Here is a 72,089-nt window from a genome sequence, read left to right on the forward strand (position 1 = left end):
GTGAGTGGTGAGTGAATGTGAAGGCCTAGGACATTACTTTACACTACTGCACACTACTGCAGACTTTATAAATACTGTACATGGACTCTACGCTCAATTTATTTAAAAAGATTTCTTTCTTCAACAATAAATTAACCTCAGCCTACTGTAACATTTTTACTTTATAAACTTTTATGTTTTAAAAATGTTTTGACTCTTGTAATAGCTCACATCTGTGGTACGTGGCTATAGGCCTTGCTACTCTGGAGGCTAAGACAGGAGGACCCCTTGAGCTCAGGAGTTTGAGACCAGCCTGGGCAACATAGTGAGACCCCCATCTTGAAAACAACAACAAACCCAGAAACACATTGTACAGCAGTACAAAGTTATTTTCTTTTTGTATGTTCTTATTCTGTAAGCTTTTTCCTATTTTTTTTTTTTTTTTTTTGAGATAGAGCCTTGCTCTGTCACCCAGGCTGGAGTGCATTGGTGCAATAGCTCATTGCAACCTCCGCCTCCTGGGTTCAAGCAATTCTCATGCCTCAGCCTCCCTAGTAGCTGGGATAGGCAAGCGCCACCATGCCTGGCTAATGTTTATATTTTCAGTAGAGCTGGGGTTTCACCGTGTTGACCAGGCTGGTCTTTGAACTCCTGACCTCAGGTGATCTACCCACCTTGGCCTCCCAATGTGCTGGGATTACAGGCATGAGCCACCACGCCCGGCCTTAAAATCTTCTTATTTAAATTTTTTTTAATTAAAAATTAAGACACAGGGACAGATTAGCCTAGGCTTACAAAGTCAGGATCATCCATATCACTGTCTTCCACCTCCACATCTTGTCCCACTGGAACGTCTTCAGGGGCAGTAACACAGGCAGTGAAGTTGTCATCTCCTAGGATAACAATGTATTCTTCTGAAATACCTCCTGAAGGACCTGCCTGATGCTGTTTTAAAGTTGATTTTTAAAAGAAGTAGTAAGAGTACACTCTAAGAATAAAACTTTAGCATGGTAACTACATAAACCAGCAACATAATTGTTTATTATCATTATCAAATATTATATACTGTACATCTGCTATACTTTTATAGGACTGGCAGCACAGTACGTTTGTTTACAGCAACAGCATCTTAAACACATGAATAATACATTGTGTGACGACTTTGCAATGGCTACGTCACTTAAGCAACAGGAATTTTTCAGTTCTATTAGAATTTATGAGAGTATCATCATATATGTTGTCCATTGTTGACCAAATTGTTGATACACAGAACAAGACTGTAGCTCCAAATGAAAACAGTTAACAATGTGTACTATAAGAAAATAATTTGATTCTAATACTCTAGTGATTTTTTTTCTATGTTTTGCCAAAGCTTTCAATCTCATGCTTGGCCTCATCTCATACATTTCATTCTGTCCCTCTTCTTCCTTGTAAAAATTTCTACGAAGTTTCTCCTGTCTCCTCCTTTCTCATTCTTGCTGTCTCTCCACATTCATTTTCGTGTGTTGATTTACATTTAAGTTCAGGGGTACACGTGCAGTCTTGTTATATAGGTAAACTCGTGTCACAGGGGTTTGTTTACAGATTTTTTAGTCACTCAGGTATTAAGCCTAGTGCCCATTAGTTATTTTTCCTGCTCATCTCCCTCCTCCTCACCCTCTGGTAGGCCCCAGTGTCTGTTGTTCCCCTTCGCGTGTCCATGTGTTTTCATCATTTAGCTCCCACTTATGAGAACATGCAGTATTTGGTTTGCTGTTCTTGCATTAGTTTGCTAATGATAATGGCCTCCAACTCCATCCATGTTCCTGCAAAGGACATGATCTCATTCTTTTTTATAGCTGTATAGTCTTCTATGGTATATATGTACCATGTTTTCTTTATCCAGCCTACCATTGATGGGCATTTGGGTTGATTCCATATCTTTGCTATTGTGAATAGTGCTGCAACGAACATACCTATGTTTGTGTATTTATGACAGCATGATTTCTATTCCTTTGGGTATATACCTAGTAATGGGATTGCTGAGTCAAATCCCACACCTATTTTCTTGCTCGTCATCCTTTCTAGTACCTCCACTATGATTTCTTTATCTTTTGCTGCTCTTTAAAACATTGATCTCTCTATTTCTTTGTCCCTTCCAGGTCACAAGAAAGCTGTTTTTTTCTTTTTCCAATAAGCAAACCTCTTTTTCCTGCCCAATTAACAAAATCCCTTGTAATCTCTTTTTTCATATCTGTTATTATCTGCCTACCAATAGTTTGTTATTTCTTGGCTAGTTTGTATTATTTGTGCCAGTTGGAAATGCTGATCAATGGCCAGTCACCTGCACACGTGCTAAATACAAGTATTTGCTTACAGGCCTTTAGAGTTTCTGTATTTCAAAACCTTCATTAGAGAATAGTGCTGTGTGAACAATGGATATGTCCAATATCACTTATGAGAGATAAATAACAAGCACAATGTACTGTCTACAATGATACTTAAAGTAGCTCTTCTTCAATCAAAGACATTTTTGAATGTAAAAGTGTTAAAAATTTTCCAGGACTATTTAAGAACAATTGTCTAAATTATTCAATCACCAAAAATGATTTCTCTTGCCTTCGCCTAGCTAATTAAAGACAAACATGGGTTTGGGCCTTAGATTGCCCACTGACTGTTTATACTATTGAAATGAGCCAGCATATTGCCACCCCAGATTTTAACTTAAGTAAGAGTGCAGATGTGCATAAATGTATGATTTAATTAAAAGCAATTTTCCAAGGCCCTTGGGTGGCCTAGATTCCTCTGTGGAATGGCAATATGGGTAGACAGGACCTATTTCTAGTGTCATGGACTCCTCTTTTTCATTCACGTGAAGCAGAGGGGTAGATTTGTTGCAATAAGATGAAGAAGAAATAATTAACTTATGTTTGGACTTTTTGTGACTTTGGCAAAGTTTATTCTGAAACACCAGACTCAAATCACTCTTGGGACAACAGTAAGAATTTTCCCCTGCAGTCCTAATGCCTCAAAGCTTGCCCATTATATGGCATGTGCTTTTGGGAATACCTACCCCTCATCTCTAAAATGGAGGAAATTTTGTAATAATTGGGTTTGGGGGAAAAGAAAAGGAGAAATTTGTTAGCAGTCAACAAATTTGGATTCTAAACCTAATGCCTTGTCTACCCCTGCTAATGTCTCTGGACCTGTCTCTTAGATATTTTTACTTCACTGTTTCCATCCATGAATTAAGCTTGCCCTGGGTAACAGGCTACTGGGGAAAGCCAGAGAGTGGCCTGACCATATCAACATGAGGGGCTTCACTGAACAGCTCATTTTGTGATATGAAATGTTATTGATGGTAATAACAAGATTGATGTGGTCATGGTGGTGATCTAGTCAAATATTTACCTAATGCTGAAAGCAACATCTGCATAGACTGTAGCGCCAAACTACTTGCCTTGGCATTTGATTTGCTGTGTGACCTTGGGCAAGTTAGTTAACCTCTCTGTGCTTCAGTTTCCTAATCTCTAAAAAAGGACTAATAGACCTACCACACAAGATGATTGTGAGAACTATATTTGTCCACATGGATAAAGCTCTTAGAACACTAACTGACATGATAAATGCATTCTATAAGTATTAGCTATTATTTTGAGGGTACTCAGGCAGCCAAGATGTAAGGATACTATTACTCATTGGAAGGGTCCCTTAGCCTGAGATTCTTCTGCATTCTTTCCATGCAACCCAGGTCTAGGACGCCCCAGAGATAGTTTAGGGTCATTGGGTTTTCCTGGTGAGCAGGGCTATCCTGAACCAGACACTTCTAAACTTCCCCTGTAATAGACCTACATCTGAAGGGAGAATGAAAGTCTATGTCCCTGGACTTGGCCCATGGAGGCTTGGAGTTAGAGGGGCCAAATAAAGAGGGTTGGCTTATATCCCCAAGGTGGATGGGATCCCAATGCCCAGGGCTGCCAGTAAACCAGGGCAATGGGTCATTCTGGATCCTGTTGGTGTGTTTGAGTGTCTCTCTCCTTCATCTCTTTACAATAGCTCTTTTAAAAGAAGATAACAAAGGAAAGACAGGTCTTTAGATTTTTGCATTTTCTTTTAATGACATGTATGCTTTAGCTTAAATTTAAACATTGGCATCCAACATTGGCGAGCAGCCAGTGTATCAATTCTCTCCATAGATGAGACATCAGTTATTAAAGTGGGCTCCAGAATACACTATTTACTCCTCATTTATAATATTTCATTTTCTTCCTGAGTGATTGATAAATTCTGTCTACACACCACTGGGAAAGGATTGAGGAGGGAATCTTTCTGGATTCCAGATTTCCCTGACCTGTTATCTCTTAATTATATCTCACTTTAGCTGATCATTTTAATAAGGTTTATTACAAAATGCCTTGTTAAGCAGGTTTAAGAATTGTGTATGCTTCTCAAACCTAAAGGTAGCAAGAAAACCATCTGGCCCTTCTGGCCTCTCTCTACTTCAAAATGAAGTCTCCTCTTTTGGGCTCTAGGGGAAGCATCTAAATAAATAGTATCTGCCTCTGCCTTGCTCTGGGACCACCCTCAGGTGCTCCTGAGAATTACCTCCAAACTGGTCTCTTCACTCCGGTTTCTCTAACACTCTGCAGCCAAAATGATGCACCTTCCCTACTTAGCACTTTCCTCAGGTCAACTCACTGCTCAGAAATCTCCAGTGGCCTCTTGTGTCCATCCACCTCACATGTGAACCTCTCCCTGGCTTTTCGTTGTAGTCCGTGACCTGGGTTCACCTCGCTGTGCTCCTCGACATCTTATTTTCCAGTCCTCAGTTCCTATTCTCTACGTAAGGACCTTCTGCAGTGCTTATTCCCACTTCTCTGCCTTCATTTCTGTTGCTCTCTTAGTGTGGAGTGACTTTCTTCTGCTTAAGAGAAGCTTGCTCATTTTCTGAGGCTCAGATCAATTCCACTTTCTCCAGGAATTCTTCTCTCCCTCCTCCAACAAACCCAATTCTCCTAGCCCTCAGGAGATCCCATTATCTACATTACATGGTACTTAGATATATGTTATCCTCTGTACCAGTCAGGATCTGGCAGAACAAACAGGGCACAATCAGAATTTAATTTAAAGACCAAGTGCTAAAGTATGGATAGGATGAAGGGAAATTGACAAGAGAAAAATGAAGCACCCTGGAGCTAGCAGCAGCAGGAAATCCTTACTACCTCTAGGCTTGAAGGGTCAAGGGGACTGGATGGTTTCCAAAACTCCAAGGGAATATCTACAGCTGGAGGATAGGGCCTCCTGACAGGAGCTGAGGTCTTCTGGCAAGGGGCATAGCCAATCTTTGGCAAACCATCACTAAGGGAACCAGGGAGATAAATAGCCTGTCCTCACTGGCTTCTGTCTGTCACCAGTCAAATCCTACTAGAAATCATTGGGCAAGGGAGCTCAGTGACACTGTTTAAAAAGCCTCCTGTGGCACAGAGCAGGGTGGAAAAGAGTAGAGAGTGAATCTGATGAGCAAAAGGAAAATATGCAGCACATGCTGTTTACTGTGCTGTTGAAATGTTTCCTGAGGTGTGGCTTTCCTCCCGACCTAGGCTGAAAGCTCCTTGAGAATACAGACCACGGCTTGCATTTGGTTTTTATCTTCCACAGTGCTTAGTTCAATGTGACTTCGAAAGGGTGTAAAAATACATATACATTGAACATTTTTTTTTTTTTTCTTTTGAGACGGAGTCTCGCTCTGTCGCCCAGGCTGGAGTGCAGTGGCGCGATCTCGGCTCACTGCAAGCTCCGCCTCCCGGGTTCACGCCATTCTCCTGCCTCAGCCTCCTAATTAGCTAGGACTACAGGCACCCACCACAATGCCCAGCTAATTTTTTGTATTTTTTTTTTTAGTAGAGACAGGGTTTCACTGTATTAGCTAGGATGGTCTCGATCTCCTGACCTCGTGATCGGCCCGCCTTGGCCTCCCAAAGTGCTGGGATTACAGGCTTGAGCCACTGCGCCCGGCCGAGGATTTCTTTTTAAGAGTCAGTTGTAATCTCTCACCTTGGGTTTGCTACCCCTCTCTCTCTCTCTCTCTCTTTTTTTTTTTTTTTTTTTTTTTTGAGACGGAGTCTCACTCCTGTCGCCCAGGCTAGAGTGCAATGGCGTGATCTTGGGTCACTGCAACTTCTGCCTCCCGGGTTCAAGCAATTCTCCTGCCTTAGCCTCTTGAGTAGCTGGGATTACAGGCACCTGCCATCACACCCGGCTAATTTTTGTATTTTTAGTAGAGATGGGGTTTCACCATGTTGGCCAGGCAGGTCTTGAACTCCTAACCTCAGGTGATCTGCTTGTCTCAACCTCCCAAAGTGCTGGGATTACAGGCATGTGGGTTTGCTATCTCTCTTTCTTCTTCTTCTTTTTTTTTTTTTTTTTCTTTTTGAGACAGTGTCTCACTCTGTCTCCCAGGCTGGAGTTCAATGGAACAATAACGGCTTACTGCAGGCTTGAACCCCTGGGCTCAAGTGATCCTCCCACCTCAGCCTCCCAAGTAGCTAGGACTACAGGCACATGTCACCACACCTGCCTAATTTTTGTTTGTTGTTTGTTTGTTGCTTTGTAGAGACAGAGTCTCCCTATGTTGGCCAGGCTGATCTCGAACTCCTGGGCTCAAGTGATCCTCCCACCCCAGCCTCCCAAAGTGTTGGGATTACAGGTGGAAGACACCACACCTGGTCTGAGGTCTCTTCAAATATTTAAACCTCAATTTCCCAAATCACTCAAAATAAAATCCAAATTTGTTCACGTGGCCTGGTACCTGGCTATGTCTCTGGCCTCATCTCTATGACTTTCCCTCTTGCTGACTTCACTGCTCCAGCCACTTGCCCTCTTTGCCATGCCCCAAACACGTTACCACCTTAGGGCCTTTGCATCTGCTGGTTCTTTGCATATCCTGGGCCTTCTGCCCAGAGATTCCTATAAGCTTCTCACTTCTTTCAAATCTGCTGAGATGTCACCTCATCAGAAAGGCCTTCACAGTAAGTGAGTCTAAGTAAAATAGTGCCCTCTCCGGCGTTTCCCTATCTTCTTACATCCCTTCATCTTCACCTAGTACTTATCCCCACCTGATGTGTGATATAGGCACTGTTTGTTAATTGTTATTCTCCTTGTGCTGGAATAGAAGATCCACGGAGCAAGGACTTGATCTGCTTTGTTCTAAATACCTAGATTAGTGCCTGACACGTAACATAATAGGAGCTTGATAATCAATACATATAGAATTAATGGATTAAACCACCAGTCAAGTTGGGTCCATTTTCACTGTGTATGAGCAGTCTTAACAGTTTGAATGTAGGTGATTGCCCTTAGCCCATCCTTAGCTAAAATAATTTCAGTTCCATTCAGTAAGGTTTTGTTGAATCTGTGCTAAGGCAGACCAGCAGCAGTGTCCAGTGTGGCTCTCACGGTGCTCACGGCACATACTTCTCCTCTCACTCACCACTTCTTAGCTAGGGGATGGCATGACTTTTGGTTAGAGTGGCATCAAAGACCCCACGACCTGGAACACCACAGAACTTTTTCCCTTTAATCTTCTCTGGTTTGCAAAATTGCACCATGACTTCTCTCATAACAGATTCCCTAGTAGAGAATTTCGGAGTTTCTGTTACCCCTTTAACATGTCCATTCCTCACCAGGTGCAAGGTCCAGCATGATCCCCAGGAGCCAGGAATCAGCCTGTTCTTTGCTGGCTGCTCCCCGTGCAGCCCCATAGGCTTATCTCCTAGAGGCTGACTCCACTGGCACCTACTTTATAAATGGTGTCAATTGCGTGGCCACTAGCCTGAGAAGACTGGTCCAGAAGCCAGCTGCTGGGATCCTACCTAGTCATGGCACTCCTGTCCCTTTGAAGCTCCTGGATACACAGCCTCCACCTCCCAGGTTCAAGCGACACTCCTGCCTCAGCCTCCCAGTAGCTGGGATTACATGTGCCCGCCACCATGCCTGGCTAATTTTTTTGAACTTTTAGTAGCAACAGGGTTTCACTATGTTGGTCAGGCTGGTCTCGAACTCCTGACCTCAAGTGATCCACCCGCCTCAACTTCCCAAAGTGCTGGGATTACAGGTGTGAGCCACTGCACCTGGCCTGGTGTTCTCTTAAAGGGAGTTAGATCCACCTTCACCAAAATGAGTCAGTTCCTTAATAATTTATCTAGCTGCTCCAAAAGCATCTTGTTTTCACATATCCATAGCAGATAAAGTTTAGAATATTTATTTTTACTTTTTTTGTGGACAGGGTCTTTCTATGTTGTCCAGGCTAGTCTCAAACTCCTGGTCCTCCCTCCTCAGCCTCTCAAAGCACTGGGATTATAGGCGTGAGCCATCGTGCCTGGCCAAGTTTAGGATAATTCTTAACCTGACTCGATCTATCCATAAACCTAACCCTAGGAGGATAGCAGTACCACCCCTCTGCCTGGCACCCCAAGCTTCCTCTATTCTGAATTGCTTACCCTTCCCCTGGGACACATCATGCTTTCTTACAACTTGACGCCTCTGAACATCCTATTTATTCCACCTGGAATGTCCTAACCTGTCTCTTCTGACTTGCAAATTCCCACGCGTCTTTAAAACCTCCACTGAAGCACAGCCCCTGCCAGACATCACTTAAGTGGAGCTCGTCCCTCTCTCCTGTGTGCTATCTCTGTGACTCCTATATGCCTTCTTTACCACTCTTTTCACTTCATTAAATGTCTGGTCTCCAGTACTGAACTGTGAACTTCCTAGTAGCAGTGACCAGAGCCTGGGATTATTTAACTATGCTGCCCCATGTTTTAGTTTGTTAGGGCTACTATAACAAAATACTATAACCCGAGTAACTGTAACGAACAGAAATTTGTTTCTCACAGTTCTGGAGGCTGGAAAGTTCAAGAACGTGGTCCTGGCAGATTTAGTGTCTGGTGAGGGCCTGTTTCCTGGTTCATAAATGGTGCCTGCTCTCTGTGTCCCCACACGGTGGAAAAGGCTACTAACTCTCTGCAGTCACTTGATCTAACCACGTCCTAATACCATCACATTGTGGGTTAGGATTTCAAAATATAAATTTGGGGCATACACAAACATTCAGACCATAACATTCCACCAACAGTGCCAAAAATATGTTAGGTTCTTATTGCTTATTGCTTAATTGAATAAAAGAATGACTTCCTGGCCAGGTGTGGTGGCTCACGCCTGTAATCCTAGCACTTTGGGAGGCCGAGGCAGGTGGATCACTTGAGGTCAGGAGTTGGAGACCAGCCTGGCCAACGTGGTGAAACCCCGTCTCTACAACAAATACAAAAATTAGCTAGGCGTGTTGGTGGGAGCCTGTAGTCCCAGCTACTCGGGAGGCTAAGGCAGGAGAACCACTTGAACCATGAGGCAAAGGTTGCAGTGAGCAGAGATTGCGCCACTGCACTCCAGCCTGGGCAACACAGTGAAATTCTGTCTCAATAAAACAAAAACAAAACAAAACAAGAATGAGTTCCTAATAGATTGCCAGACTGAAGTGTAGTCTACTGCATTTGATGATTCATCATGTCTCCTAGGCCTAGCACATACTAAATTCTTTGTAAATGTTTCTGGGATAACGGGATTAAATGAGTAAATGTGTTTTGAAACCAGCAATTTTTACGTTCATTTCCAATTTTCCTTGTGATCAGTACTTTGCCCAGTGAAAAATCAAGTTTCTTCCTCAAGGCTCTATTCTGAGTTCTCCTGTTTCTTTCTCTCTACTCCTGCTAGATCCTGCCTACCTCCTTGTTATCTGAATCTGGATTTTATAAACATATAGAACAGACAGAGTTTTTACAATGGGTAAAAATCAAAGAGCAGTCTCTTGCTAACTGAATGAAGCTTTTAAGGAGGTGCCTATTTAAAATGAAATCCGCTCTGGTGGAGTTATGAAGATTAAACATGGTAATACTTGTGAAAGTGTTTTACAAAGAGATCAAAATATGTGTAATTATATGAGATAATTGATAATGATGCATTATAATAATAAAATTTGAGGGAAATAACTCCCCAGATTTACCCACTTCACTCTCCCCAAAGCCCCAGGAGTGTGTTTGTACAGCTTTTCTATTTGACATTCACTTGGGGAGATGTCAATATTTAATACAATGAGGAAAATCTAAGCAATGGTTAATAGTCATTTAGAGGTCAGTAAAAATTAATATAATTTTCAGAGATGTACCATTTATAATCAAAATAGCTATGGGGTAGGTTAACTGCAATATTTCCTTATGTTAAGCCACAAAAAATATATAAAATTGAAATTATATTTGTCATGATATAAAACAATATACTACAAAAAGTTCCCTAATGTCTTTTTCTTTCTTAAAGTTAATGATTGTGATCCTTTGTCAAAAAAAAAAAAAAAAGAAAGCATCAATGCTCCTTTTCCTCATGTTAAATCAGTAGATTAATATTACTAATTTGGAAATCATAAACTATGGCTTCCAGTAACTAGCATTTATTTTATTCATGAGAAAAGAGTGGCATATTTAGCTTCTACTGAAGTATTGTACGAATAACAAGCAAAAAGGGGTGTCGGATTATATTAAAATTGATTTTTTTGCTTCACTTTTTTTATTTGAACATCAGTTGTATGGAGTACTCATTTTAAAAAGGAAAATGGTATGAAAATAATTGTTTTGAAAGGAGAAAAAAAGAGGTGTGAGCTTCCTTGAAGTGTAAGGAAAGTAGTGTGACGGAAATCATAGTGAAATCAGACTGGGAGTCAGAAAACCGGTTCTAGTGTCATCTCTGCTACTTAGTAGCCCTTTTCTTTTAGTCGATTCTAAACACTAAATATGCTTCCGCATGTGGATTTAAATGTGATGGTCGCTAGTGACAAGCATAGGGGCACATTTCTTGCTAGGGTCAGTTCAGGTCATGATTCCTCTAAAGGCATATTATTGGATTATTTTACTGTGGTTCTACTTTATTAGGAGAAAGCCCCGAAAGGGTTTTTTTTGTTTTGTTGGGTTTTTTTGTTTTTTTTTTTTTGGAGGGACGTAATACTAGGCAAAATTCTTTTTGTCACAGGTTCCCTCTCCCAGTGTCCCCAACTTGGAGGCCTCTTTAGGAGTCCCAGAGACTCTGAGAGGGTCACACTGTACCTTGAAACACAGTTTTTGGCGTTTCTATAAAGCTGCCGGTGCGCTCTGTGGGAGGTTGCTATGACAATTTGCAAACAGTAGAGTCGATGAAACTCCGCAGGAGGTGGCTCCCTTCCGACTGGAGTCTGCGCTAGTTCGGGCCTGCACAGTAGGTCCAGCCTCCTGGTGCCAGAGATACTGGGGCGGGGCAGAGCATAATGGACCCCTGGCCCCAAGAGAACTTCAGAAACTAGGCACCTCTCTAGAAGGCAGTGCATGGCATAACTCTGCCCCGTCATCCGGTCATCCGGGATTTGTCGGGCTTTCCCACCCCACCTCCTCTCACAGTTGAAGTGGCAAAACCTGTGACCTTTGAACAGAGGCGCACCGTGTGCCACGCACGACGAGGCGCGGGTGTGAGACGGGAAAGCAATTTTTTTTTTTTTTTTGGTCTTCAAGGAAAAGAGAGGTTGTAGATGGCGAATAAAAAAGGCAGGGAAATTCTCCACGTGTCTCGGAAGGGAAGGGGGAAAGAGATGCGTCGGGGTGGGGTGAAAGGAATTCGAGGTGTCGCTCCCTCACGGCAGAGCTGAAAGGAAGGTGTGTCTCTCCCAGTGGCCGCGCAGGGAAGTTGTAAGGAAATAGGAGGTGTCTCTGATGTTTATTTTTGCTTAGCAACCCACAGCCAACTGCTTCCCCAGCTGCCGTCCACACGCGCCTCTCTGCCTCCCCTTGTCCTAGCGACTGGCGAGCGGTCACTTGGTGTCAGTAAACCGGGGAGGGTGTGTGGCGGAGGTGGGAGGGCAGCCCCGTCTTTCGCCCCTGCTCAGGGTCAACGAGCTCAGCGGCCGCCCCTCCCGGGACTTGACTCTCCGAGGTGACCCTCGCACAACTAAGTTATCTACATGATGAATTGGGGGGAGGGGAGTGGCTAAGTCGCTGGGATCGAGAATGGGGGGACGGGGACGCAGTACTGTCTGTGAGCAGCCATTCAGTTCGAAGAGCTGAAAATGCATTTATGTTTAGGGGTGCGCATGGCAGGGGAGGGGTCTCTGCGGCGCTTTCGGCCGGAGAGCAGCAGCCGTAGGTTGAGCTGTAGGGCAGAGGAGGGGCGCCGCGGGGGACGGGGAGGGGAAAAGGTCGCCGGAGTGGAGCCGAGGGGAGCAGTGCAGATGGCCGGAGGGGGCGGAGGAGGGCGAGCGGAGGCCGCCGAGTTTTCCGGGGAGCGGAGGGGCGGCTGCGCGCAATCCTGAGAGGAGCCGGGCGGGAGGTTGGGTGGGGGTGGGGTATGCGTGGCCGGGGCCGGGGGAGCCGGGGGCGGGGCCTGCGGCGGCGGCGGCCGCGGCCGCGGCGGAGGGCGGTGGAGGGCGGTGGAGGGCGGCGGGGGCGGGGCCGCGCGCCGGCGCCTGTGTGTGAGTGCGCGGGGGCGCGCGCGCGGGCCCGGGAGAGGTTCCGGAGCTAGGCGGTCCTCGGTCCTCGGTCCTCGCGGCGCTTCCAGCTCCCCGCGCCCCTATGTGAGGGAGACGGGGAGGCCCGCGGCGCGCAGGGGAGGGCGAGGCATGTGCACGGGCCGGAGGGTGCTGCAGCCGCCCGAAGAAGAGGAGGACGGCGGCGAGGAGGAGAGCGGGGGGCTCGCGGCGGCGGGCCCGGGCCGAGGGGATGCAGTGGACTGTGTGTGTCTGGCTGTAGCAGACGCGAGGCGGCGACGAGGCGCCGGGGACCCGCGCGAGGGGCGGCCGGGAGGCGGCGGCGGCGGCGGCCGCCAGAAGTAGCAGGACCGGCGGCGGCGACGGCAGCCCTGAAATGCATTTTCCTCTCCAGCGGCCATGTTAACCAGGAAACCTTCGGCCGCCGCTCCCGCCGCCTACCCGACCGGTAAGGAGGCCGTGCCGCCGCGCCGCCCCCCCGGACTCCCGCCGGCCTTGGGCAGCCCCTGTGGCGCGGGCGGCCGCTGCCTGCGGGACCTCGAACAAAGTCGGCGGCGCGGCGCGGGGGAGCCCCCAGGCGGACGACGCGCCCCGGGCTCCATGCAGGGTTGTGCGCGGTCCCGAAGGCCCCTCCGAGGGGAGACCTCCGCCCGAAGAGGCTTCTGCCTGCCGGGGGCCCGGGCGGGGACCGTCCAGGCCTGCCGCCCCGCCCTGCGCTGCCCGGGGCTTGGTGTGGCCGTGGCTCCCTGCTCAGCTGTCCAAACCCACCTCCCGGCCGCTGGCCGTCTGCAACGTCGGCCGCCAAGCCCCGGAGCGGCCGGGCTCCCCCGCCGGGTCGTGAACTCGCGCGCCAGGGCCAGACTTAACTTTGCAGCTACCCGCGCCCCGCCCGTGGTTGTGCGCTGGGGAGCCGTGACCCGAACGCCCGTTTTTACTGCCCCAGTCTCTTCCTCCGTCTTTCCCTGGAAGAGGGTTGTCGCTGCCCAGTGGGGTTGGGGGGGGGTCTGAGTGACTTTCTCCCCCCTGACCCTCTTTTGTCTCCTCCCGCACGTGGCTTCCAGGCCGAGGTGGGGACAGCGCCGTTCGTCAGCTTCAGGCTTCCCCGGGGCTCGGTGCGGGGGCCACCCGGAGCGGAGTGGGGACCGGCCCGCCCTCCCCCATCGCCCTGCCGCCTCTCCGGGCCAGCAACGCTGCCGCCGCAGCCCACACGGTGAGACCCAGCCCGCGGGCGGCCCGGGCGGTGGGGGCGGGAGGGGCCCCAGGCCGAAGCACCCGGACTTGGAGGGGTCTGACGCCGGGAGAAGAGGGGTCGAGATACATGCAGCCCCACGCCCCGGGCCGGTAGCCTCTCCTCGACGCCGCCCTGGTTAAGTTGGGCGAGCCCAAAGCTGCAGCCACAAAGGAAGATTCGTGGCGTGGGCCCCTTACTTCCCCTCCGGAACTCGCCCACCCATGAGCTCCTCTTCCTAGGAACTTCCTCCGTGCTGCTTTCCTTCTTTCCTCATTTTTCGTCCTTGCATCCCAGAGTTCCCTTCCCTGACCCGGTAAACATCTCTGTCCTTCCCCCACCTCCCCGTGGGTAGTGGGTATTTATAGAAACAGATATGTGTTAGGGGACAGCCAGACCGGCCTGCCCGGAAAATCGATCCCCCAAAGAGCCTCCCAGGCCTGGCTCCAGCCAGCAGGGAACATCGCCAATTGTCCCCCGCGTGTGTAAGCATGTTTTATGAGAGCTACAGGTTTGAGCACAGCAGAAATTGTAATTAACATTAACAAAAATAAGAGCCGCCGCAGCAGTCAAAACAAGTCACCCCTGTAGGATTGTGCAGTTGGACATTATTCAAAAGGAAAGGGCAAGCGTTGCTTTGGAAGTGGGAAAGAAAAAGCACCTAACAGGTGCTGTGGTCTCTGGGAGGGGAGAGGCCAGCGTGGGACTGGTTGCTGGTGGCTGCGGAGACTGGCAAGCTGGATTCGACTTCAGCATGTACCTTTTCTCAGCTCCGAGGGATCACCCTTTGATGGTGATGGCCAGCCTGGAGGAGGTCTGCACTTGGAGGAGGTGATGGTTTGGAGGTCTTTTTTTTCCGATTGGATTTTCCTCAGTAACAGCCTAAGATGGTTCAGTGTGAGGGATGCCTGCTAGGGATTGGTTTTATTTGCCAAGTGAAAACTGAGTTCTTGAAGAAAAGGCCATCTCCGGCCTACAGGGGAGTAGCTCTGGGGACATATGTTATGGGGAAACTTGTTTGTCAGAGAACTGTGAGGGGATGTCTAGACTGTAGTTGCACCTGTTAGACTTGGAGAGATGTGTGCAAGTTTCGTAGGAAAATGTTTTGTTGCTGTTATTATCTTCCCCCTCCCTCTGTCTGTCTGTCTATCCTGACATATCTGGTCCCAGGAGCTGGGAATTCATTGCACAGAAGTTAACCAACCTGTGTTGGACTGTGGATGGTATAGTAGGGTGGATGAGTCTGTATGTTACTGTTAAGTGTTCTTGTCACAGTGATATTTTAGTTAAGGAACTGCCATTGATTTTAGGGGTTTGGATTTTTTTGTTTGGGATCATCTGACAATTTGGAAAATGTAATACCCAGTTTTTTTGTGTGTGTTGATGTAATCACATGACATGGTGTGAGCTGGAAAAAGAACTATTTGGTTTGCATGTGGATTCCAATTTTGTAAGGATGGGCTTTGCTTGATCAGAGCCTCTTTACAATTGAAATACATGTAAGGAAAGTAGATAAAACGACAAGTCTCCACTGGAGGGAGAGCCTGTGGTGCACCAGAAAAGGAAGGATGTGAATGTGCTTCTCAGTACTCCTCATAATGGAGGCCTGTATTTTGCTGTGGCATATGCCAGATTTACTTGTTTTTAACATGTGTGTAAACTTCGGTATGCTGTTAATTATTAGATGCTTGACTTTGAAGGTGTGAATTTGGGTTTCGATGGTGGTTTAGTTTTGATTTTATTTCTATAACATCGCAGATTTCATAGTACAGGAAAGGTTACAAGGACCACAGAGTTTATCTGGTTATATTCTTTCAATTTATAGATGAGGAAACAGACTCAGACAAGGTAACTGGTTTCATCAAGATTCCCCAGCCAGTTCATATCAAGGCCAGAGTGAAAGCCTACATCCTCCTGCATCTAGTTTTAATATACTGATGGAGACTGCTAATTCTAGGAAACTGTACTAGCCTCATTATAAATGCAAGAACCTTTGTAGATCCATATTCCCATATGTCGGTCAGATTTTTATAAATTTTTAGTTGTTATTTCCAGAGTAATTATACCTAGGAAGAACTTCTAGAATAAATGGGGGGCAGGAGGGCATTAAGGAGATAAAAATGATCTTGTCATAGGAGCTTGCCCACATTTTCTCTTACAGGTGATATAGTAGGCAGGTTAAATATATGATTATAAAGATTATAAACTTTGGAATTTATCTAGTCCATTGCTCTTTTATTTTATATCTCCATGCATAAGTTGTTTTACACTTTAGTTATTTCTGTTTGTGTGAGAGAGAGAAGTGCACCCAATCACTATCTTACTTCCTATTATTTTTCTATTAATGTTAATTGGCAGTTATTAATAGAAGTATTTTTAAAGTCAAAAATATTAAAATATGTTTAACTTTTGTAACTGTTTTACTATGTAAAACACTCTCCAGTTATCAGTTTTACCTTTATAAAATAATTCAAATTAAAATACACATTTAAAAAATGGCAGTATTTTGAAGAAGAAAAAGTAGACATTTTTCTTGCTGATAGGTCCACACAGACTGTCAGAATGTTTGAGGAGGAGCTAAAATTCCAGTCGTTTTGGACTCAATTCTATTACCATAATACTATACAGCATTTCTAAGATGACTTCAGAAAAGTTTTTAAACGCGCAAGACTATTATCACAGTGAAATATCTGCTGTTTGCCATTTTCTTATTGGAAGAAATGAAAACTACCAAACTGGTTAGACTATTGTTTTTATATAATATTTAATACCAAAGTATTTGATGATCAAGGAAGCCTTTGCGGGTCTCTCGATTCAAACCCATAAATTGTAGCTATTTTAACAATTGTATTCATTATGTTTTTATTTTTTGTTTTGTTTTGTTTTGTTTTTTTTAGATGGAGTCTCACTCTGTTGCTCAGGCTGGAGTGCAGTGGCACCATCTCTGCTCACTGCAACCTCCGCCTCCGGGGTTCAAGCGATTCTCTTGCCTTTGCCACCCAAGTGTAGCTGGGATTACAGGCGCCCGCCACCATGCCCGGCTAATTTTTGTATTTTTAGTAGAGATGGGGTTTCACCATGTTGGCCAGGTTGGTTATGAACTCCTGACCTCAAATGATCCACCTGCCTCAGCCTCTCAAAGTGCTGGGATTACAGGCGTGAGCCCCTGCACCCGGCCTCAGTATGTATTTTTAAATGTGACACACTGTGCTATACATTAGCATATCGGAATAAGCCATGATCTCAGACTTCAAGAGGCTGAGCTGGAGGGAGAGGTTTTTAGTATCCTTAAGTTTATGATGTAGTCTTGACATATGTATTCTGGAAATGTTCTGGCATTTCCAGTCCCTCAGCACCCACGCCCCGCTCTCTGCCCCATTTTTTATAAGTCAGTTAATTGTGCTTTTGAGCTTGATTGTGATTTTAGAGTCCTGCAATGTTTGAGATTCAAAGTCTTCTTTTGCTAGAGCTTCTCAAATGAATCTCTAACATCTGGAAAGCTTTTAAGATTGCATGTGTTGCTTTTAGGTGTTTGGTTGATGTGTTTGCTGCAAGTGTTTTATACATGGTTTGATTGATGTGTCTGCTACAGGTACTTTATGCTTGGAGGTCCTTGGCCTCCAACTCTGTGCGGATGCACTGCAAGCCTAACATCTTGTGACTTAGGTCACCAGGAACGTTTCTCAATTCCCTGGGCCTTGATTTCATGTTTCCTTATGAAGGTACACAATGTAGTTCTCAGAAACAACTCCAAGAGAGGCAAGAGTTAATAAGGAGGATCTATTGGCATGTGTTCCTCCATCCCAAAGATATTTATTGAGGGCTTACTATACGCCTGGGTTTATGTTAATGAGGACTTAGAAACATAAGAGGGGACCCAGCCCTGGAATTGCTCACAGCCAGATGAGTACATCTGATGTTAAAACAATTGCAGTAAAGAGAGGTAAGTATTAAAGGGTGAATCACCTAGGTATGAGAAAGGAGATTCCAAGAAACATCTGGAAAGGACAATAATAATGCTCTCACTGACTGACTACTAAGCACTTTACACATATTACCTTACTTAATCCCCCTAATAGCCCTAATGAGGTAACTTCCTTACCTTCTTTTTGCAGACAAGGGCACTGAGGTTAACAGAGATGAAATAAATTGCCCTGGGTCACACATTTAGTAAGTGGTGGAGCTGGATCATTTAATGTATGTCTAACTGAAAATCTACCATTATGAAATGTGACCTCACTAAAAGCAGAGGAGTGTAAAAGTGCATGGTGTTTTTTGGGTCCTGGGCTATCTAGCTTTGTTCCTCTTGGAGAGAAGAGTGACAGTAGTTGATGAGAATAGAAGGACTCAGATCATTTAGCCTCTACATTTTAGAGCCTTGTGTTCTTACTGGTAAGTTCTTGCATTCGCTATGGAAATAGGTTACAGCCATGGGCCTTGGGCAAAAGCAAGAGTGGTCTCAGGTTGAGACTTTTAAATAAGACTCTAGAAGCACTATGGAGAAGAGATTTGAAGAATTCTAGACTTAGAAGCAAGGGGGCATGTTATGATGCTGCCTCAGTTGTCCCAGTGAAAGACATCAGGAGAGTGAGATGAGGCAGTGTTGATGGAAAGAGCCTGGGATAGTAATGATGCATCTTCTTGGTGACTTAGGAAGGTGAGGGAGGTGTTGAGGTTTTCCAGGCACACAGTGCAGAGGATCCATTCGCAGGTGGGTAGCCTGAGTGACACATGGAAGGGAAGCCTTCTTTTTATCAAAAATCGAGGATTATGGGAGTGGGAAACTGGTTTGTTAGAAAAATCACGAGTTAAGTTTGAGTTGCTTATGGGAGAGGGAGCTGATCGATAGTTGGATATGTGTGTCTTCCACTCAGGAGATAGCACCTTGGCAGGTCTGAGCTCAAGGAACAAATGTGCAAACATCAGGCCGTGGGCAGTTGCTGAAGCCCTGGCTTCAAGATCAGTTGCAGGGGGTTATGGGAGTAAGAAGCCAAGAGAATCGAGACTTGAACCCTGGGGAACTCTTGAATCCACCTAAGGTTAGGTAGTAGTTGATGCTGCAAAGGAGACCAAGAGAAGGCAGTTGGAGATATAGAAGATGGTCGTTTCTTGGCAGTCTCATTAGTTTTAGTTACTAAAACATTTGTGACCATGTATTAAATTATGTGAAACACAAAAATTGCTTGAAGTAAATTTCTGAGGCTCGGTTTTACTTTGCTGTGTTTTTAGAAATCTCTAAAGCCCCAAGGTTAATTTTGTCCTAATGAAGAGCTTTATGCTTTCATTACATGTATACAGATAATGTGGATTTTTCTTCTGAAATATCACCACTCCACTCTGAAGATAATGGTTCTATAGGAGAGAGAGATTTTGATTCAGGCCCCTTTATTCTCTACAGTTTGAAAGACCACAGTGGACAGGAGAGGGTGCAGGGAGCAAGGCTGGGGAAGAAAAGCACTGGACAAGCCTGTACCTCTTTTATATATGCCCAAGACTTGCCTGATTCATTTTTATGGACTGCCCTCCTTTTGGCATAGAACAAGGGTAAAATAACCCTTCTAGCTACTGTTATTGAATATAAGGTCACGTAGCATGGAGAATCATCTATGGGTGTGATAAAAAAGCTCAGTTATAAGTCTAAGAAATGATATCCCTGAACCTATGAAGTCACAGTCAGACAGGCCCCAAGTATTGTCTTCTGTTTTGTTTTAGTTAGAAGTGGGCAGAGAGGAAGCTCACACTCCACGTAGTCATTGTGCATATTATGTATCCAATAAAGACAATGTGAACGTCTTGGTCTGCTAGTAAGAAGGAGTGGTGGAATTTCATTTTATAATCCGGGTGTTCCCAAATCATTTTTTTGAATTACTGTGTTACATATACAGAGCCCTTCTGCTCTTTCAGTAGTATGTAAAGCCCCAAAGGTAGGATTTAAAAGGGGATAATAGGATACTGATGGCAACGGACTTCACCTAGTTAATTGTAAGTTCCCGGAGGGCAGGGACTCTGTCACTTTGGCAGCCAGCCTTCTGTTAATACCGGTTGACTGAATGAGGTGGATTGTGATGACAAGGTGATGTAAGATTTCATACAAAAATCACCTACCAGGCTGCTTTAAGACTTGGGGTTGTCCAAGGCAGGAATTCCTAACTGGGAGAGGATCCTGACTGCCAAGTCCTCTCCTACCCCTTGCCTCTCAGCAGCCATAATGCTTAAAGGAAATCCCAAGAAGATTCTCAGTAGAGGGCTGGGGTCCCTTGGTTCACACCATTGATAGAATTTAGACAGGAATGTTCGGGGATGGCATACATACCTGAAACAGAGTTTGCTTCTTTGGATTCCTATTTGGAAACCTGAGTATCCCAGCAGCTCGTGGAAATGGACATCTTCAGAGAGCTGAGCCACTGACCCCTCCGGAGGAAGGCCAAACAGTGTGCTCGTTGCTTGGTTTGTTGGGCTGAATGCCTTAAATGGTTATTACAGTTAGTAAAGCCTGGAAACTTTTAAAAATAGGTTAGGGGTTCATAAGATACTGTGGTGCATATCTACATGGGAATCTTTCAAGTCTAAAAACACAGGGTTTTTGTTTTTGTCACTGGATCATGTGTGCACTTAGGTTTCATCAGATTTTCAAGGAAAGGGGAAATACTGGTGATGAAGTGTTTTCAGGATACAGCTGTAGGTATTAGGGAAAGAGTAGTGAACAAGACAGACATGGTCCCTGTCTTCATATTAATAAACTACTAGATGAAATATGAAAGGTGCTGTGATCTGGGGATGGAGGAGCCAACATAGAGTCTTATGTCTGCATGTTTTTTTCTGTATCCTGTTTCATTTTTATATCAAATGTGGATTGAGTGGAACACCTATGATGTGCCAGGCCCTATACTAAGTGTTAGATATAGAATGATAAAGTTATGGTCTCTGCCTCCGTGGGGAACCCTGAATATGTACAGCAAACCATCTTGTCTGTTAGGCATGGCATTTATGAGGTCCATTTTTCAGGACCACATGTTTTGTGGCCTTTACTCAAACCAAATGGGATTTTGTAGAGGTGAGGTGGGGGGGGCGTGTTGTTGTTGGGGGTTACTTATACCCCATTTGAACAGACACCACTTCTTTTCTATTTATATTTCCTGTCTAAATTCCAGATTGGCGGCAGTAAGCACACAATGAATGATCACCTGCATGTCGGCAGCCACGCTCACGGACAGATCCAGGTTCAACAGCTGTTTGAGGATAACAGTAACAAGCGGACAGTGCTTACGACACAACCAAATGGGCTTACAACAGTGGGCAAAACGGGCTTGCCAGTGGTGCCAGAGCGGCAGCTGGACAGCATTCATAGACGGCAGGGGAGCTCCACCTCTCTAAAGTCCATGGAAGGCATGGGGAAGGTGAAAGCCACCCCCATGACACCTGAACAAGCAATGAAGCAATACATGCAAAAACTCACAGCCTTCGAACACCATGAGATTTTCAGCTACCCTGAAATATATTTCTTGGGTCTAAATGCTAAGAAGCGCCAGGGCATGACAGGTGGGCCCAACAATGGTGGCTATGATGATGACCAGGGATCATATGTGCAGGTGCCCCACGATCACGTGGCTTACAGGTATGAGGTCCTCAAGGTCATTGGGAAGGGGAGCTTTGGGCAGGTGGTCAAGGCCTACGATCACAAAGTCCACCAGCACGTGGCCCTAAAGATGGTGCGGAATGAGAAGCGCTTCCACCGGCAAGCAGCGGAGGAGATCCGAATCCTGGAACACCTGCGGAAGCAGGACAAAGATAACACAATGAATGTCATCCATATGCTGGAGAATTTCACCTTCCGCAACCACATCTGCATGACGTTTGAGCTGCTGAGCATGAACCTCTATGAGCTCATCAAGAAGAATAAATTCCAGGGCTTCAGCCTGCCTTTGGTTCGCAAGTTTGCCCACTCGATTCTGCAGTGCTTGGATGCTTTGCACAAAAACAGAATAATTCACTGTGACCTTAAGCCCGAGAACATTTTGTTAAAGCAGCAGGGTAGAAGCGGTATTAAAGTAATTGATTTTGGCTCCAGTTGTTACGAGCATCAGCGTGTCTACACGTACATCCAGTCGCGTTTTTACCGGGCTCCAGAGGTGATCCTTGGGGCTAGGTATGGCATGCCCATTGATATGTGGAGCCTGGGCTGCATTTTAGCAGAGCTCCTGACGGGTTACCCGCTCTTGCCTGGGGAAGATGAAGGGGACCAGCTGGCCTGTATGATTGAACTGTTGGGCATGCCCTCGCAGAAACTGCTGGATGCATCCAAACGAGCCAAAAATTTTGTGAGCTCCAAGGGTTATCCCCGTTACTGCACTGTCACAACTCTCTCAGATGGCTCTGTGGTCCTCAACGGAGGCCGTTCCCGGAGGGGGAAACTGAGGGGCCCACCGGAGAGCAGAGAGTGGGGGAACGCGCTGAAGGGGTGTGACGATCCCCTTTTCCTTGACTTCTTAAAACAGTGTTTAGAGTGGGATCCTGCAGTGCGCATGACCCCAGGCCAGGCTTTGCGGCACCCCTGGCTGAGGAGGCGGTTGCCAAAGCCTCCCACTGGGGAGAAAACGTCGGTGAAAAGGATAACTGAGAGCACTGGTGCTATCACATCCATATCCAAGTTACCTCCACCTTCCAGCTCAGCTTCCAAACTGAGGACTAATTTGGCGCAGATGACAGATGCCAATGGGAATATTCAGCAGAGGACAGTGTTGCCAAAACTCGTTAGCTGAGCTCATGTCCCCTGATGCTGGTAACCTGAAAGATACGACATTACTGAGCCTTATTGGGTTGAAAAGGAGTAGCTCAGACCTGTTTTTATTTCCTCAATAACTCTACTCATTTGTATCTTTTCAGCACTTAATTTTAATGTAAGAAAGTTCTTCATTTTGTTTTTATAAAATACATGAGGACAATGCTTTAAGTTTTTATACTTTCAGAAACTTTTTGTGTTCTAAAAGTACAATGAGCCTTACTGTATTTAGCGTGGCAGAATAATAACATCAGTGGCAGGCCACTGATTACTTCATGACTGCCACGCATTTACAGATTGGTGTCAAAGACATTCACTATGTTTTTATGGTTCATGTTATATCCTCCCCAGGGTGACAGCCCCTTAAGGCCCTCCTTTTCCCTCCATGCTCCAGGTCCATGCACAGGTGTAGCATGTACTGCTTCCGTTTTTCATAAATTTATCTGGGTGTTGGGGGTAGTGGGAGGAGAACGATCTGAATGAAAGTGATATTCTAAGAAAAACTGTACCTTAGAGATTTTTCTGTAGTGCTCAAATACAAAATAAGATCCCCAAGGTTTAAACCGCCCAGTTAGCATTCTGATATTCTAAAAGCTGGCAAAGCAGCTTTTAGTGGGTAAATGGAAATGGAAACGTGTGTGTTCCTCCAAATTTTCTAGTGTGATCGGTGAGCTGTTTTGTAAAGAAGCCTCATATTACAGAGTTGCTTTTGCACCTAAATTTAGAATTATATTCCATGAACTGTTCCTCCCTTTTCTCTGCTTTTCTCCTCTCTGTTCCTCTTTTAATAACACACATCTGTTGCTTGCGTTTAGTTTGTCTTCTTCCTTCAACTGTGTATCCCAGACTGTTAATATGGAAAAGAGACATTTCAGCTGTGATTATGACCATTGTTTCATATTCCAATTAAAAAAACAGCAGCCTAGCTACTTAAGGTGGGGATTTCCGTAGTTCCAAAGAAGATTTAGCAGATTAGAGTGAATTCACACTTTTCAGGTGCCACTGTAAGGTTCTCTCAGCCTGGGAAACTATCAACTCTTTCTTTAAAAAGAAAGAGGGTTGAAAATCCTCTTGATGAACAGAAGTCACTTTGGCTGTTCAGTAAGGCCAATGTTAACAACACGTTTAGAGGAGGAAAAGTTCAACCTCAAGTTAAATGGTTTGACTTATTCTTCGTATCATTAGAAGAACCCCAGAGATAGCATTCCTCTATTTTATTTTACTTTCTTTTGGATTGCACTGATTGTTTTTATGGGAATGACACTTTATCTGGCAAAGTAACTGAGAGTTTGGTAAAAGAATATTTTCTTCTCTGAATAATAATTATTTTCACAGTGAAAATTTCAGTATTTTATCACTAATGTATGAGCAATGATCTATATCAATTTCAAGGCACGTGAAAAAAATTTTTTAGTATGTGCAATTAAATATAGAAAGATTTCTGCCTGTTTGGACAATAGGTTTTGGGTAGTACAGATTAGGATAAGTAAGCTTATATATGCACAGAGATTATCGTATTACCTGTAAATTGATGTACAAGTACTTAAAAGCATGGTCCCCAGTGAGGCCAAGAAAGTTTCCAGTTAAGTTCTTTAATAATAATCCTACAGTTTATCTTAAGAAAAAAAAAAAGGTTTGAAAAAAACACTTTAATTTAGGCTTCGTTGGTTGATGGTGGAAAAAAAATGCTCAGGAAATATTTCAGATATTTGCCAAAAAACCAGGAATAAGGTTAGCTTATTAAAATAGTGATAGATATTTGCTTTACTATTTAAGGTGTCACTGATAAATTAATTTGTACTTCTGTCTGTGTTTAGAAATTATAGCTTCTTTTCCCTTAGTCAAATTCTTTAGCATATTATACACATTTCTGTGTAATCTGTGGAAGTGCAATAATGTTAGTAAGTTACATTTTAAATAATGCTCATGTGACAATACTCCCAATCAATGGCTTATAGAATTTAAAGATCTGTGTATTAGATTTTGGCTTAAAGGCATGAGAAGTATAAGACTTGGTTTGGTGGCTTTGTAAGACCACCAGCCTCTTAATGATGGTTAGCTTCTTTAGGTCATTAAATCAATAAAAACATATAATGCTGTTTTCCTCTTCTAATGCTCCTCTTCCATTTCCAGTTATCTTCACATTTACATTTAAATATACAAACCTGAGCCTGCTATTATTAATTTCCCTATAAAAAGATGATACACGTGAAAATTTATAAATGGACTAATACTGCTTGTCTTTCCCGCACCACACAAAACTGGTTCTTAAGATGCCAGCAATGAATTTGGGACTATATTTATAAATGGAAACCGGAAACTTTTATACCAAACTGTAATAATGTGGAGCACTGTGGGGCTTTTTTTTTTCCCCCCAAATACAGTGAAATTTTTTTATTCACAAGAGCTGCCACATTTCAGCATTTAGTGATAGAGCTGCTTTAATAAAATTCTAGTTTGATTGTCATGTCAAAAAAAGAAAAATGTTGCATCTTTGTGATTTTAAAACATAAATTAATGAAGGGCTCTGATAGGCTATTAGGAGTTGGCTTGGAAACAGTTTTTGGTCTCACAGGTTACCATTGTCTGGGGATGTCTGAGCTGTTTTCAGATTTAGGAATAGCACAGTGTTGTCTTGTCTTTGGCAGTCTCATTTGGCTGTTTCTTGCACCACCAGTGTGTTCATTACCACTTAAATATATTGCTACAGCAGTGGAACAACAGAGTGGTGCAAGACACTGTAGATTAACAGTAGAGGAGAAATTGTGCCCTTAGTGTTAACAATGTGCCTTTTGTTCTGAATGCCATATTGTAGGGCATGCATTTTTTGGCCTCTTTAACTCTTTGAATACTAGTCAGTAAGGATGGAACCCATCTCTGCAAAGATACATCTGTCTTAAATATCTAGTTACAGGCCTTAATAGAATCCATAAGGCATGACTCATCTTCAGGCACTGAAAAAAGATAACCATCAGGTAGTGTTACACAGGGACTTCCTATGTTTAAGGGGTTAAAGATGGTCTTTGTTGTATCTTAACATCAGACTGATTTTTACATTTTTTTTTGTTATGCTAACACTAGACAAAAATCAACTGTATTTGTAAAAATTTACCTCAAACCATTTAATTTTATAGTGTGATTAATCCCAGGGCATTTGGTATGAACCAAAGTGCATTCCTTTTATATGTGCCTGGCTCTAGTAAGGATGGCCAGGGATTTTTACAATTTGGGTGCAAGGCACTTAAGCCACTTTTAAACTTAATGGGTGGTTTGGGGTCGTGTTAAATGACTCCATCAGAATGTTAGAAAACACTTTAGGCATCAGTAGCATTGGGCCATATTGGAATCCTAAAGTGTGAATTATTTTAAGGAGAGCATTCATTTTTGTAATTTTTTTCATCAAAAATATTTCTGGTAAGCAGAAGACTTTTTAAAAAAACTGATCTGGTCTCGGTAAAGGTTTTAACATTGCCCAACATAATGCTGTAATAGCATTAAAAAAAGTATTTGTGAACTCTTTGTTTCTTAGGGGCTTGTACATCTCTCTGCTATGGACATATACGAAGTTAATTGTAATTATACTCAGCTCAACTGCTACAGTTATGTCTAGGCAGTGGCTTGGATTTTTATCGAGCAACAACTTAGACACGTGACTGTAATATGCTGCAACTGTGTGTACTGAAAATATGTGAAAATGGTTGAATGTGGACTGTGTATATATGTATGTAAAAATTTCTGTGAGATGCTGCTGTCGCCACTTAACATTAAATATGTTCTAGTGGATTTTAATCCTAGTGGCCAGTTCTATGATACTGTATGTATTATACAGCTGATGACAGGAGTAAGACTGTTTAGTGAATATTTGTTAAATTTTATTGTTGTGGCCAGAGATAATTTCAGAATAAAATTTTAATGTCCTACCTTACTTTTCTCCCCTTTCTAACTATAATTTAACTCCTGATCTATTTCTGGTATTATCCTTTGTCAGTTAGCCTGGAGAGGGTTTAGAATGCAAAATGGATAGCTCTGTATCAGGGTCTTGAGAAGTTAAAATAATTCATTCTACTAGTTTGTTCATAGCAATACTTTATTAGTTCAATATAAGTATGCAGATTCCAAGTGGAAAAACAAAGGTTTTAGTAAGTAGCTCTTGCTTTTCCTAGGGTATTCTATTCCTTTACCTGTCAGATTTTTATGTTAACTTTTTTATATATAGCCTCTGCTGTGTTCTTTATTATGCTAGAGCTTCGTATCTTCTTTTATTTTAACCTTCACGATGATAGTTAAGCTGGGGGAGCAGAACCTGTCAGTTATTCCCCACCAGTCTTCATTCTTTTCTCTGCACAAGTTCTGGTAAATTATTCTAATGTGCTCTAACCAGTTCCACCCAGTGTTTTTTAATGATTATGAGTTTGCAGTTTTTGTGCTTGGTGGTCTCTATGGTTCACATTTTTTTGTGTTGTAGTGTCTCCTGCCTTGGTTGGCTCAGAAAATAAGGCCTAGGAACTGCAGTTAGCTCATGATTTGTCAAGTTCAGTTAATACCAAGCTAAGAGTTTACTTACAGATGACAGCAAGCAGATGCTCTAGTAATTCGTCAGACATTGCAGGGATATTGTGTAGTCAAATATTTCCCTCTTGTGGAAAGAACTACCTCACATTATTATTTATTTCCCTTCTGTTACCAACAGCCAAGGAATTACTTAGTGTGGCTTCCTGCATCAATACTGGGATATGCTTAAACAAGGGAATGCTATAAGAGTTCCCAACTGCCTCGTCATGGCCTGGGCCATAGATTTTTGTTACTGCTAATCTTGCTTCTTAAAGTTCACACCCAGTGCAAAAAACCCAACCAGCACACTAACCCCAAAATCCAATATATTTAGAAATGTAAGTGTTAAGAAATGTACATTATGTACAGAATTGAAAATTGGTGCTAAAGTGGCAATGTCAATTTAAAATTTATTGTCCAGATCTGACTGACTGACTGACTCAGTCAGGAGATTATAGTTCCTACTCGTTCTCTTTCCTTTTATCAGATCTTTCAAAAGCTCTTTTTAAAATTGATCGATGTGCTATTTTGTTTGAGTCTCTACAGTCCTATCCCTTTTGGAATCAACAGCTACACAAATAAATATTCTTGGAACTTCAAAGTTGCCTTCAAACTAGCTCTAGAAAATGTCCCTAGTTGACATTGGTGTTGGTCTGTTAGAAGGGGAAATTGATTTGACTACTTTGTGTTTTGAAAAGAGCATTAAGAGGGATTTGAGGAAGGTATTTGTGGCTTTCTTTTTTTTCTTAAGTTTGAATTACACTTCATTTCCTTTGGGTTATTAGGCAAATAAATGCTTGTCATTAGTAATACTTAGCACTGTCCAAAATGAAAAATGACTGCCAGTGTGTTGCACATACATAAGAAAATTGCATCTTACTGCGAAGTCTTTGGTTTGTTTCCTTATTTGGTTTGACTTTGACTTACTATTCTGCTATGGTCACATCCTTAATATCTGTGGTAAATTTCATATATGTATGGGATGGGAGCATAATTGCCATTCCCATGTGTCTCAAGGAAGCTTAATGAGGAAACATAATGAGTTAACACTAACTCTTCTGAAGAAAGCTGACATTTTAGGAGTATTAAGTCATCTGTCATAAGGAGCAGCAAGAATATATTATGATTGTATCACATGTTCCAGAGAGCATTACCCCTTACACAGAAAGCTCCTTAGAGATTTCATAGTGTTGGATGAACATCAGTTTATCCTTATACATCCCTGTGAGCTATAATTATCCTCATTCGATATTTGAGGAAACTGAAGTGACTTGCTCCAAAGTGACTTTACAGAAACATTGCAGTTTGAGGCTTAGGTTATAATCAGATAATTTTGGTCTTGGACAGTAAGGGAAAATCCATAATACACAACACACAAAAGTTTAGAAAGCGAGGGAAGTTGAGCTAGCAATGGGCATTTCTATTTAAGTTCCATCAGTTTCCAGGAATATTTTTCAAATGGGACAAACTAAAAAGTTGAGGACTAGAGCATCGTAGTCTCTAAGTGCACCTAATAACTTAATGCATGTGCACACACCCTCAGTTAATTTGTAAGAGAGTGACTTCTCATTGTTATTTGTGGAGAGGCTAATTATAATAGCTTCATTCTTTATTTTCTGTGTTCTTAAATTTTTTTTTTTACATTTGAAAGTATGAAAATACTATTTTTGACACTTTACTGATTCTCAGGGATTAAAAGTTAAATTTTACTGACTGTAGCAGCAGGTAAATCTCTTAAATTTACTCAGGTTTCCTATCCTTTGCCTCCATATTTAAGAAAATAAAGAATGCCTGCCAGGGAAATATATAAAAATAAAAATTTCAAATACAATTTTAAAACACCAATTTGTAAATAAACCAATTTTACAAACTAAAATATTGTGTCTTTCCTTGCTTTTTATCCCAATTTATCTCCCCTCCTAAGTTTGAGGAGTTTTATATATTAAAGCTATTTCTTCATTTGTAAAAATGAAGTATGCTATTTGCAAAGCAAAAGCCCATGAAAAGCCCCAAATCATTTAAGTAAAGCTCATTGAATTGTTTTCAATTGTTTTGGGAGAAATGTAACTAATTATAAGCAATTTATGTGGACCTGCAGCAAATAAATGTATGAGTAAATTTGGGCTAATTTGTCATCTTTTTATCTGAAGAGGAATACCCTACTTAATTTCCCTTGTCTGTAAAATTGAGTTTATCAGAATTTTGGCTAGGGTAGCTGTAAGTATATATATAAAAAATGCAGATGGCATTTATTTGTCAAATATTTATTAAATAAGCCTCCTATAGCCCAGAATCTTGTAGGCACTAGGGATATATAATGCTGAACAAAACACACAGTGCCTTTTTTAGGGAGTTTTTAGACTGGTTGGGAAGGCAAACATTATATGGATAGTTATATGAACAAATACATATTTTACACAACAAATAGTTTGCATAGTTGCAAAGTAATAAGTGCTGTGAAGAAAAAGCACGTTGTGCTGAGTGTGTGTGCAATGTTACCTTGTATGGATCAAAGATGGCCTCCCCAGGAAACAAATAGCTTTTGAGCTGAGGAATAAAGAGCATGAATAGAGACCCTGTAGCTAGAGGAAATAAGGTGAACAACTGAAGGCAGGGCCACGTGGTCAGAGCCCAGAGAATGAGATAACTTGATGTGAAACGAAGGTGATGAGGTGGTTGGGAATCAGAACATGCCAAGCCCTGTAGGTGCTATTAAGGATTTTGGTCCTTACTCTATAAGCAAGGCAGCCACCAAGAGATTTTTGAGGAGGAAATGCCATGAGCAGATTGGCTTTTCCTGGCTGTCTTTATAGGAAAGTACTGAGAAGGGTAAGAGTGGATGAAGGAAGCCCAATTGGAAGTGTTTGCAAGAGATGGCAGACTGGCCCGCGGGATGGGGATGAACATTTAAAGAAAATGGATTTGAGGGCTCGTAAGGATACAGAAAAACAGATGCTCTTTGATTTACAATAGGTCAACTTAAAATTTTTTGAGTTTGTGATGGGTTTGTGTGGTATTGAATGCACTTTCAGTTTACAACATTTTCAACTTCGGGTGGGTTTATCAGGAAGTAGCCCTTTCATAAGTCCAGGCCCATCTGCATTAAGGTAGAAATAACAGTGATGTCTCTTTGTATCTGAAAAGTTGTTGTTGCTATTTGTGTCTCTTTTGCTACATTGCATCAAAAGGAATCACAGTATCTTATTTGTTTCAGAAAAGGAAGGGTTGCAAATTAATGCCTTTGGTTACAAAGTATGAAGCACTGATACACTATCTTTTGCTGAAGATTTGAAGCCTTTGAGTAGAATCTTGTTTATGAATTCATTCAAATTCTTTTAAGGAAATTTTTAATTTTAAAAAGATTGTAAAAATGGGGTGGGGGATTTTACATATTAAGTTTTTATATTAAGACTAAAATGAATGAAGGGAAGAAGGGAGGCGGGGAGAGGGAGGCAACTAGATTTGTGAGAAAGAATAACAGACTAGGAGGTCAGCAAAGGCCGCTGTGGCCTAGTGGTTGAATGTGGTGTTCTGAAGAAGGAAGGAGCTCAAGAGCAAGCAAGGCAAACTCCTTCTCCCCCTCCCTCCCTTTCTTCTTCCCTTCGTTTCATAGAAATTAAACTTTTACTCTGTAAGATGGTATATTTGGATTTGGCATATTTGAGTTTACCAAAACAAAAAAAAAATTATAAGAAGTGAAAGAGGAGGAGAAGGAGGAGATCAATCACTGCCTTTGAGGACATTATGTTTAATTAGGAAGACAAGATTAGACAGAAAATATTAAGTTTAGAACATTGAAAGATGAAATTCAGAATAAGTGCAGGTCATTTGTGTTGCTCTTGGATAATAATAACTTTAAGAAGGTGGGTATCCAGCCAGGTCTTGATGGAATTCAGATTGAGAGAGAGAAAAAGGATATTCTAGGAGAAGCAAATTGCTTTAACTGAGGGATGTCATGAATCATTCATTTATATGTTATCCAGTATTTACTGAGCACCTACATGTATAATTTTTGGCATAATGCAAAGGATGGGCAAAGAGACTGGGTTTGTGGCAGGGTGAAGAAGGGAGAATAATTTCTTCGGAAGGTAGGCCTTGTCCTGTGGTTTTCTCAAATGTGCCATGTTGTAGCCACAACACGTGTGCTTTCTCTGTCTAGAGTACATTTGCCAATCTCTGCCTCATCCTGTGAGACTCAGCCCAGACCAGATGTCATTGCCCCTACAAAGTCGTCTGTAAGCTGAGGTTGAGCAAGATCACCCTTACAAAAAGCTAACACTGGCAATCTCTCTGCTAACTGCAAGGTGAGTAGAACTGAGTTGAGAAGGCAGCGGAATCCTCTCCCCTGTTTCCCTCCATCCTTCCCATTGGGCACACACCGGCAAAAATAAAAAACAAGTGATGTCTGAAGATACCATTTTAGTAAGGGAGGTACTTGTTAACCAGACAATCATAAAATGTTTATAGTTTGTAAGCAGTGCCCAGCATGAGAAGAAGCAGCTAGATTCGTGAGAAAGAATAACAGACTGGGAGGTCAGCAAAGGCCGCTCTGGCATAGTGGCGTGGATGTGGTGTTCTGAAGGAGGAAGGAGCTGAAGAGCAGGCCAGAGCACGGGGTGGAGACTTGCAAGTCTGGAGTCTGGTGAGCCAGGGAAAAGCTCGTGCAGGATAAGGAGGGAGAGAAATGCAATGCCGGACCTTGGAGAAGGCCACACAGACCGTTTGGAGGAGCTGGGAATTTATTCTGATTACACCAGGAAGCCATTGATGCATTTACAACAAGTTAAAAAACAAAAAACAATCATTCTGGTTTTCTATGGAGAAAAACTGGAGGGGAGCCATATGGAGATGGTGCCACTCCATGAGACAGAGGACTTCTAACCATCTGGGAGGAGTTGGGAGAGATCATTTGATAGAAGAATGGTCTTCCACCAGAAGTTCTGTTTAGGAAGTGAAGTGAGGTGGGGATAAGGCTACGCAGGATTCTGAGGATACCAGTTGTGTTGCTATTTTTGTAATTGAAATAATGTAGGCTGCAAAAAAGTGTCTTTACAGTGTGACTATATAAAAATTACAGATGCCATGTAATTAATCTATAAAGGACATTTAAAATCAGTAGGAAAAATGCTAATATTCCAGTGGAAAAAAGAGACAATAATACCTTCAAAAAATTTACATGAGCAACATAAATGGACCAAAAACATTTTAAATTATAAATCAAAGTGATAAAAATTAAAGCCATGAGTTTATTTTTAACCCACAAAATATCAACAATTAATTAAACCACCATGTTTATTGCTAGCAACGGTGTGGAGGGATATAAAGCACTCGTTCGATGCTGCTGGGGCGTAATTAGCAGAGTCTTTCTGGAGGGCACTTGGTAATTTGTACCAGGAGCTTTAGAAATGCTCGTTCATTTTTACCTGTTGATTCTACTTCCAGAAATTGGTATCAGAATCCATGATGTAAACAAAGAGTTATGTACAAGAATAATCATATCTACTAGCACAAACTTAGAAAAAAAACCTTGTATCTATTAACAGAGGATTGCTTAATAAATTATAGGTATATGAATTATGAACAATACATTTACAGTGTAATATTAAACAAAAAAAGGGGAGCACAGAAGTGAATGTCCTCCCTACCAAAGCCAAAAGACAGAGGCAGAGATGGCATTGGGAAAAGAATTAGAAAGAAATACAGCAATGTATTAACAGATAGCTGTTACTAATTTTAATTTTCTTATATGTTTTTCATCAGTTTTCACAATGACCATTCATATTTTAAAAATATATTTAAAAACTCAATACATTATTATAAAGAAAAACATTTATAAGGAATAAATAAAACCAAAAGAAAACTGCTATGGACCAAGTAAACAGAGCACTTTAATAATAGGGAGGAAATTTGCTTCCTGGCCTATTGAACCATGTGAACCAGTTCCTACATTTCCAGGTACTTTCTCACTTCTGGTTTCCACCAACTGGAATATGGCCCTCTCCTTGGCCTGGCTCACTTCTGCTGTCCCCATGTCTCAAGTAGCTGTGCTTCCTCCCTCTGCCCTGCCTGTCCCCCTCACTCAGCCTTCATCAGATGAACTGAGAGGCTCCTGCCATCTCCCATGTTCATGTCAGTGCCTACTTTCATAGACCTTAGAATTGAGTGGTCAGGCTGGTTTAATTGTCACATTTTGAGTTCCTTGAGGGCCAGGGACTCTTTCTTGCTGACATAAAGGTACGATCCCCAGGGACTGACATAAGGTTTGGGACAAAACAGGGCCTCAGTAAAAGTTTGTGAGTGAGTGAAGTGCTTGAGGAGGGGGGTTCAAGAGAGATGTGCACAAAGGAAGCCATCAGAACCCTTTGAGAAGGAGTTTTGGAGAGAGTGCAGGAAATGGAACATACTACCCAGTGCCTGGAGGCTGGTGGTGAGGAAATGGCTTGGTGGGTACAGGCCCACTCATGAATGTCTTGGCCGTGAATGTGGGGAGATGGAGAGAAAGATGATGAGCAAAGGTGGAGCAAGTGAGTATTTTTTCCAGGTAGGCAAAAGTAATCAGTCTGGTGCTTTCTTCTACTTAAACTCTCCACTGACCTCTCATCACACTAAGGATAACATGGGTAATTTCCTTGACATGTCCTTCAAAGCCCTTTGCGATTGGGCTCCTGCTTCTTTCCAACGTCATTTGGTTCCCTTCTTCCCTGGCTCAGTGCATTCCAGCCACATCTGCTTTCTGTGTGTTTCCTGAATGTCTGTCTCATTCCTGCCTCTGGACATTAGTACTTCCTGCTCCCTCTGCTGAAACCCCTCTGCCCTCTCTCCTTGTGCGGTTAATGTCTTACTGTTTATCACTTAGATCTGACACTACCTGCTTAGATAGTACTTCCTTGGCCACTCTACCAGTGCCCATTTCCCCCACCCCTAGTCCTTCTCTGTCACGTTACCCTGTTTATTTTTTTTTTAAGTGTCTTAAAAAAGACACTGATCAGTGTCTGGAAAAAACTTGTTTATCTGTTTAATGATTGTTTATTGTCTGTCTCCCTCAATAAGTGTAAGTTACATTATGCTAGTTCTTGTTACCTCTGTATTTCCTATTGCCTTAAACAGCACTGGCATGCAGTAGGCTTTCCACAACTGTTTATTATTGAATATAAAGGCTTATGTGTGTTGGAGGAAGTAAAGAAGAAGCCAGTGGAGAGGGAGAAATTAGGAATGTTATATGCCAGGAAGGCAAATAGGTATCATTTATAGTGCCAACCTTGAATGCTTGGTAGTGGCTGCCTAGAACCCTGCCTTAGGATTATGCAGTTTCCTCAGGGTTCAGCAGAAAACAGTGCTATAATTGATTAACAATGTCTTATTGCTAATTAGCAAATTCTATAGGCATAGGAAGGGGCAGTTTAGTGGTTGAATAATAGACTTCTATTTGTGTGCATTGCTTCAATTCTTGTCTTGACACATGGACGTGTTCAGGATATGGCTGAGACTAGATCTCAGTTAATGTATAGGTGGTTGGGTTTTTCCTTTACAAACCTGTGTAATATGAAGAGCACAGATGCTTTTTATATCATATTATTATTATTATTATTATTGAGATGGAGTCTCGCTCTGTCACCCATTCTGGAGTGCAGTGGCAAGACCTCGGCTCACTGCAACCTCCACCTCCCGAGTTTAAGCGATTCTCCTGGCTCAGCCTCCCAAGTAGCTTGGACTATAAGCATGTGGCACCACGTCCGGCTAATTTTTGTATTTTTAGTAGAGATAGAGTTTCACCATGTTGGCCAGACTGGTCTCAAACTCGACCTCAAGTGATCCACCTGCCTCGGCCTCCCAAAGTACTGGGATTATAGGCATGAGCTACCACACCCGGCCATAGTATAATTTACTAATTTGTTCTTTAATGTGATATTTGTCCGTATGTGTGTATGCCTTCAGTGGTATGGGAAAAGGACAAAGTATTTCTTAATCATCTTAGTCTCCTTTCTTTTATACTTTCAGTGCTTGATCTTTTGGATGACATCAGAATGGTGGCTACTTCTGGGTAAACATTCGTTAACAAGCCTCTGGACAGCAATAAGAGGTGGCCTCCCTGGGATGACAAGGTAGAAGGGAGCTGCAGTTGAGTTGTTTTCCTATTTCAGATACTCCCTATCTCCTTTTAGGTTTGGAATCTGCAAGTCTCTTACCCTCTAGGCTAATTATTTCCTTTTGAGAGCAGTGAGGCCTTTTATCAAGATGGCTACATTCTTGTGTGTCCTGATGCACAAATGATGAGTAATGGTCTGATTAGCCAGTGACCTTCGCGAATGATAAAAAGAGAACATGAAGATGAGAGGTTTTTCCCACTCTGGGAATCAGCTTCTCTCTGGACTTTTTTCAAGACATGCTCCCTTATAACAAATAGTACATCGCGCTTATTTCTTGTCTGATCCATGCATCCTGATATTTTGAAATGAGAATTTTAAAACCAAGGATGGAGTACTTGACCCCCAGGCCCCTGACCAGGATCTACTCAGCACACACTATTTAATAGTGTTCAGATTAACTTCTGGGCACCTGCGAGCCACCACAGTGCAGCCATTTTGATAATCCCATGGTTTAGAGGCCCTGACACCATGGCCACTTCCACCTTTTACTCTGAGTAAGCACTCATGTTGCTATTCCGTGAACCAGTGCCAGAGAGGAAGGTTGGTTCTCTGTTTGGAAGTGGCCCAAGCTTCTATTATAACCACTTTGGGAAAAAAGGCAAAAGAGCAGCTGTCCTATACAGTGTCTTTCTCCTCTTCCTGCTCACCCAGTCTGAGCTCAGACTTACCATGATTCCCTCATTTGACCTCGAGCATATCACCATCAGGGGTTTGCAATTCAAAGTACAGCATCACAGCATACAGAACAATGGCTTGGCCAAAGATGTCCATGTCCTTATCCTCAGAACATGTGAACAGGTTAGGTTGCATGATGTTTTGACTGCATTGTGTTTTCCCAGAATTCGTATGTTGAAGCCTAACCCCCAATGTGTCTGTATGTGGAGATAGGGCCTTTAGGGAAGTAATTAAGGTTAAATGAGGTTGTAAGGATGCTGTTTGTATTAGTCCATTTTCACACTGCTGATAAAGACATACCCAAGACTGGGAAGAAAAGAGGTTTAATGGACTTACAGATGCACGTGGCTGGGGAGGCCTCGCCATCATGGAGGAAGGCAAGGAGTAGCCAGTCACATCTTACGTGGATGGTGGCAGGCAGAGAGAGGGAGCTTGTGCAGGGAACTCCTCTTTGTAAAACCATCAGATCTCATGAGGCTTATTCACTGTCATGAGAACAGCATGAGAAAGACTTGCCCCCATGATTCAACTACCTCCCACCAGGTCCCTCCCACAACTCATGGGAATTCAAGATGAGATTTAGGTGGAGACACAGCCAAACCATATCATCCCATTCCTGACCCCTCCCAAATTTCATGTCCTCACATTTCAAAATAATCATGCCTTCCCAACAGTCCCCCAAAGTCTTAGCTCATTTCAGCATTAACTCAAAAGTCAACAGTCCAAAGTCTCATCTAAGACAAGTCAAGTCCCTTCTGCTTATGAGCCTGTAAAATCAAAAGCAAGCTAGTTACTTCCTAGATACAATGGGAGTACAGGCATTGGGCAAATACAGCCATTCCAAATGGGAGAAATTGGCCAAAACAAAGGGGCTACAGGCCCCATACAAGTTCAAAATCCAGCAGGGCAGTGAAATCTTAAAGCTCCAAAATGATCTCCTTTGACTCCATGTCTCACATCCAGGTCATGCTGATGCAATAGGTGGGTTCCCATGGTCTTGGGCAGCTCTGCCTCTGTGGCTTTGCAGGGCACAGCCTCCCTCCTGGCTGCCTTCATCGGCTGGCATTGAGTGTCTGTGGCTTTTTTCAGGTACACAGTGCAAGCTGTCAGTGGATCTACCATTCTGGAGTCTGGAGGACAGTGACCCTCTTCTCACAGCTCCACTAGGTGGTGCCACAGTAGGGACTCTGTGTGGGAGCTCCCACCCTACATCTGCCTTCCACATGCCCTAGCAGAGGTTCTCCATGAGGGCCCTGTCCCTGCAGCAAACTTCTGCCTGGACATCCAGGGGTTTCCATACATCTTCTGAAATCTAGACACAGGTTCCCAAACCTCAATTCTTGACTTTTGTGCACTTGCAGGCTGAACACCACGTGGAAGCCACAAAGGCTTGAGGCTTGCACCCTCTGAAGCCATAGCCTGACCTCTACATTGACCCCTTTCAGCCATGGCTGGGACAGAGGGCACCAAATCCCTAGGCTGCACACAGCATGGGGACCCTGGGACCAGCCCACGAAACCACTTTTTCCTCCTAGGCCTCCGGGCCTGTGATGGGAGGGGCTGCTGTGAAGACCTCTGACATGCCCTGGAGACATTTTCCCCATTGTCTTGATGATTAACATATGGCTCCTCGTTGCTTATGCAAATGTCTGCAGCCAGCTTGAATTTCTCCACTGTAAGTGGGATTTTCTTTTCTATCGCATTGTCAGGCTGCAAATTTTCCAAACTTTTATGCTTTGCCTCCCTTGTAAAACTGAATGCCTTTAATAGCACCCAGGTCACCTCTTGAATGCTTTGCTGCTTAGAAATTTCTTCCACCAGATACCCTAAATCATCTCTCTCAAGTTCAAAGTTCCACAAATCTCTAGGGCAGGGGCAAAATGCCACCAGTCTCTTTGCTAAAACATAACAAGCATTACCTTTGCTCCAGTTCCCAACAAGTTCCTCATATCCATCTGAGACCACCTCAGCCTGGACTTTATTGTCCATATTGCTATCAGCATAAAGCCATCCAACAAGTCTCTAGGAAGCTCCAAACTTCCCCACATTTTCCTGTCTTCTTCTGAGCCCTCCAGTCTGTTCCAACCTCTGCCTATTACTCAGTTCTGAAGTCGCTTCCACATTTTCGGGCACCTTTTCAGCAGTGTCCCACTTTACCAATACCAATGTACTGTATTAGTCCATTTTCACACTGCTGATAAAGACATACCTGAGACTGAGAAGAAAAGAGGTTTAATGGATTTGCAGTTCCACATGGCTGGGGAGGCCTCACAATCATGGAGGAAGGCAAGGAGGAGCAAGTCACATCTTACATGGATGGTGGCAGGCAAAGAGAGCGTGTCAGATCTCATTAGACTTATTCACTATCACAAGAATAGCACAAGAAAGACTTGCCCACATAATTCAGTTACCTCCTACCAGGTCCCTCCCACAACAGGTGGGAATAAAAAATGAGATTTGGGTGTGGACACAGCCAAACCATATCAGTGTCCTAATCCGATAGGACTGGTGTCCTTATAAGAGGAGGAAGAGGCATCAGAGCTCACGTTCTCTCTACATGTGCGCAGAGGAAACACCATGTGAGGACACAGCAAGAATGCAGATATCTACAAACCAAGGAGAGGCCTCATCAGAAACAGATCCTGCTGGCACTTTGATCTTGGACTTCCAGCCTCCGGAATTGTGAGAAAAATCAGTGTCTGTTGTTTAAGCCACCAGCCTGCAGTATTTTGTTATGGTAGCCAGAGCACTGAGTACACATAACAGAGAGGAATTAAAGTTGCAGATGGAATTAAGGTTGCCAATCAGCTGACATTGAGATGTGGAGAGGAGCTTGGATTATCCAAGCGGGTCCAATGTAATCCTTAAAAGTGGAAGGAGGCAAAGGTAATGAGGTCCTATTGACACCTTGGTTGTAACCTAGTGAGAACTATATTGAATCTTTAACCTAAAACACTATAAGATAATCAATTCACATTATTTTAAACAACTACATTTTTGGTAGTTTATTACAATATCAAGAGAAAATCAGTATAAACATGTTAGGGCATATTATCTGTTTAATAACACTTTAATGAATATTTTGGATATAGACACATATTTGGGATTCATTTCCTCCAGAAAGAAACATTGATATAGGGAACAATAAAATGACAAATTTTATTCTATCTGTAACCCGTATAAGTTGCCACTATGAGAACACTGAGTAAATGGAATAAAAAAGAGCACAAATTTGCCCTTTCATTTTGTTTTTCTTTCTTTGCCAAAACCAAAACCCACCAGAAGCAAAAATATTAAAGAACTCTGTATTTAAATTTAATTCACTATTTAAATAAAGCAAAACTGAGGGTAACATAATACCTGTCTGCAAAAGAACTTTTGAGTAATAGCTAATTCTCGCCTTTATAATCATTACTTTTGAGAGAGAAAGAGAAAGAGGTTTGTGTGTGTGTGTGTGTGTGTGTGTGTGTGTCTGTGTGGTGTATTGTATTGTATTATATTGTGTGTGTGGCTTGTTCAGAGATTTTGAGAAACCATTTGTGGTTTCAAGACTCACAGCCATTGAAGGCAGCTTTCCATTACCGTATTTTGAAAAAAGACTTCACCGTTCTCTCTGGATTTTCTATCCTCTCTTGTCAATAATCCATTTTTATTAGTTATTAAAGAAACCAACCCTTAATTTCCTTCACAGTGAATACGGTATTACCTGTGCTGATCTCTGAAAAGGCCTTTCTTAATACCAATTAACTTTCTAAGTACTCACAGTTCCTAATATTTTATCATCTCTGGAAAAATAAAAAGGAAGAGAGTGCATGATCAAATGCACACATTCTCCTTTTCTCAATTGGAAGTAATTTTCTCCCTCCAGCCTCTCTCTGTTCCTTAGCCCTCTGTGCTATTTTCACTTTGTATCAATTACTTACATTTATTCTTTAAACACCTTCCTTAATTTGCTCCAACTCCCCTGCAGCTTTTGATAGTAATTCTTTTTAAATTCCCCTTTTCACAGTACACATACTTTGAAGAACTTTAAAAGAAAATACCAGTATTTAAAATTGAGACTTAAGATGATCATGTTCTTGTGGGCAGATGTAAATATTGTAGTTATACTCTCTTGAGTATTTTTTAGTAGTGTTAGAACTTTCAGCAGTGGTTAGAACTGGTTTGTGCTGCAAATGGTTTTATTGATGGTATCCTGAATGCCTGTACTCTGTACTCGTTATATATAAAAGGTAGCATAACACAATGATCCAATTCATAATATGCCCTCCCATAATTTTTACATCACACGTTTCAATTCAGAGACAGAATTTGGCTGAAGTATTTAAGATTTTCTTATGGTTTTGAGTTATTTAAATGTTGATACATATATTTCCAAATATGACCTCATTGGAGAGTCAGTGTATTTGGCTGACAATTAAATAAAGTTTATAAGCTTACAAAAAGGGATGCATACTACAGCCAAGTTGAAAAAGTAACACTTGGGCACAAAAGCTACTTGGCTTACTTTCGTTGGTTTGTCTTTTGTGATATTAGGCAAATAATTTCATTTTTTAAAATTTCTGCCATTGGGCAAATGAGCCTGTTATTGAGGCTTACTCATATGAATGTTTAAATTTTTCTCCTCTGACATCAGTCATTCATCAAAACCACCTGGGTATCCAAAAATCTATATTTATGGCTTCACTCTATTATGGTTTTGCATTATTCATCTGCTAAATATCTTTTGAGTGCCATTGTTCACCATTGCATCTCAGTGCCTAGAATAGGAAGAAGGGCTAACAAGAATAGTTCCTAATAATTAGGATCACTAATTATGTGCCAGGCCCTGCTGCCTATAGCCCTCTGACGTAGGTACTATTGTTATCCCCATTTTACAGATGGGGAAGCTAAACCATAGACAGAGTGTCTTAGCTAGGACTGCTATAACAAAATATCATACATTGGGTGGCTTAAACAACAAACATTTATTTCTCACAGGTCTGAAAGCAGGGAACTCCAAGATCAAGGTGCTGGCAAACTCCGTTCTGGCGAGGGCCCTCCTCCTGGCTTTCAGACAGCTGCCTTCTTGCTGTGTTTTCACATGATGGAGATAGAGGGAGTCTGGTCTCTTGCTCTTCTTATAAGGACATTAATCCCATCATTGGGTTCCCACCCTCATGACCTCATCTAAACAGAATTACCTCCCAAAAGTCCCACTTCCTAATACCATCACAGTGGGGACAGGGCTTTAACATATGAATTTTGGAGGGATACATACATTCAGTCCGTAACACAGAGGAAGTAACTCATCCAAGGCCTCATAGCTAAAAGGTGGTAGAGTTGGAGTTGAACCAAGGATTCACACCTGAAAGTCTGTTTTTAACAACAATGAGTGAGCGAGTGAGTGAGTAAGGCACTGATGTTTCCCAAATTTCTTGAAACAGAGTAAAAATGTTGATGAAAAACATATAGCCCATGGGAAACAAATACTACTTGGAAAGGCATAACAGCTTCTCACCTGTTGAGGAGTATTCCATCTTCCTGACCTCCTATTTAAACAAACAAACAAAAAACCATACCCAGCATCACTCTGTTACTGTGTTATACTGATGTTGAAGGACTTTTGCATACACTTGTGGAAACTGGGACAACTGAGCACTACTGACCTGCCTCAGGGATGTTGTGAGGGGTAATGAATGTTTGTAGAATGTTTAAGACATGAATGAAAGACTTTGAAGTAATGCAAATTCTTATAAAATACAAAAGTTATTGCTGGCCGGGCGTGGTGGCTCACACCTGCAATCCCAGCACTTTGGGAGGCTGAGGCGGGCGGATCATGAGGTCAGGAGTTTGAGATCAGCCTGGCCAACATGGTGAAACCTTGTCTCTACTAAAAATACAAAAATTAGCCAAACAGGGTGGCACATGCTTGTAATCCCTGCTACTCGGGAGGCTGAGGCAGGAGAATCACTGGAACCTGGGAGGTGGAGTTTGCAGTGAACCGAGATTGTGCCACTGCACTCCAGCCTGGGGGACAGAGCGAGACTCGGTCTCAAAAAAAAAAAAAAAAAAAAATTGCTTTTACATTGTGATTGTCCCTGGGAATCTTTGCTATCAGTGTACTGTGTACTTCCTGTCTACCTCTGAGTTTGTAAAGTAGGTAAAAGAGCAGATGTGATTGCTAAGAATACAGCATTGACCTCTATGTAAAATTTATAGGTTCTCACACAGAGTGCTGAGGCTTTTGATCAGCATCTTTGAAAGTATTTCTTGCATACACTGCAAGTAAAAGATCATTCTAATTATTTCATAGTCATACTTTACATGAAAGATCTTTGTAAATAATTGGAAAATCTTTAACAAGCTTTGATTAATAATGCTGGCTTTAATTTGAGCTTCATATTATTGTTTTCCAAATGATTTCCATAATAGAGACCGTGGTGGATCTAAGCATGAGATTTTAAGTTCCTGCCTTTCAAAGGTGTGGCTAAAAACAAGGAGGATAGAAAACACTGTGTGCTGTCGTGCCTAGCTCTCTGTGTAGGGACTTTATCTTCACCATTGCATTTCATCCTCAAAACAGCCCTGCAAGGTAAGTATCTGTATTTTATAGATGGGAAAAACTAAGATTCAGAAAGTTTACATAACTACACATCTGGTAAGAGCTAAAGCCGAGATCCATTTCCTGCTCTGTCTTTTCTCACAGTTGTTGCTACAAGGCCACTGAGCTGACTCACCACCCCAGGAGTCAGTGAAGGCTTCCTCGAGGAAGCAGTATTTGAGCTGAGCCTTGAAACAGAAGTAAGAATACTTCAGGTAAATGAGAATAGCAAGTGCATTTCAGGCAAAGGAAAGGAAGTGTGAATGAGCAGGTGTGCCCTGTGAACTAAAGATGGCTATCCAGGGCAAAGAGCATGCATTTTACGAGGCTTGCAGGAGACCCAGTATTACAAGTAGGAGATTCCACAGGACCACCAATACTGGGCATGCAGGTGTCGCCATGCAACTGTAGAAACGGGAGTGGCTGATCTCCAAATTCTCATTGATCAGAGAAAATAAGAGTGGGGTAATGAAATAATTTTTTACTGAGTTGTGTTCTTAACTTCCAACTAAGTTTTCACTGCTGAATCCCCATAGCCAACACTGCACAAGTGTTATTGACACAGTCCATTGGACCCAGAGAATGGAAAAGATGCTAGGCTTTTTTTTTTTTTTTTTTTTTTTTTTTTTGAGACAGAGTCTCACCCTGTTGCCCAGGCTGGAGTGCAGTGGCGCGATCTCAGCTCACTGCAAGCTCTGCCTCCCGGGTTCACGCCATTCTCCTGCCTCAGCCTCCCAAGTAGCTGGGACTGCAGGAGCCCGCCACCACGCCCGGCTAATTTTTTTGTATTTTTTTGGTAGATATGGGTTTTCACCATGTCAGCCAGGATGGTCTCGATCTGCTGACCTTGTGATCCGCCCGCTTCGGCCTCCCAAAGTGCTGGGATTATTACAGGTGTGAGCCGCTGTGCCCGGCCACTGCTAGGCTTTTTGCCTTCTCGAGGCTGGCATACATTTGGTGTGCATTTAAATCTCCCTTAAACAAAATGTAGAAAAAAAAAGTGCTTTAACAAATTTGGATCAATATATCTTTCACCTGTGCAAGATCTATGTGAATAGAGACTGAAAGTTTTTTCATTATATTAATAAATCACTAGTGCTTAGCATGTAATAGTTTCTTAATTCTTTTCAGCAGATAAACAAATATGTAGATTTTGAAAACATCTTTTAAATTCCTATTAAATATCTTGTTTTAAAAATACATCTGAAATAAATCTTTCCCTACACATATTAAAAAACCTTTTTCTTTTGGGGTTTACAAATAGGCTCTCCAAGGAACTGAGGCAAAGAAAATTCCAAGGAAGCTACACATATTAGAAAAATCTTTGTGTTAGTTGAGAACTGTACCATGTAACTTCGTAAGACAATATTTTATTTAATTTTCTTAAACGTTGTTATAAAGGGATGTCACTACAGTGATACTGTTTTAGGTGGATATAATACCTTTATCCTCTTTTTATTGATTTTTAAATATTATACACATTTTAATTAGTGGCGATTTTACAATAATGTGAGGCTCTTAGAAAAGTGTTCATTTTTGCTCATGAGAAATGGGAAATGTGTTGGAGTTTTGGAGTTCCAGTTCAAATAACTGAAGAAAAAAATATATGTATATATGTAAATAGTGGCTTCAACTGCATACTTTAATCAGCTTAGGAACAGTTATCCCAAATTTCTTTCTTAACACATAGTATTATTCTTTACAAAGTGACTAAAACTAAGAATTTTTGAAGAACGTTTATTTCTGTGATAAAGTAATTATGTGCAAGTTAGAAGTTATGCTGGGGGCCTGGAAATTCTCGGACAGAAATTCTATTTTCTCATAATTTCATGGCTTTTAAATATGTCGCCATTGCATAGAGTTTTCACAGCAGCTGGTAGAGATGTAACATTAATTTTATTTGCCTAGGGAAGGGAAGGAAGCAGCTGGCCATTGTGGGTATGTGATGTAGTAGGAAAGACTAGGTTACTCTGAAGTAGTTTCCAGCATTAGTACCCTAGGTATTGCATTGAATTATTTAAGAAGGTGGGGAAAGTTCAGAAGAAAATGATATGAATGATAGTACCAAAATTTCAGTGAGATATGGTTAGTGGAATTAGAAATATTTATCCTGGACACCATAGGAGAATATAAAACTAGTTTCAAATATTTGGAGAGCTGACAAGTAGAAGATAAATTAAGGAATTGTTTGTATTTTCCTATGGCCTTGAGCAGAAGCTATATGGAGTCTTTTGCCTCAAAATGAGAAAAGCACAAAGATGTCCAAAGAGGCAAAGAGAGTTCTCATTCAAGATGGCAGACACAGCACATATCTCCTTTCTACTTTAAATCTCATAGAAATGTCAGCAAAGAAGAACTAAGAGTAATAAATTAAAGACTACTCGGTACAGAAGAAAGGGCATCAGGAACTAGGGATATAGACAAGTTTCTTGAAAGTGGAAATACTTGGAATTGTACTAACAGGTTAAATCACATTCACAGGAGAAGGCTGCAGTAGAGGCTAGAGCTATTTTCCTGGCAACAGACCCAGAGAGAAGCTCAACACTTGGAGTGTGAAAGGAGAGTCGGAAAGAAATCAACTGTGGAATAACTGCGTGAGTCATAGTCCACATTCTCCTTCCCTGCATCACATGCTCAGGCTAAAACCAGAGGACTAGTATTTAAAATAATTGAATAGTCTTCGTGAGAAGGAGCCCTAGTTGGGGTGATGCCCCATCTGAGTAAACTTCTTCCCATTTTTGCTGGGAAGTGGGAGAAGTAGGGAGGGGGACCTCCAACCTCCTCTTCTTTCACTACAAGGTCTAAAGCAAAGGCTGCCAGTGACAGCCACTTGTGTAGACAAGAGGGAGCTGGACAAGGCAGAGCTATCTGCATTGAACAAGCTGACCTACCTCAGTTGTAGGTATGAATCTATAGCCAAGGATTATGAAAACTTGAAGAAAAATGAGGACAAAAGAGCAGGCTGAGAGAAAAAATACACTGACTCTGGGGGAAATAGATAATTCAGGACATAGAAAATTCTTTATTCTATGTAGTATCCTCATGAAAACAAAAGTCAAGAGAAAGCATTTTTAGTGTAAAATTAGATTGCTAAGAAAGAACAACTAAAACAAAAATAGTTATTAAAATGAAAAAGTAATTGCTAAAGTTAGAAATTCAAGGGAAGACCTGGGAGAAAAAGTTGAAGAAATTGCTCTAAATGTAGTGCAAAAAGATAAAGGATGGAAAATGTGGGAGAAAAGTGAAGAGATTAGAGAAACATCCAAAGGGATGTTCAGAAAGAGACAAAACAAAGAATAAGAGAGAATTTTCCATAAGTGAGGAAATAGGACTTGAGATTGTAAGAACCCTAGAGAATGCAAAATAGGATGAATGAACAAACTTAGCCCAAGGCACATTCTTATGACATTTTAGATATTGAGAATAAAGGGAAGAGTCTAAAAGCCAAAAGAATACTCAATGAGAATCCAATTGGTATTAGATAGATCATCAGCAACTGTAAGTGCTAAGAAAAACAAAACAAGAATCATGCCTTCAAAATGTGTAAAATAAAAGTTTTTTGAACGTAAAATTCTCTACTTAGCCAAACTATCAATCAATCAAGAGTGAGGCATTTTCAAACATGCAAGAACTCAGACCATTTACCACCCACAGACTATTTCTGAAAGAATTACTGAAGCAAAACGAAAAAGAATCCAAGTAGGAGGAAGCCATGGCCTCTAAGGAACAGTGGATCTTACCCAAGATTGTAATGAAATATAATTCCAGGATGACAACCTTGAGGCAGGCCTAGAAAGCCATCAGTCTAAATTAGAACCAGAAGTCAGATGCTCTGTGAAGAATCTCTTTCAGAAGGACGTGGATTTCTTCTATCAACTGAATGACTGAGAAGCTGAGTGGTCTTGTGACAAGGCAAAGGCATGGTAGGTCATTGTGATAAGGTATCATCCGAACACTCTCCAAACTGTGAAGTAATTTTCTTCTTCTAATAGCAAAGGTTTATTGACAAGAGTTATGTCTCCTCTATAGGCTCAAGGGCACAGCTGTACGTGGTTCTGCAGTGAACAGTGATCTCCCTATGAATATTGTGAATGCTACTTTTCAGTTTTCAGTTTAAAAAATCAATTTATAGACAATGCATCAAAAATTAATTGTAGTTATAGGACAAGTGTGAAAACAATAGTACACTGGAATAGAGGTCATGAGAGAGGGAAGGAGCAAAGGAAGAAGATGTAATGATGTTGGATTCTTTTCATCAGAAATAAAAAGAATTAAGAGATATTGTGTCTACATTTGAGAAGTCAAAATAGGGTTTCAAGTGTCTTATATAAATTTGTTAATTCTAGTGATATCACACTGAGGCAGTATAACATAGTCGTTAAGAGCATGGATCCTGGAGCCAGAACACCTGCGTTTGAATTTTTGCCCCACACTTCAACTTGGGCAAATTGCTTATCTGTGCCTTGGTTTTCTCAGCAAAAAATTAAGATAAGTAGTTAATATTTTACAAAGTTATTTGAAAATAAAAAGAGTTGATATATATAAACTGCTTAGAACAGTCTTTGGCACATAAAAAATTATTCTATATCATCATATGTTACTGATGGTGGTGATGATGATGATGGTGATGATGATGATGATGATGATGATGAAAAACATCTAAACATCTGGAGAAAAGGGAACCCTTGTACACTGCTGGTGGGAAAGTAAATTAGTACATTGATTATGGAAAATAGTCTGGAGGTTCCTCAGAAAATTAAAAATAAATCTACATATTACCCAGAAATCCGACTTCTGGGTATATATGCAAAGAAGATGAGATAAGTATGCCAAAGAGACATCCGCACTCCCATGTTCACTGCAGCATTATTTACAGTACCCAAGAAATGAAATCAACATAAGTGTCCATCAGTGAATGAATGGATAAAGAAAATGTGGGGAGGGGGATTAGGGAGATGTTGGTCAAAGGATACAAGGTTTCAGTTAGGAGGAATACATTCAGGAGATCTATTGTACAACATTGTGGCTATAGTTAATAACAATGTTTTGTACTCTTGAAAGTTGCTCTAAGAGAATAGGTTTTAAGTGTTTTCACCATAAAAATGTTAAGTATGTGAGCTAATGCATATGTTAATTCGCTCAATTTAGCTATTTCACAATGTATACATATTTTAAAACAACATATTGACATGATAAATATATACGATTCTTTGTCAAGTACAAAATTAAACAAAAATACAACACAAAACATTTAAAAACTTAAAAAATAAAAATTTAATGGGCAGAGATGGAAAAGGGAGGTAGTAGCTTGAGAAAATTTATTTTTTCAATTTTTTTAAATGAGAGATCAATGAATGTTTAAACTTGACAAATAAGAGAGGCATAGCCATATTCAGAGTTATAGAAGCAATCTTCAGAGAAATTTCTATTTTGTCCTATTTTAAGGGTTTTTAAAAATTCATATGCAAGCACTACTTTTATTAAGTTTTTACCAGTTTTACTGAGGTGTAATTGACATACAATAAACTGCACATATTTAAAGTGAACAATTTGATACATTTTGGACTTAGGCACACACCCCTGAAACTATCACAGTAATCAAGATGATGAACATAACCATCAACCATCATGCTCTAAAGTTTCTTCATGCCCCTTGATAATCTCTTCTTCCTACCTCTTCCCACTCCCCCAGTCTCAGGCAACCATCGTTCTGCTTATGTGACAATAAATTGGCTTGCATTTTCTAGAATTTTACATCAGTGAAATCATATAATATGTACTCTTATATCTGGCTTCTTTCATTCAGCATAATTATTTTGAGATTATTCACACTATACTGTGTAATAATACATTCATTCTGTGGATAAACCACAATTAACAAATTTACTTGTTGATGGAAATCTGGTTTTTGTTTTGTTTTGCTTTTTCCAGTTTTTGGCTATTACAAATAGAACTGCTGTGATCCTTCATGTACAAGTCTTGGTATGGGCTGGGATTTCATTTCTTTTGGATAAATACTTAGAAGTGGAATGGCTGGATTATATGATAGGCATATGTTTAAATTTTTAAGAAACTGTCAAACTGTTTTCCAAAGTGTTTTACAGTATATGAGAATTCCAGTTTCTCCACATCCTTATCTTGGCAGTCAACTCTATCAACCATTCTGACAGCTATGTTGTGGTATCTTATTGCAGTCTTATTTTACATTTCCTTGGTGACTATTTATATGGACTATCTTCTCATGTTTTTGTTTGTCATCTGTATATCTTTATGGAAAAGTATCTGTTCAGATATTTTGGTCATTTAAAAAATTGTTTTTTTTCATTTTTATTGAGATTTCAGTTTTCTTTATATATTTTGGATACAAAGCTTTCATTAAAGATATGATTTACAAATATTTTCTTCCAATCTGTAGCTTGAATTTTTATTCTTTTAACAGTGCCTTCTGAAGAATAGAAATTTTTTATTTTGGTGAGGCTCAATCTTTACCTTTTTTCCTTTTATGGATTGTGCTTGGGTGTCATGTTTACAAAATATTTGCATAACCTATGATCATAAAGATTTTCTATTGGGTTTAGTGTTAGGTTTTGTATTGAAGTCTATGATCAGTTTAAAGCTAATCCTTGTGTGTGGTAGGAAACAAAATTAAATTTTTTTGCATACATATATTCAATTGTTCCAACGCCATTGTTGAGTCTCTCCTTTCTTCACCAAATTGCCTTTGTACTTTTGCCAAACATCAGTTGCTGAAATATGTGTTGGTCTATTTATGGACTCTATTTTGTTCCATTGATATATTTGTTTATCTTGATTCTAGTATCAGACTGTATTGATTAGTCTTATCATAAGGCTTGAAAGTACATAGTTAGTTCTCCAACTTTGTTTCTCTTTGTCAAAATTGTTTTGGCTCTTTTGTGTTTTTTTGAGATGGAGTCTTGCTCTGTTGCCCAGGCTGGAATGCCATGGTGCAATCTCAGCTCACTGCAGCCTCTGCCTCCTGGGTTCTAGCAATTCTCCTGTCTCAGCCTCCCTAGTAGCTGGGATTACAGGCGTGAGCCACCATGCCTGGCTAATTGTGTGTGTGTGTGTGTGTGTGTGTGTGTGTGTGTGTGTGTGTGTGTCTTTTTAGTAGAGATGGGGTTTCACCATGTTGGCCAGGCTACTCACGAACTCCTGAGCTCAGGTGATCTGCCTGGCTCAGCCTCCCAAAGTGCTGGGATTACAGGCTTGAGCCACTGTGCCCGGCCTGTTTTGGCTCTTATAGGTCCTTTGCATTTCCATATGAATTGTAGAATCAGCTTGTTGATTTCTACAAACAAACCTTTTGAGATTTTTATTGGGATTGCATTAGGTCTGTAGATCAATTCAGGAGGAACTGACATCTTAACAATATGAAGTCTTCTCACCCATACCAATGTACATCTCTCCCATTTACCAAGGCCTTCTTTAATTTTTCTCAGTGGTTTTGTAATTTGTAATGAAAAGATCTTGCCTATATTTGTTAGATTTTTTCCTAAATATTTCATAATTTCATCCTATCGTGTTATTTTTAAAATTTCATTTTCCAATTATTTGTTGACAGAATATAAGAAATAAAATTTATTTTTGCATATTGATAGCATATTCTGTAAAATCGCTAAGCTCACTTATTAGTCCTGCAAGTTTTTTTATAGATTTCTTCTGTTTTTTTACATAGACAATCATGTTGTTGGCAAAGAAAGGCAGTCTTACTTCTTATCCAATCTGGATGCTCATTATTTCTTTTTCTTCTGTGACTGCACTGGCCACAATTTCCAATACAGTGTTGAATAGAAGTTTGAGAGCGAGCATCCTTGTCTTGTTTCTGATCTTAGAAGGAAAGCCTTCAGTCTTTTGCCATTAGGTACGGTATTAGTTATACTTTTTTGTATATGCCCTTTATCAGGTTGAGGAAGTTCCCATTTATTTTAGTTTACTATAAATTTTCATCAGGAATGGCTGTTGGATTTTGTCATTGTTTTAAATCCACTGATATAATCATATGGTTTTTCTTCTTTGATATGTTAATATAATAAATTACATTGATTTTTTATTATACCAATCTTGCATTCTTAGGATGAGCCCCTCTTAGTCATTATGTATTACCCTTTTTATATGTTGTTGGATTTGATTCCTTAAAATATTATTTTGAACGTTCGCATCTATGTTCATGAGATATATTGCTCTGTGGTTTTACTTCTTTTCATGTCTTTGTCTGTTTGGTATTTAGGATATTTAGCTCACCACATAGAAGGAGTGGCGAGTTATTACCTTGTCTTCAAATTTTTGGAAGAGTTTATACAGAATTGATATTATTTCCTTCTAAAAATGTTTGATGTAATTCTCCACTGAAGCTGAGTCTGGAGTTTTCTTTGTAGGAAGGTTTCTATCTACTAATCCAATTTCTTTCATAGATATTGGGTTGTTCACATTATCTTTTTCTTTTTAAATGAGATTTGGTGGTTTGTGTCCTTTGAAAAATTAAAGGTGCTCAACATCATTGGTATCAGAGAAATGCAAATCAAAAGTACAATGAGATATCATCTCACTTCAATTACATTTGCTTATATCCAAAAGACAGGCAATAACAAATGCTGTTGAAGATGTAGAGAAAAGGGAGCCCTTCTACACTGTTGGTGGGGATGTAAATTAGTACATCCACTATGAAGAACAGTTTCGAGGTTCCCCAAAAAGCTAAAAATAGAGCTACTATATGACCCAGCAATCCCACTGCTGGGTATATATCCCAAAGAAAGGAAATCAGTGTATCAAAGAGATATCTACACTCCCATGTGTGTTGCAGCCCTGTTCACAACAGCCAAGATTTTGAAGCAACCTACGTGACCATCATCAGATGAATGGATAAAGAAAATGTGGTACATACACACAATGGAATACTGTTCAGTCATAAAAAAGAAAGAGATACTGTCATTTGCAACAATGGATGAAACTGGAGATCATTATGTTAAGTGAAATAAGCCAGGCACAGAAAGATAAACATCACACTTATCTGTGAGATGTAAAAATTAAAACAATTGAACTCAAGCATAGAGAGTAGAAGGATGGTTACCAGAGGCTAGGAAGGGTAGTGGGGGGCTGTGGAGGAGGTGGGGATGGTTAATGGGTATAGAAAAATAGAAAGAATGAATAAGACCTACTGTTTGAAAGCAGAACAGTGTGACTGTAGTCAATAACAACTTAATTGTACATTTTAAAATAACTAAAAGAGTATAATTCGATTGGTTGTAACTCAAAGGATAAATGCTTAAAGGGATGGATTCCCCATTCTCCATATATGATTATCACACATTGCATGCCTGTATGACATCTCATATACCCCATAAATATATACACCTACTATGTACCCCCCAAAGTTTTAAAAAATTATTTCATTTCATCAAAGTTGTCAATAATTTTGGCATTTGAACTTCCAATAGTGTGAAAATTAAAAAATAATAATTTTGGCATAAAGTTGTTCACAATATACTCATTATCCTATTAATATCTATAGCATCTGTAGTGATTTCACCTTTTTTATTCCTGATATTGGTAATTTCTGTTTTCCATTTTTTTCCTTATCAGTCTGACTAGACACCTATTATTTTTATTGACCTTCTCTAATATTCAGCTTTTGGCTTCATTAAGCTTTATTGTTTTTGTGACTTCTATTTCATTGAATTCCACTCTGATCTTTATTATTTCCTTTCTTCTGCTTACTTTGCATCTTATTTTTTCTTCTTTTTCTGGCTTCTGAAGGGGAAGCTGAGATCATGGATTTGAGAAATTTCTTCTCCGTTACTGGAGGTATTTAATACTATAAATATAATACTAGTACTATAAATTTTAGTACTATACATATAATACTAGTACTATACATTTTAGTACTATAAATTTTCCCCAAAGTACTTCTTTAGTGGCATCCACAAATTTCAATATGTTCTTTTTTAAATTTTCAATTAGTTCAACATACTTTCTAATATCGCTTTTGATTTCTTCTTTTATCAATGGGGGTGTTTAGAAGTGTATTATTTTGTTGGCAAGTATTTGGAAATTTGCCATAGAACTTTTTGTTATTGATTCCCAATTTAATTCCATTATAGTTAGAAGAAATATGCAGTTCGGCTTGAATTCATTCATACATATTGAGACATGTTTTATGGTCCACAATATGGACTATCTTTTTAATGTTCCATGTGCATTTGAAAAAAAATGTGTCATACAGCTGTTGTTTGGTGAGGTGTTCTATGCCAATTTGTCATGCTGGTGGGTAGTTTGGTTCAAGTCTTCTATATCTTTACTGATATTGTTCTATTATTATTGAGGGGTATTGATATCTTTGTCTATAGTTGTAGAGTCATCTATTTCTCTTTGCGGTTAAATGAATTTTTGCTTCCTGTATTTTAAATTGATGTTATTAGGTACATAAGCATTTAGGATTGTTATGTATTCTCAATGAATTCACTCCTTATTCATTATGAAACAACATTCCTTGTTCCCAGTGATATTAATATTGTTTGCTTTCGCTCTGACATTAATATAGCTGCTTGAGCTTCCTTTTGATTAGTCTTAGCATGTTAACATGTCTGTTCAGGCTACCATAACAAAACAGCACAGGCTGGGTAACTGAAACAACAGAAATTTATCTTTCCACAGTTCTGAAGACTGAAGTCCAAGATCAAGGTGCCAGCAGAATTCATGTCTGGTGAGGTCTCTCTTCTTGTCTTGCAAGTGGCTACCTTCTTGTAGTGTCCTCACACAGCCTTCTCTCTGTGTGCAAGCAGAGAGCAGGGTGGGGAGAGAGAGAAAGAGAGCAAGTTCTGGTGTCTCCTCCTTTCCAGTTCTGTTGGATTAGAGTCCCACCCTTATATCCTCATTCAACTTTAATCACTTCCTTAATGCCCTTATCTCAAAATACAGTCAAATTGGGGGTTAAGATTTCATCATATGAATTTTGGAGAGACACAATTCAGTCCATAGCATCATGGTATATCTTTTCCATCCTTTTACATATAACTCATTTTCTTTTAGTATGTGAAGTGTTTTTCTTATAGGAAGAGTAGAGTTGAATTTTGCATTTTTACCCAATCCTGACAATCTCAGTTGGGGGGTCAAAATAATAACAACATTTAATGTGATTATTGATATGCTAAGGTTTAAATTTATCACCTTGCTATCTGCTTTCTATTTATTCCATGTGTTATTTGTTCTCCCTTTGTACTTTTTCTGCCTTCTTTTGGATTATTTTTATTAACTCATTTTATCTTCTCTGTTGGTTTATTAACTACAACTTTGATGGATACACACACACGCACACACACACACACATTATTTTGATTCCCCCAGTTGAGATGGTCAGGATTGCATAAAAAAGCAAAATTCAACTCTATTCTTCCTATAAAAGAAAAATACTTCCCATACTAAAAAAAAAAAATGTGTTAAATGTAAAATGTTGGAAAAGGTACACCATGCTGCTATGGACTGAATTGTGTCTTTCCAAAATTCATATGGCAAACCCTTAACCCCCAATTTGACTGTATTTTGAGATAAGGGGATACATTAAAATACATTTAATCTCAAACATATGTTTTCATTTCTAGAAGTTTGATGTGTATATTTTTAATATCTTTTAGTGTCTCTACTTAAGTTTTTGAACATATATAGCTGTAATAGCTGTTTTAATATCCTTGTTTGTTAATTTTAACATCTGCCTCAGGTTTGGTTTGGTTTCAGTTGCTTGTTTTCCCTTCATTATGATCATGTTTTCCTGCTTCTTTGCCTTCCTGGTCATTTTTCTATTGTATGCCAGACATTGTATATTTTTTTCCTATTGAGTGTTGAATTTTTTTATTCCTATAAATATTCTTGAGCAGTTGAGTTGTTTGGAAACAGTTTGTTTTTGGGGATCCAACCTTTACGATTTGTTAATCAGGACCAGAGAAGTGTTTAGTTTAGGGCTAATTGTGCCCCACTACTGAGGCAAGAATTCTTTGAGTACTCTACCAAGTGATTAATGTATTAGGAGATTTTCCAGTCTGGCTGATGAAAGTAAGCCCTTGTCCAGTCATGTGTAAGAACTTGATACTGTTCCCCTTAATCCTTTGGGATGGTTCTTTTCCTTATCTGCGGTTGTTTCCTCTTATGCATGTGATAATCAGTAGTCTGACGAATACTTGAGAGGATCCCTTTACAGAACTTGCCATCATATTTTCCACAGAGAATATCTTGCATTAGCTGATTGAAATATTTATTCTTGATTGGGACTTGGCAGTCCTGTTTACTACCTGTCCTGTATATGGAACATCACTGTCAACTTTAGCGGGGGGGATGGGACTGGGTGGGCAGTTCCTGCAAAAAACTTCAAATGACTAATTAGAAATGTCAGTGGCATTTTCTCCCTCGGAAACACCGCTGTTTAGGATTGTGAATTTTCTTTTTCTCATATTTGATTTGATTATCTTTCTTTCAAATAATTTTTCTAGAATGAATATTTTACTTGTATATTAGGAATAGTTTTTAAATAATCAGAACACAACTATGCTCCTCAATTATCATCATTTGCATTACTCATTCCATTTTTCTGGCTGGCAGCCTATGGACCACTGGAAGGCCCGGCCAGGGGTGTGGTCCTCAGGACTTCCCAAAAGCACATCTCCTTCCTCTACAGCTTGACTGTGTGCCTCTCCTCTCGAGCTGCAGCTCTACCATGCTCTCCCTTCCAGATCAAAAGGAAGAGCCCGACCGCAGTCCTTTGGAATAAGATTTGCTAGTATTCAATGTTCTTTCTTGTGTCTCAACTTATATCCATATTTTCTTCTCAGAATTCCATAGATTTAGCCCTTTGGGGGTTTTTACTTTTTTCTTCTTATTTTTTATACTGCCTGTTCCTACTTTATGCTGTGTTTTACCCATATTTGTGTCATTTTAATCAGTTCCATAAGACTGTGTTTGAACTCCCCACCTCCACTTGCTTTCGTTTTGGGTGATGACTATGCTGTCCACCTCTGCCACTTGTTTCAGGCCCTACTACTTTTTCCCTCCAAAGTTCCTTCTTTTGTGTCTGCCATCTATTATTACTGAATACGTTATTGTCGTTTTTGTCTTCTTATTTTGTTTTCTCCTCTTCTTCCTTCAGTGGATGTCTTGAGATGTTCTTGCTTCTTATGTTCCATGCTTGCTGACATAGGGCAAAACTAAGAATCCGCGACAAGACAAGCTGATCTTTCCTCTATCAAAGCTGCCTTCTTCTGGCAGCTGTCCTTCATTCTCAATTACTTTATCTACTCTTTTTTGCCTTTTTCACATCCAACCTGTAATCTATATTTTCCTTTCTTCAGCTATATCTTAAACTGTTAAAATAGAGCCTGACATGTAGTACACATTCAATAAATATCTGTTGAATAAAAGAAAACAATAAATGAATGAATGGTTATTTGGTAATTATCACCTTAGTTGTTGATTCTTTGCTTTTATTTTAGTTCCTGGAAGCTGGTCTGCCTGGGTCAGCATTGCATGTGGTGCATATTTTTATGTAGTTTGCATTACCTCATGCCCCACAAAGACCACACATTTCTTACTCTACAGGAAGTGCTGTTGCATCCTGGGCTTCTATATGCATAGTGATTTTCCTTACCATGTGTGCTGATGTGTTTTTAAAGTGGGAAGTGGAGGCTTTTGTGCATAGAAAGGAACCATGTATAGGTATTTGAATATTAAAATAACATTTAATTAACTTAAGTTGCAAACGAAACTATAATTTTCTTAGGACTTTAAGTTCACTTTGTGATTTTGATTTTACTTATAAACTAAGTAATTTTTACATAATTTGAATTCATCCTTCCACTTATTTGATTAATTCAATTTTAGCAGATTAAAATCCTCTATAGTCATAGTAATAAGCCATCAATTAAGTTCCCCTAAATTTTTAAAAACACTTCTAATTTATTATATCAAGCAACTGAGTTGCCTCACAAGGCCAACTTAAGCTTCAAAAAGCAAAATCAAAGAAATTGTAAATCTAATAATTCACCCTTAAAACCACAATGAGTCAAAATATTCAAATACTGTCTATAAACATTATCAAATTATCAACTCTGTGACTTAAGATAATAAGAATAAAATTGATTACAAATTTCACGTAGAAATTATGAAGATCAATTTGTCAGATTTCCTAATGTTAGGTTTTATTAAACATTACTAATACTTTAAACACAAAAATTATAACTTCTGTTTCTAAACCTATTAAACAGTATTAATGCTTTGGGTGGGTGCAATTTACTTCACGATCTTTATGTTCAATTTTTAGCACTCCTATAATTGTAAAATCATTTCCCTGTGAAGGGGAGCAGTTTTACCATCCCAGCTGGGCTGAGGTTATGCAGTTGAAAGACCCGGGGCTGTGATATAGTTACTTATTTATCAGATGTTTAAGATAAACATGGTTCATAGGCTACAAACTTCTAGAATGATTCTGCCCAAGCCACAGACAGACATACTGAGTCTTTTTCTATATGCTGTGTCCATGAGGGGCCAAGATCCTGTCTTTTTGTTGGGATTGATTTGGCAGACAATGTCTCCTGGCCATTTTAACCCCACATTATACTTTTTCCAAAATCTTTTATAACACCTTAAAACATTAATTATCTTTTCTAGGTAGAGATTTGTGTACCCTATTTAGGTTGCCACAAATTGCCTTTATCACTTGGTTAAATTCTTCATTTCTTTCACACTTTTTTTTTTCAGCTTGACTTTAAATCTTGTGTACAAATCCAGAATTTGAACATTAACTGGGAGTTTTATGACATTAAGGAATTAGTGTTCACCATTCTTTTAGAGGTGATCATGGTATCATGGGTATTTTTAAGAGTCTTTATCTTTTAGAGATATATTCAGAAATATTTACTGATAAAAATACAAATAAAACACAAGTCAATAAATCATATTAGACCCAAAGTGTTCCATTCATGCAAATCCTCAGGATCACAGTGGTTTAGAAAAGGTCAAATCCAGAGGCCAGAGCAGGGTCCTTCCCTAATCAGCTTTATCTTTCATGCTTTTCTTAATCAAATGAAAAGAATCCAATTCGAGTTGAAGTAGCAAAATCTCCCCTCTGCCCTCTCCACTCTCTCATTTCCCCTCTCCCCTCACTTTTGATTCTTTTTGCCTAGTTTTGGACCTAATGTTTAGTCTTGTTCCACATGGTAGCAAGAAGGCTTCAGGTAGCTCTAGGGTTGTATGGTACTGACAGCTAGCAATCTCAAAAGGAGAGACTCAACGGTCAGCATCCATGACAATTATTCCAGAGAGCACTGATTGGCCATGCTTGGGTCGTGTATATTCCTCTGGACCAATCACTGTGACTCAGAAAATGGGGTGTTCTGATTGAACACCCTGGATTACAGGGTAGTGAGAGAAGCAGGGCCCTTTGATCCATAGAATCAAGAGAATCATTTGGAGTTCGGGAGGGGCAGTTTTCTGCAGTAAGGAACACCAGATAAACAAAGTGGCAGATGCCCATTACAGAACAAAATATATTCAGACAATTTTGTGAGATTCGTGTATATCAAGTCTTTGGCTGTTCCTGCTGCCAGCTACAATCATTGTCTGTCCCAAATGGAAAGGCACTTGGCGGCTGATTAACTCAATCCCTTCTTCCTTGGCATAGCACTATTTCATTTTTGTATTGCTCAGTTCCAAATCTGTCTTTTACTTTTCCTGGAACTGCTAATACATTACAGTCTTTATCCAAGTCACACAAGGTCTTCTATATTTGTTTTTAATTTGGAATCATCATCAAGTTTTTCCAGAATTCTATGTTCTTTCCTATAGATATATATTCTCCAGGATAACTCCTGTTTCCCAGCTAAGCCAACTTCCTGGGGATTTGAATTACTGAAAAGATGTCCCTTTAGAGGCTCATCCCAATTCATGTAATAAATTGAGTCCCAGTGCATAATCTCACAGTCAGCTGCTTTTAAAATGAATTCTAAACTCAATTGAGTTTCCATTCAAGAGGCATTTCCTATTCCTACTTTTATCTTCCCCTGTCAGAAAATGCAGAGCTGCTTCTAGTTTCCTGTCCTCCTGGGATGCTGCTGCTGCTGCTGCTGCTGATGACAATTATAATAAGAAAGTAGTTAATATTTACTAAGTAAATTAGTGCTGGCATTGTGCTAGGTATTTAGTGCAGTATCTCTTTTAATCCTGACAATGTGCCATGAGGCAGATGTCAAACCCCAATTTTACACAGAGGGAAATAGGCTCAAAGTGGGGACTTATTCCAGGTCACACAGCCAGTAGGTGGACTATCTGAGATTTGAAACCAGGTCAATCCAACCGCAAATACCATGCTCTTTATCCCTGTGGTTAGATACATGAAACTATCACCTTTCTTTCCCTTTTCTTATTCCTCCTCCCCCATCTTACTGGTTTTGCTTTCCTTTCCAGCCTGCTGCAATTCTTTCATCTTTTTTCCTTCCTCTCTTACACAAAGGCTTAATTTGCCTTCCCCATAGTAGGTGCTTTATAGAAACTTGTTGAAATAGTTGTGTTGCCAATTTATCAAACAGTCTAAATTTATGCTTCCATATTGATGGTCATTGGATCCCTTCAACCACCTCTGTAAGGAAAGCTAGGTGTTATTCCTATTTCATGCATCAGAAAATTAAACATAGACAATGAAAGAATAATAGACATGTAGGGTGAACTCGTTTTATTGGAATGAGGGGTTAAAGCCGTTGAACAGGTCATGCCCTAATAGACTCTTGAAAACCTGAAAAAGCAAGCGATTGATCTGCCTCATTTAGAATAAATGCCCGAGTTCTTTCCATGGTCTGATCCTCTTCGTTTTTGTTCTTTGTATATTCTCAGCCTCCGGGCCCCAGGCTGTTTCTCCCATAGGCAAGCTTTTACCTCAGGGTTCTGCTCTACCCCTATTGTTTCCACCTGGAACTCTCCCCCTCAGAAGTCAACAAGGCACTCTCTCTCTCTCACCTCTTTCAAGTCTTTGCTCAAATGTCTTCTTAGTGAGGCCTTCCTTGGCTACCATATTTAAGGCTTCCTTGGCTACCATAACTAGGCTACCCAGTTCCTATAGGATTCCCTTTCCCCTTTCCTGTTTTACTTTTCTCCATAGAACTTTCCACTTGTTAAATTAATATCATTATTTAAAATTTTCTGAATTTAAAGAATGCTCCATTGGGACAGGAATTTTGCCTGTTTACTAGTATACAGTAGGTACTCAATAAATATTCATGGAATGGATGAATGAATAAATGCAGATTTTCATTCATTCATTTATTCAAGAGACATTGACCACACGGGAGATGAGCTACCTGTCCTTCTGCCTGCTTTGTTTGAACACCTCAAGGAGGAAGGCTGATAAAAGTCCAATGCCAAATATGAAAATAAATATCACAGTCAGACGTTGAGTAATAAAAAGTAGTGTAAAATTGCTGTCTTAATCGCTCTGCCATTGGAAAAGCCCAGTTTAAGACAAGGAAAGATCTGTAAGCCAGGGTCAGCCAGAGAAAGATAGGAAAGGAATTCTAGAGACAGAATCCTTCCCCTCTGCTCCAGCCCAAGATGCTGCCTCCTGTTTTCTGAGAAATAAGAAGGCAGGTCTATTCCTGTTATCTTGGGACTCAGCAGGGCAGCCTTGTTCTTTAACAAGACAATCTTTCAATTTATGTGACTTGCATGTTTTAGAGTAAATTCTGTTAATATGCAAGCACTAATATTGTAATACAACCATTTCTACTGCCTGCCAGTGTTTTATGTCTAAGGCGGCAGCTCAGTGCAGAAAGAAATTTAGGTAGCCAAGGGAATAACACTGCTTTCCCTTCATGCTCAACAATGTGCCACCTGACATGGGATGCTTTTCAGTTCATTTGTTTGCAATTTAAACCAATTCCTGGCTCAGCGTTTGTTCATGCCTGTAATCCCAGCACTTTGGGAGGTCGAGGTGGGAGGATCACTTGAGCCCAGGAGTTCGACACTAGCCTGGACAACATAGGGAGACCTTGTCTCTACAAAAATAAAAATAAATAAATAAAATAAAATTAGCCAGGTGTGATGGTACATGCCTGTGATCTCAGCTACTTGGGAGGCTGAGATGGGAGAATCACTCAAGCCCAAGAGATAGAGGCTGCAGTGAGCCGTAATTGTGTCATTGCACTCCAGCCTGGGCAACAGAGCAAGACCCTGTCTTAAGAAAGATACAGTAAAATAAACAAACAAATTTTTGACTGAGAAATGTCTGTTAAAACATTAGGAAGACTCCCAAATAAAGGAAAGGACTATCACCATCAACCTCAAATTGGAAATTATATCATTTTTCAATGTCTTGAAAAATCATACAGAATCTCTATAAGTCTTGGCTTTGCCTTAATAATAGTCAATACGCTGCCCAACAATGGCACCAAGATTAAAGGAGGAGGTGAGTCTGGAAACATGTGAACTTGACCTTCTACAATCGAATTCCTGTGAGGGAGACTCTGGACATGGGCAAAGCTTTAAGCCAAAGATCTGTGATGCTCAAGGCTCATCCAGGCATTGGCAGTGTATTCAACGTATAAACATTTTCAAAAAATATTCTTTTATTTCCAATGACCTGTTTTATGTTAATTTTATTGTGATGTAGAAAAATAACTAGTGTGTCCTTCAACTTGCTGCCAAAATCTGCTCTTTTAAGTATTTTCTTAGGAGACAAGTCGTTTTAATTTTAACTTAAAAAAAATACCACAACTTTTCAGGTAAATTGCCAAACAGATGTTTAGGGCTTGCAGTCTCAGGGCAGCCTTTGTGTTGTGGTTGCAAACATACCTATCTTCTAGATGAGAGGTCAGGAAACTACATCTCTGTGTCACAAACATGACTGCCATGTGTTTTTGTAAATAAAATTTAGGATAACCACAGTCATTCATTGCATATTGTCCACTGTCTACTGTCTACGTATATTGTGTACTGTCTCTGGGTGCCTTCCCTGCTATGGCAGAGTTGAGTAGTTGAGATAGAGACAGCATAGTCCACAAAGCTTAAGATATTTGCTCTCTAGCCCTTGACAAAGAAGTTTGCCAACTCCTAATCTAGTAGAGGCAAATTTCTGTTATAAAGTCTGTACTTAATGTTTACTCATAAATGCACCCATTCTTTTAGAATAACATGGATCATAGTGTACATAATAAACTGTTCCAAAATGGCAATATGGTTTGGTGACCATATATTATTGTCACCATTTCCCTCAATATGTTAACGTCTATTAGATGAAAATGCTATTCTGTAAAATAGAATTATGAAACAGTATACACAGCATAGTGTGAAAGTCAATGGCAAGACATTGCACACAATGAAACCCAGTGAAATGTGAAGAGGCTAACCGGGAAGTCTCCTTAAGTGCATATATTTCACAGCTGTGGTGCTAAGAGACAGATTGCTTGGAATGCCATGAGTAGACAAAGCCAAACAAAAATGAGAGCATGAGGAAATTTTTCTGGTGAAAACTATTTTTCCTTACAAATTTGAAATATTTTCCCTTTTATGTTATATTCTTTTTCTCCCCTTTTGAAGTAACATGGCTTCATCCTCTGCCAAATGTATTCCTTCCCACCCCTACCCCACTTTTGGTTTCTTCAATAAATAAAAATTGATTCCTTCACCTCGTTCACATGGACAGTTTCACAAGCTTATAGTGCATGTTGAAAGAAGTGTTGGATTGATTTTTTTTCAGTAGATGAAAATAGTAAAATTGCTAAACTGCGTTAAAAAATTTTCCATATAATTGAAGGTGACGGCATCAATAAGCAAAGCACTTTTAAGGCAATACTAAGGTTCTCAGCCTTTGGACTGTATTGCATTTCTTCTCCCCATCATGGGGAATGAGATCCATTCTTGGCTGTTTAGTATTCTTTAATGAAAGGAAAAGTCACTCCCACGGTTTTTGGGGTAGAGAAGGGGTTGTTAGCAGAACTATCAAACAACGGTAGTCATTGCTGTTGCCTGGGCTTTTGAGGGGACCGAAGGAGACCAAACCGAAAGGTTCTGTAAAGTCTAAGTGAAAGATGTTGCTGTTATCATCTGATTTAGTCATCAAAACCTCCTAAGAACCTCTACAGAAGTTCGAGATGGGGAAGGAAGGAAGTGAAAGTAAAATCAAGCATTTCTGTGACTATTTAAAGCCACCCTAGGAATAAGCCTTGCAGGGTAAAGAGTTGAAATTGAATGAGGTTTTCAGTTTTCTGTGGGTTTCACTGATTCACATTAGCCCAAGGGCTAACTTGTTGTCTCTCCCCATGTAGCAGTAGTTACACCCCTGGTTGGCATGAGATAAAATCCTACTGTGCACACAGAAACCAACTTCTTAGGCATCAGTCAGGGTCTCTCTGAAGTAAAAGTGCCTGAGCCACTTCCGTTTTTTTATTTTTAATACTCATGATGTGTTAGAAAGTGAAGGAATGCCAAGACAGGCTTACAAACATTGTGGTATACTTTTTTAATGTTTATGTTTAAGAAATTAGTGATCTTAACACATGCATTTAAGTAAGTGCAATGTAATTATTTTGCTTTTCAAAAGATTTACAACATAAAGAAGCATTTCTACAGGGTATACTATAGGCAGTGGGACCCAAGTTTACAGTTGTGTGAGGGACGACTCCCTCCAGTCAGATGAGTGAAAGTTACTGCACATATAATCTCACTTGGGGATGATGTCAAATGTCCATGTTTGCGATGCTGTCTAAACTAGGAGGCTGGGCTAAAAGGCTGCCTTGCCCTCCTTCTCCCAGCTCCCCACCCCCTACTGCCACCACTGAGACCAGATCGTAAGTACACAATTATGCCTGTGTGGGGAAGTGGGGAGGAGAAACACAAGGGATGATGGAGAGGTCCACTATGTACTCCTTACACAAATATTTTTCAAGTGCATACTATGTGCAGAGGTATGAAGATAGTACCATAGTTAAACTCATATTTAGGGTTTAAATCCTGGCAGTGTTATTCCCTATTTGAGTTATAAAACTTCTCTAAGCCTCAATTTTCTCATCAGTTAGCTCATTTGTGAGGTGCTTCATTAGTTGTTATGAGGATTAAATGACTTACCCATATAAAGTTATCTGAACAGCACCACCTTGCACTGTGAGCAAGCAGTATAAAAGTTCTTGACCTCAGGGAGCTTAACTTCCATCTCCCTCACTGCATTTTGCTCTCAGCTCTCCCCTCTGCAAGCTGGTCTACCTGAAACAACTGCCTTGCAATATCAAAAGATATCTGACAAAACGGGTAAATGTAGCTCCACTGATGAGGACAAAAAAAAAATCAGCTGTATTAAGGAAATTCTCTTAAAAAGTCATTAATCTGCCATTCAACAAGCAACAATGTGTGTTAGACACTGTTCAGGGAATGCTGATATTGTAGTGAACAAACCAGGTGTGGTTCTGCACTCATGGGTGGGAAAGATATTGGATACATACATTGTTCTGCACAACGTAAACATTTTGTTGCAGTATGAAGTGCATACAGAAAGTGCACAAATAAGTGCACAGCTCAACTCATTTTCACGAAACGAATACACACATATAATTAGTACCCAGTCCAATAATCGGAATCTTACCAGAACCCCAGATGCCTTCTTGTGCCTCCTTCCACTCACGGTCACTTCCAAGGGTAATTGTTATACTCATTTCTGTTAGGTTGGTCCAAAAGTAATTGCGGCATTTACCATTAAAGTAATGTGCAGTTTTCCTGCACACATTACTTTAATGACAAAAACCGCAATTACTTTTGCACCAACCTAATAAAAGTATAGTATTCACTGCCAGGATTCAAACTCTAAAGTAATGGCAAAAGCCGCAATTACTTTTGCACCAAAATAATACAACCACAGATTACTTTTGCCTGTTGTAAAACTTTATAAAAAAGGAATCCTTACGTACTTTTTTGTAATGGGCTTTTTTTTTTCACTCAACATTATGTTTGTGAGAGTCATCCTTTTTTTGTATGTAGCTATAGTTTATTTATTCTCATTCTTGCATATTGTTCTCCTGTATTGTATGAATTTACCATGATTTTTGTGTCCATTCATTCAATTGTTGATGGACATTTGGGTTGTGTCCAGTTTGGGAATATGACAAATACTGCTTATGTTAATATTAATGCTGTTAACATTCTTGTTCATGCCATTTGTTAGATATACATATGTATTTCTGTTGGGCATATTTTTAGGAGTGGAATTGCTGTGTATAAGGTATGGGTATGTTCAGTTTTAGTAGATACTGTCAAACAGCTTTCCAAAGTAGTTGTAACAATTTGCACTCTGGTCAGCAGAATAAGAGAGTTCTGGTTGCTTTATATTGTCTGTCTTTTTCATTTTAGTCGTTTTGGAGGGTATGTTGTAGTTTTTGCACTATGATTAAAAATGTTGTTTTTTTTTTTTTCAGAGACAGGGACTTGCTCTGTTTCCCAGGCTGGAGTGCAGTGATGTGATCATAGCTCACAGCAGCCTCGAGCTCCTTGGTTCAGGCAATCCTGCCACCTCAGCCTCCTGAGTTACTGGAACTGCAGTCCTCCCAGCTCAACCTCTCCTGAGTCACTGGGGTTTTTGCATTTTAATTTTCATCTGTGCTTTCCTAATGACTAATGAAGTTGAGTGCCTTTTCATATGTTTATTTTCTGTTTGAACATCTTCTCTCATAGAGTATCTCTTCTGACATTAGCCCATTTTCCTATTGAGTTATTTTCCTGTATCTCACTGATTTGAAGGAGTGCTTTAAATATTCCAGATAATAGTCCTTTGTTAGATATATGTTTGAAAATCTCTCTCTCAGTGTATGGCTTTTTACTCTCTTAATGGTTTTGAAGAACTGAAGCTCTTAATTTTAATGTAGTCCAATCGATCAATATTTTTCCCCTTCACAGTTATTGCTTTTTGTGTTTTAAGAAATCTTTGCCTGAGACAGTTCTTGTGGAAACAGCTAGTGCAACACTGAGAAACTGTTGTACATTATGTTGCCTAGAGTACAAAGAGCACAGTCAGGATAGCTAAAGGTGACCCCAAGAAACCAAAAGGCAAGATGTCTGCTCATGCCTTCTTTATGAAGACAACGCTGGGAGGAAAATACAAAGAATAATCCAGAGGCCCCTGTAAACTGCGGTTTCCAAGAAGTGGAAATACACTGAGAGGTGGAATACAATGTGTGGTGAAAGAGAAATACAAATTTGATGAAATGGTGTGGTATACTATGAACAGGAAATAAAGGATTATAGACCAACTAAGGGAGGCAAGAAGAAAGATGATAACACCCTACTCTCATGCCCCACCTTCCTCCTCTACTTAGATCTCTGCCCAATAGTAAATCCACAAATTTAGGCATTTCTATTGAAGATGTGGCCAAAAACCTGGATGACATGTTATGTATGTAGAATTCCTAAAATGCCCCCATAAAGATATTTCCCCCTAATCCCCAGAACCTGGGCATATGATGAGACATCACTCACTAGTGTGGTTGTCATATTTCATGGCAAGGTTAGGTAATCTCCTTAAGATAGGAGATTATCTTGGAGGATCTAATGTAATCACATGAGACCTTTTAAGCAGAGAGCTTTCTCCAGCTGGTGGCAGAAGGAGACGTCAGAGAGATTTGAAGAGTAAAGGGGTTATGGCTTGAAGTTACAGGAGGCCCACCTGAGAAGGAATTCAGGAAACCTTAAAAGAGCTGAGAGAGGCCCTGGCCAACAAGCATCAAGGAAAGAGGATACTCAGTTCTACAACCACAAGGGACTGAATTCTTCCAGCAACCTGTATGGGCCTGGAGGTGATGTCTGCTTAGAGGCTCCAGGTGAAGACCCAGCTTGGCTGATGACTTGGTTCCCACCTTGTGATTCCCTGAGAGGAGACCCAGGTGACATCGTGCTCAACTTTGTTAAAAGCTGTTAAGTGTGTGGTAATTTGTTATACAGTGACAGAAAAATAAAACATGCAGGATAATTTTAGTGATGGTGAAAAGCTACCTTATAACAAAGTTGAAGGAGATGTATGGGAAGTAGGTGGCCAACTATAATCTAAAGCAAAGGGATGGTGATAGAGTTTGGCTATTTGTCCTCACCCAAATCTCATGTGGAATTGTAATCCCCAATGCTGGAGGAGAGACCTGGTGGGATGTGTTTAGATCATGGGGGCGGATGCCTCATGAATGGCTTGGGCCATCCCCTTGGTGATAAGTGAGCTCTCGCTCTGAGTTCACACAAGATCTGGTTGCTCAAAAGTGTGAGGCAGCTCCCCTGTAACCCATGCTCTCTCTCTTGCTCCCATTCTTGCCATGTGAAGTGTCTGCTTCTCTTTTGCCTTCTGCCATGACTGGAAGCTTCCTGAGGACCCCCCCAAAAAGCAGATGCTACTATGCTTCCTGTATAGCCTGCAGAACTGTGAGCCAATTAAACCTCTTTTCTTATAAATTACTCAGTCTCAGGTATTTCCTTATAGCAGTGCAAGAACTGCCTGATACAGATGGAATAAAGAGATCTAGCACCCACCAGAAAAAAAGATGGAAGAGTAAGATGAGGAGTATGAGAAAGGGAAAAAGAGGATGTGAAAGAGAATAATGAGGAAAACTGCATGTCTGTCTCCATGCGCATGTATACAGGAAAACTGCATGTCTGTCTCCATGCGCATGTATACAGGACAACTGCAGTAACTGACCACCTGCTGTTTGAGAGTCTGTTGTTCTCACTGGGTTCCATTCCACAATTGAAATATAATCACACTGTAGTTTTTGAAGCGCTCCAGGAAATGCAAGTGGTTTCCATGTTGTGTTCATGGGTGTCACAAGCACCCAGAAATTCAATCGAAGTTGTTCATATTCCTGAACATTTTTAAAATGAAAAGAAACTCTTTTGTTATCCTCACTCCATGAATTTAGAGATCTGTGAGAGAAGGCAATTAAAAATGTTCCTGGAATTAAAAAATTATTTGTAAGATAGTGTTATTGATTAGAAGTCTTGAGTTATCAACTGTACATCAGCTGTAATTTGTAAAAAGAACACAACAAACTAGATGACTTTTTATGGTCTGTGTTTGGTGGTGTAATGCTGTAGAAGGTGGCACTTTTTGGAGGGGGCTGTAGCTCACGGATGAGGCTAAACCTCTTTACACTGCTTCAGGCTGTCTTGTTTTTCTATATAGTGACATAACATTCTGCTGACATTCTTAGCTGTGGAAAAGGGGCACTGGCTGGCATAGGAAGTGTTCTGATTATTTTTAATTAAATCTAGTAGTTTGAAAACAAGCTGTAGAGGTCTTCGTTGTCAGAAAACTGAATAGGTACTGCTTCAAGGAAGGTGCATAAGCCTTCTGATCTTAAGCACACACTTTGCAACATTCTGTTATTTTTTTGGTATCATTAGAACGCTAAGACTCCCTTTCCTATTAATGTTTTTATTGAGGCACAGCATAGCACAGGAGAATGCATAGAGGAGGCATACAGCACTGTGAGTTTCCACAAAATGAACACTCCTGGGTGACCACCACCCAGGATGACAAGCCCCCATGCACGCTCCTCGCAGCTCCAGCTGCCCCTTCTCCTCAGAGGCAACATACACCCTACTCTTAATACATAGATTTGAGTTCTCTCAGAATGTTGAAATGGTTTTGAAGCAAAGTAGAGTATGCTGTTTTTAAAACTGGGAGGAAAAAAAAGAAATTTCACTCCAAGATTATGAAGATCTTTTCCTGTTTTCTTTAGGAGTTTTATTGTTTTATCTTTTGCATTTAGGTCATGATCCATCTTGATTTAATTTTCAGTGTGGCAGTGAGGCCAGGTTACTGTCTATCCTTGGCCCAACAGAGAACCTGGTGTCTTCACTGGGATTCCTTCCTTGGCAGGTCCTGCATTCCTATTTTCATCTCCTGAGACTGTCAGAAACTCTGATGATTTTCAGAGGCTTTCTACTTCTGTTTTTCACCCTCTACTCCTCATATACCCCCAATTCAGCACATGCTTTGAAGGGAAAGCCAGCTGTGTGTTTGAAACCCTTCAGGTCTGTTTTAGAAGTTCTCTGGCTTCTCTGTCCTCAGATTCTCAGCTCTGCCATCAGCTCACCTCTCTGCTCTCTCAAGTCTTAGCCCCTCCAGTTCTCTTAGCCCTGACAGCCCGCCACTGCCTTCAAACAGGTGATTTCCGCGTTTAATTTGGCCTTTGTTGTTTTGCTGTAGTTCCAGGTGATGTGGAGTAACAGTGCACAGTGACTCTGTATCACCTGGAATGATGGAAACATTTTAAATTGCAATTATGTAAAGTAATAAAGGAAAAAAAGCCATAGTGCTGTTATAAGAGGGAATATTAGGAGTCTGTGGCTGAAGTTCACTGTGTTCTGTAGAAACACTGTAGTTTATCAATATCACACCTGAGCCTTCAGCACATAGACACAGAATTAGTGAAAGAAGCCAGCAGCTAAATGTCTAATTCCACTTCCCCCTTCAGCCCTTCATTTGTAATGAGTAATTTAACCTCTCTAGGCACCAGTTTCTCTGGTTCTGGCATTTATTCTTCATCTTAGTGGAAAGATCCTGTCTTAAGTGCTTTAAACCCTTGGAACAAAAGGCAACCTTTGACTAACTTGGCCCATTTAAAAAGAGGTACCACAGAGGTTCCCTTCACTCATTTAAAGTGGTGCATAGGGGCTGGGGAAGGGGTAGAAGGGGGGAAAAAAAAGAAAAAAAATGGCGTGTGTATGCTTGAAAAATAAAGACAACCACTTTTTGTTTGTTTGTTTTGTTTTGTTTTAAAGATGAGGAGACAGAAGAAATTCCCACAAGGCCACATACTACCAAAAGCTACTGAGACATAATCCCTTGAGGAAGGATATCTAGGGCAAATGTCACTTTGCTTTCATGCCATTTCTTCTATGGTTCCTTCCACATCTGCTCCAGCAGCCTGGGGTGAACACAGATTTATAAGAAGTCGTTTGTACAAAATAAAATTAAAAGCCACAAGTTAATGCTACCATAAGATTAAGGCTGAGCCTAACTTGATAATATTTAGCGTCCTAGGAAGGCATAGAGTTCAGCTTGCTTTTTTTCTCTCATGGTTGAATTTGCAACTGATGATGCCAAGTGATTGAGAAAGGAGTATTTTAAAAGAGAGCCAAGGGACGGGCAGGCATGGAGGCAGGCTGAATAGTCATCTCTATCCTTAGATAAGGACAGGGATGGGCAGTGCTTCCTGCCAGCTGTCTTCAAGCTGATGGAATTCTGTAATAGAGTAGGGCAGCAGGGACCTTAGAAAATCTGAGTGATCACCCCTTTGGGAGAAAAAAATGCATAAATAATTAATTAAAATTCCCTTTTAAAGTAGAGTCGGAAGAATATGAATGCTGTCTACATGGGAGTCAACACCCAGAGATAACCTCAGTTAATAGAGGATGTGATGGCTCAGAAGATAAACAAAATAGAGTGTAGGAGAATTCTAAGAAAAACAAATGAAGGGAAATAGGGAGGGGATAAAGCAGAGGATGAATTGGGAGGAAGTGGCTACTTGGGGACGAGCCAGGGAAAAATGTGGAAAAAAAAAGGAGCTTAGAAAAAGCTAAACACGGCTGGGCGCGGTGGCTCACGCTTGTAATCCCAGCACTTTGGGAGGCCGAGGCGGGCGGATCACGAGGTCAGGAGATCGAGACCACGGTGAAACCCCGTCTCTACTAAAAATACAAAAAATTAGCCGGGCGCGGTGGCGGGCGCCTGTAGTCCCAGCTACTCGGAGAGGCTGAGGCAGGAGAATGGCGTGAACCCGGGAGGCGGAGCTTGCAGTGAGCCGAGATCGCGCCACTGCACTCTAGCCTGGGCGACAGAGCGAGACTCCGTCTCAAAAAAAAAAAAAAAAAAAAAAAAAGAAAAAGCTAAACACATGTAATTGCTGGGGTGGGGGTGGGGCCATGAGCATTCACTGGAAAAGCATCTTCTGCAAAGGCTTGGACCTTGACTTCTTCATTTAATAATTGGGGTATTTCTCTTGGGATTTTGGCTCCAGGAAACTAGCAGAAACAGCCACGTGCCGAACAGAGAAAGGCCCCAAATAGGAGTAGAAAACCTACCAGAGGCAGTCTCTCAAGAGAGTTCCATCTTTCTCTCTCTGTCCTGTTGAGTTCTCATCCTCTCTCTCAATTTTTGCCATGCTTTTTCCATTATTTTATGAAGCTTTCCCATCTTGTCCCTTCTGATAGTTCTTACTCCCATTCAATTGCCATAGGAATAGCCATAGGAAGTAGAATAATAGTAATAAAAACAAAGGTGATAACATATATTATTAGATATTACATGTATTATGGTATATGATTTATTGTATAATACATAATATATACATTATTCTATATTCTCTATATTAATGCACAGTATATTACTATTAGTTTAACAGTTGAGAATAAGCATATACCATTCTTGAGAGTCTTCTCTGTTTTATTGTGAGATATGAATGGTCCCTGAATTTGAGTTTTAACTTGGCACTTGAAGATTCACAGTGTTTTTAAAGGCATTCTAACTCTTGCTGGATCTCAGAATACCCATTCCCAAAACTGTACAATTTCTATTATTTTGAAATACATATTTTCTATATTATAGCACTATGAAACTGTCAAGCAAGTTGTAATCATAAATATAATGATACTTTGTACTTTTAAAGTGCCCCATTCTCTTACAGCCAGAATTTCTCAAGCATTCTTGCAAGCCAGGCAAGCAATACCCACCAGTGAAAAACTGAAATATAGAAGTTAAGAGCTTGAGCCAGTGACTTAGAGCAAGTCAGAAATAAAGCTGGAATTTAAGGGAAATATCTTACACTGGACATTGGACTTCTTGTCCTGGCAAACATATAAAATGAGAAAAATTATAAATTAGAATTGAGGAAATATTTTAATCAAGCTTATATAGTTACCAATTAAAAGCTAACATATCATAAGTAATGCCATTTAAGAGTAGTACTAATAAAGAATTTTTTTTTTTTGACGGAGTCTCACTCTTGTTGCCCAGGCTGGAGTGCAATGGCGTGATCTCGGCTCACTGCAACCTCCGCCTCCTAGGTTCAAGTGATCCTCCTGCCTCAGCCTCCTGAGTAGCTAGGATTACAGGTGCCCGCCATTACGCCCGGCTAATTTTTGTATTTTCAGTAGAGATGGAGTTTCACCACGTTGGCCTGGCTGGTGTCGAACCCCTGACCTCAGGCAATCCGCTTGCCTTGGCTTCCCAAAGTGCTGCAATTACAGGCATGAGCCACCATGCCCAGCCAAAGCTGTTATTAAAGATAAAGCAGTGTGCTTTATATTTTAAAAGACTTTGTGCAACGGTCAAAGAGAAAATTCAGAGTCCTGGATCTTGTAACATAATAGGGCCAATATGAGCTGGAGATTGCTAGGCTGACATTGTATTTGTCCAGTCCAGAAACTGCTGGAGAACTGAGGTCTGATGCTGTTGCTGGAGGGAGGGTAGTTGGTTAGGTGAGAAGGAATTAGGAATCAGAACCTAGAATTTGGTTGGTATTTGCCGTGAAGTTGTGTCACACCCACAGATGTGAAAACAACCCATAAACACAAACTGTCAATGCCCATCTGTGTACCTTCTGCCT

At 40.6% G+C, this 72,089-nt stretch overlaps 1 protein-coding gene across 2 annotated transcripts; it reads left to right on the forward strand.

The window, feature by feature from the left end:
• Nucleotides 1-12,509: 12,509 nt before the first annotated feature.
• Nucleotides 12,510-28,945, forward strand: DYRK2 (dual specificity tyrosine phosphorylation regulated kinase 2). 2 transcript variants are annotated; one of them, XM_055236886.2, is made up of 3 exons: nt 12,510-12,959; nt 13,573-13,721; nt 20,891-28,945. In XM_055236886.2, the coding sequence occupies exons 1-3, from the start codon at nt 12,911-12,913 to the stop codon at nt 22,496-22,498; spliced, it is 1,806 nt and encodes a 601-aa protein (XP_055092861.1). In that variant the 5' UTR covers nt 12,510-12,910; the 3' UTR covers nt 22,499-28,945. The 2 variants fall into 2 exon arrangements, with proteins under 2 accessions (XP_055092861.1, XP_055092862.1); XM_055236887.2 differs by lacking the exon at nt 13,573-13,721.
• The last annotated feature ends 43,144 nt before the right edge of the window (nt 28,946-72,089 follow it).

The sequence above is a fragment of the Symphalangus syndactylus genome, chromosome 13, assembly GCF_028878055.3.
Source record: "Symphalangus syndactylus isolate Jambi chromosome 13, NHGRI_mSymSyn1-v2.1_pri, whole genome shotgun sequence".
Lineage (NCBI taxonomy): Eukaryota > Metazoa > Chordata > Mammalia > Primates > Hylobatidae > Symphalangus > Symphalangus syndactylus.

Bases quoted from the DNA above. Each gene is read 5' to 3' on its own strand.
- DYRK2 (XM_055236886.2), top strand. From the start codon at position 12,911: ATGTTAACCAGGAAACCTTCGGCCGCCGCTCCCGCCGCCTACCCGACC. The intron at 12,960-13,572 runs GTAAGGAGGCCG...CGTGGCTTCCAG, and splicing joins TCCCGCCGCCTACCCGACCG to GCCGAGGTGGGGACAGCGCC. The intron at 13,722-20,890 runs GTGAGACCCAGC...TCTAAATTCCAG, and splicing joins CTGCCGCCGCAGCCCACACG to ATTGGCGGCAGTAAGCACAC.